This window comes from Psammomys obesus, unplaced genomic scaffold (assembly GCF_907164565.1).
Source record: "Psammomys obesus unplaced genomic scaffold, mPsaObe1.curated_primary_1811, whole genome shotgun sequence".
NCBI lineage: Eukaryota > Metazoa > Chordata > Mammalia > Rodentia > Muridae > Psammomys > Psammomys obesus.
The window spans coordinates 24,501,553-24,572,935 of record NW_026596117.1 but is presented as its reverse complement, the minus strand read 5'-3'; the positions used below and the strand labels follow the sequence as shown (position 1 = coordinate 24,572,935).

The window sequence follows — 71,383 nt, the reverse complement described above, 5'->3', positions numbered from 1 at the left end:
GGCTCTACCTCCTGCTCTCTCCTACCCTGACTCTCGGGGATACCCATTGCTCACACATTGTGCCACCTCAGGTTGCTTGCCCTTGACCTTCTGTCTTCCTGTATGGCTCTTCTCCCTGGAGAAATCCTGCCTTTATAACTGGGCTAAGTCCCTCCGTTCTCTCCATGTCTGCTGCAGCCCTGGTCTTGAATACGGGACAGGGAAGAACTCTGAGCATGTGGCTTATAGCACTGGCCCCACGAACACCAACACAGGATGCATTGTGGACCAGGCTGGGGCACACTTACAAGTCACGCACAGCGTTGCCACCTCGCCTCATCTCATTACAGGAACAGAGTTTAGCTACCTGATCTGCATGGACAATTCTGCCCACATCCCTGACTTGTTGGCCATGGGCAATAAGAGGAAGAAGTCTCTACCATCTAACACAGCCAAAAAAGCACCAAAAATGCAAACCATCTTCTCCACACGCTCAAACTAACTTCAGAAAAAAACAAAAACAAAAACAAAAAAAAAAAAACAGCACAAAATTGAAAAACTGTGATCCGGTCTCTTCCAGATTTGAGCCAATTTGGACCCTTCGGCCTCCTCTACCTTACAACTGAGCATTTCTGAAAGCATAGACAAATCAAGGAAACACTTTACAGAATAGCATTTCCTGAGTGGCCATTGCCACACCGGTGTCATACGCAATAGCTCCACTGTCACAATAGCTCCCACAGCACATTCATCGCCGAGCTGCAATTTACTGTATTTTTTTTGTTGTTCATACTGACATTAAGATAACTTTTATTTTAGCTTAGTGTCATTCATTCAGGGTGCTTTGTGTTTCTTAATCTCTATTAGTCTAAGTCTGGAACTGTGGGCATTTCGAAAGACCTGGCTGCATTTACTCTACAAAGCCACTGCATGGCGGCCCCAGCTCGCTCTGGCAACCACTTGACCCTGGGGGTTGAAATGTGAACATTCTACTCCTCTGGATCAGGGACCACGCACAGTGGCCAGAGCTCTCAGATGACTCATGGGCCCTGCCCAGGGGCTCCCAAGGGCCCAGCCAAGGAAATTCCTGTGAGCAAAAATTTGCAAATGCTGGAAGGCAAGGCAGTAAATCAAAGCCAGGCTTTGTGCTCATTTCAGGGAATAACCACACCCACCCCAGGCTCACACCTACTGCCCTCCATCCTCAGAACATCCTGCAGTTGGGAGCATTGGCACAGGAGGCCCTGCCACACATGCCCAGGAGTGACAAGCTTTGGCAAAGGTGGGCTGGAAAACCTACCACCTCCTCACGGGATTCCTCAAACAGAAACCACAGCAACAGCTGAAGCACCCTAGCAGTCGTGATGATGGCAATGCCTTCCCAGAAGTCCTGCTGCACAAGTGCTGGGCACAGTTTGTACAACACCTGACACTGGGCATTGAGCAGGGCTAACCTTTGGCAAGGCTGAGGAGAACAGGTCATAGTAATTCTAACTATGGGCACTTCCTCTCAATCTTATGGGGGTGAGAACTCTCACTTAAGACTCTTAGAGTCCCTTGAGGTACTTATTACCAAAGGGAAGTGTTTTCTATAAAGGGGGCCCGGAAGCCTACTGAAGGGATGGGGCAAAGCCTACAGTGGCTTCTAGATCCTTGAGCTGCCCTGTGCTTTTCCAGCCCTGAGACTAGCCTTCCACAGCCACAGTGTCCGTTCCAGAGACACTATCATCCTTTCAGAGTGGCTGCAGCCCCACCCCCACCCCCCAGGCAATAAGTACCGTGCCAGCAGAGAATCACCAGCTTCTACCGGCTGCTGTAGGCCAATGAATCTCCGGGATCCAACATGAGGTTGAACGCTGGGAGGGGAATTAAAAGGAGAGGAATCTTAGCCAGGAGACCGAATTAAACAACTCCAGGACTTCCGAAGAGCAAACTCTTGATACTAAAAAGCTTTTGCCTTTCAAAGCAATGGAGCCGAGAAGGGCTGTCCGTGCACCACACATCGTTGCCATGGCAACATATGGACAGGCAGCTAATACAATACTGCAGGCACCTTGGAGATACATCTTCACACTAGGTCCAAGGAATCTTGAGTGAAAGGTGACTCAGAAGGGCTTCAGTGTCTATGAGAGGCTCTGGTGCCCTTTGTCCCCCTGTGCTCCCTCGTCCCTCTCCCCTCAGCCTCCCCATCTGCCCTCAAGGCTCCTGTACAGTTGCACAATCTGATTCTGTTTCTGCTTCACTGAGCTACTTACGAAATCCCAAGCTACTGTCTGCCGTATTGTCACCTTTTAGTAATACTCATGTCAAAAAGTCTCTTGCCTGGTCCCACCTTTTCATTACCTTCTAACATTTTTCTCATCGTGATTATAAGTATTCTGTGCAATCAGAAAACCTGAAAAGTAGGGTGTGAAAATTACCCAAATCAGATACCCAGACACAAAGCTCCATTCACATACTAGCTTCGTTTCTCTGCTTCTTTCCACAACATTTCTGTCTCTGATTATTTTTTTAATTTAAAAAAAAACAAAAAACAAAAAACAAGTCCTTCTATCTGTGGACTGTAGGGTAGTGCTTTCAGTTAGCATACAGTGAGCATCCTCTCATGTCATCTGGTGACAGGATTCTTGAGAAACATGACCTCTAACGACGAGACTATCCATCACGCGAATGGACTATGACATAGCTAACTCTTACCATACTGCTGGAAATTTCATCTGTTTCCAATTTTTTCCTATTAAAATGATGAAACCATGAATGCCTGAATATCTAAGCCTATATGTGCCTCCATGACTCTTTCTTATGGAACATTCATAGACTTTCAGTTTTTTTGGTCCTCACTATGGCTGTTTTTCAGATTCTTAACAAAAAGCAATTTTTAAGAACTGGTCCAGTATGCCCACTCAACACCTGAACACCAAAGTAGCCATTTCACGATATCCTCCACATACCTAGACCCTATCCTGCTTAAAGCTATTCCCTCATGAATTGTGAAAAATGATGCATGGTTTTATTGTAAATTTTTGTAATGTTAGTGAAGTATGGCATTTTCCTTTTTTACGTTTTCTTTTGTGGTTCGATTGCTCATGCCCTTTGTGACCTTTTTGTTATTTTTTTTTCTATAAAAGTAATAGGGAAGAGTGCGTAAGCATGCCCTCATATTGTCTTCAGGCTCCAGGACAGCAATTCCACACTCGCCCTCTCAGCCATCTGGAATACATCTGGATGAATCTTATTTAGCGAAGTTCCCACGCTTTAACGAACGGCACACCTTCCATCCCGCACTCCTAACTGGAGATCGGGGAATCTAACCCGTGTCCCCTAGAGGTTGTAAAGCCATTGGTGCAGCTTGGTAAGCACTGGTATAAAGAAACTATTCTTTTAGCAGTGAATGAAGCGTCTGATGTGTTGACCGACCGACTGACCGGCTATCACTAGTCGCTGGGACATGGAAACAATGCTAGTGAATGAAGCATCCGGTGTGTTCACAAGCGGCTGTCACCAGTCACTGTGACGAGGACACAACGTCCTGCTCTCCTATATCCAGTCAGGTCTGTCTTTCAGCATCGTCTCATCCATCAACTTCCCAGTTCTCATACGGAGACCACCATCCTGTGGTCAACAGGACCTCGGGTGATTCATGAGTGTCTTCCTGCCTCTCTCATGCTGGACTCTGTGTCTTTCAGTGTGTGTGCGCTGACATGAGTGGGTCTGGGTGTGAGCATGTACACATGAGTGGCAGTGCTAACAGAAGCCAGAGATGGCGCATCTCCACGGAGCTGGCGTTATCGACAGTTGTGAGCGGCCCACAACTGCTGGGTTCTGGGAGTCGAGCTCAGGTCCTCTCCAAGATCCACTGAGCGTCTCTCCAGCCCTGCCTCTCTCACTTTTCAAAACTTTGACTGTTCTTATCAGCTTGATAAAGAGTAGATAATCTCTGCAGAGTTTCTCCCAAATCCTGTGAGAATTTGTCTGCGTATTTCCATAAGTTGAGAGAAAACGGAACTTAGAGAAATTGATATGGAAAAAAAAAAAAAAGCTAACATCTACTGAGCCATTTCCCCACAGCAGGCGCTGTTCTCCGTGCTCCCCAAATACAGATGTGCGGCCACTGCATGAGGTAGGTGTCCCTACCATCTTCATTTTGAGGATGAGAAACTTGAGGCCATAGTTCAGTAACTTGACCAAGACTACACAACCAGTAGGTAGTCAGCTAGCACTCGGGCCCAGCAGTTTGACTACCATCCCTCTACAGGCTGCCTGAGGCACTGTCTCGGCTAGTAAAACCACATTCTTCAGGTTCATGAGCATGGCATGCATCTCCGTCCATTCAAATAATCTTTATCGGCTTTGGAACTGTTTGGCAGTTTTTCTCAGTGTCCATCCTAGGTCTTAATTCCACCCCTCCCTGGGTATATTACACATTAAGACAATTAAGATGACATCTTCTGTATTAAGTATTTTTCCAACTGGCTCATTATTGGTATGCAAGAAAATTATAGCATACAAAGCAGCTGTCGTTTGCCAACTTACTGACCTCTTTTGTCAATACCGATCCTTCTCTTGCTGCTTTCAAGCTTCTGGAAGGTAATTATACCACTTTAAAATGCTGAGGAGTCTCTTCCTTTCTGATTTTTGTTTTCTAGAGAATGCCTTTTGCTTCTGGTTCTATGCCTTTTTAAATGGAGGGACATGAAGCAGGAAATCTATGGGGGACATTCCTGCCACACTGATGGCGGGAATTTAATTTTTAAATTTTTATTTAAAAAATTAAATAAATAACATCTCTATTTTTCCCATTTTCTACATTTTCGGCTATTAGTTTTGACATTGCTCTTTATTATGTTAAGGAAACATTGTTGGCACCATGGAATGGAAAATTTTTAACTATTTCTGGACTGGGGAGATGGCCCAGTCATGTAAGTGCCTTCTGCACAAAACACGAGGATCTGAGTTCAGATCCTAACTCCTGGAATGGCAGCACGTGCCTGTACGCCCAGTCTTCATAAGACAAGCAGATCCTAATGCTCACTGGGCACACAGCCCAGCCATAATCACCCAGCCTCAGGCTCTGTGGGAGACCCTGTCTCAAAAAATAAAGTTGGGGGGCACTGTTGGAAAGATACCCAATGTCAATCACAGGCCTCCACACACACACATACATGCAAACACATAAAATAATTTCTAAACTATTTCTAGTATTAGAATCTTTCTAAAACTGCTGCTTGTCTTCCCTCTTCTTTTAAACAAAAAAATGCGGAGCATAGCTTACACTGAATATTCAGTATAATCTATCATGGATCCATTCCTGTGTGATTTCAAAACAGGCGGGAGGGACTCTTCTGCCCTCTAACCAACCCACTTCCCAACACTGAGCCTCTTAGAACCGTGTCTCTGTGCCGACTGTCGTGACACCGCAGTGCCGCTTCCTGCTGTCAGAGAATCCATCTACTTCCCTAGCTGTGCCTTCTGATTTTTGTCAACACATAAAGCAGAAAACCCCACTGAAGAAAATTATGCATGAAGTGTGAAAAAGCTCTCTGGAAGCAATTTTATACAACTAAGAGCCAAAGGTCTACTTCGTAAAGACCTTGAACTATTTGGAACATTCAGCAAACTCCCTTAGCTTCTATTGCCTCTGGTCTGGAGAGGGAAGTGCTCCAGGCAGCTAGTGCACTGTGCAGAAAAGTGAACACAGCATGCCTTAAGAGCTCCAACAGGAGTGAGTTGTACGATTAGTCAGACAATTAGATGGATCAACGCATTCTGCAACCATCAAGAGGCATTCCACAGCTTACTGGATAGTTTCATCATAAAAAAAAAAAAAAAAAAAAAAAAAAAAAAAAAAAAAAAAAAAAAAACAATGTGAGATATTTTCACCTAAATCTTTGCTGCCCTGGATGGGGTATGGAGGGTCAGGGACAAACAATCCAGAAGCAATGAGCCTGTTTTGTTGTGTGCGTTCTACCTACTCTTGCTGAAGAACTGACTTTGCAGAAGGTATGGGACTCTGCAGGGCTTTCTACGGGGTCTGTAGCTCCAAATGAAAATCAGGCCCAAAAAACACAGTTTAACCTGGAACATGAGCCATGGGAGATAGGCACCTCTTGCGTGTGCAGGGAGAAGAAAGGCCCTTAACCTGTGTCTCCGCACGTGTGGATGGATGCGGGGTCACCCACTCACGCTGCCTGGGTTCTCCCTGCCAGAGCTGGCCTCAGGCCCATCTTTTGATCCAGACTGGGCTTGCTCTACTGGCAGCTGGCAGATTCTCCATACCCCTCTCTGATTTTTGTTACCAAGTGGCCCACAGACATTTTTAAATAAGTGTGCGCTTATAACTGACTTTTAAAACTGAGCTTTTAACATTGTAAAATGATATAAGCACATGTTTTTTTTAAAAAAACCAAACAGTAAAAATAGATACACGCTTAAATGTAAATCTGTTTACCTCAGCCCTCCCCCCTCGACACACTTCACAATACACCCATCAGTTTCTACTATATCTTTCCAGAGAGACCCGCGTGTATGAACAAACAGTTCTCTTTTTACACAGATTACCGCACATGCTTTGTTCTTCACCTGCCTTTAGTTGCTGTTGTGTGGCACTGTTCTCCAGGAAATATGAACAAACATCTAATCATCCTGGAATGGAAGCCAATAACAGACTAAAGTAGGGACACCACCAAAGTCAAAATTGCCGAACCAATGAGTGCCACGGGAGTTACTTAAAGGAGTGTGGGTGAGGGGGAGTGACTCAAAGACGGTTGCATCACCAAAGCCTACCATAGGTGACAGACCCTGGGGACCTGGAGCTCACTGTGCACCTTGCAGGCAGCTGATAGGTTGGAAAGTGTTCTTTCCAGGATATCCAGTTGGGCTGAGGCTCCTTCAGGCAGCTCAGCTCTTTTCTGCTTCTTCCAGGTACTTTGGCTGATCTGAGCATCCGATAGGCCAACATAGCTTATCTGACCATATCTTTCAGCTTATATATGCTTAGGGAGGGAGAGGTCTTGCGAATCTAGTCAGCGTCAGGGACTTCCTGAATTCAATGAGTTGTTTACTTCTTCAGTTTAATGGTCTTCCCGGCATGATAAAACATTCCACCTCCCCTCAGAACATCCCTCTGTCCTCTAAGATAGAAGGTTCATCTCAGAGAAAACTGTCCCACAACAACTGGCCTTCTCAAAGATGAAGCTAATTCTACACAGGATGGACACAAATTCTCTCCCTGGGTCCTGGTGGGAAAGATTTCTAAGCCATATGCCAGGGATGGTAACAGGCCTGTGTGTCCCTCCACCCTGAACAGGCTCTGTGTCCTGCCTTCTTGAACCAAAGGTGCAACTCCACATGACCCCATGACCCCTTCCACCTGCAGAAAACGCCAAATCATGATGACTGAATCTCAGCATCCAAAATGCCTGCCCCTGCTTTCAAATAGAATTTCCACTTGACACATTTCCCAAAGGTCCATGACCGCTTCATACTGCTTCCAGTTAAGACTGAAAATGTGTCTCAGGTCACTTCAGGAAGCAGCGGGTCTCTTAGAAGTTACAAGACACGCTCTATGCCTTCATTACCACCCAGCCTGCCTACTTCCATCTTGATGAGGGCTGCGAAGCAAGCCAACCTGTGACAGAGTCCTCGGGTGTTGTCGCCCTGCAGGCTGCAACACGAACACTGCAACTGCGCAGCCAAGGGTGGAGAGGAGTAGCCCAGGGTGAATCCTGCCCCACCACAGATGCTCCCAGCCTTCTGGGAACTGCCTATTCACTGGCCCACTGGGAGACATGCCAGGCCAGCTCCATGTGAGTGAAAATGCACTCCCTAGACGGTGGTGGCTCACCTCTGAGATGCACTACACAAGCTGCATTCATCCTCGGGGCTGAGTCCAATCCCACTGTGGCCATTAGCTGACGAGCTGAAACTGTAATAGCCATTTGATGTACCTTCCAAGTGAAACCCGCTCTGAGCCTAGAAAAGGGGGTATCTTAATATTTACACGGGGCTTTCAGCGCTATTCCAGGGATAGGTCCAAGCAACAAATCTGCTGTCCGGACACGTTTCCAAGCTTGGATCTTTTTGCCAAAAGCTAAACTGCACGTCTCCCACTGCCTTCATTTATTAAAAAAAACCTTCCTAAGCTCTTTCTAAGCCATAAAATATTCTTAAGAGCTGTGAAACAAGTGTAACCCCCACATTAGAAATGAAGGCACAGAGAGCTAAGGTAAGACAAGGGCAGTTACCCAGCCCTCACAGAAGTCAGTGGCAGGGATGGAAAAGTAACTCAAATCCAGCAAATAAATTAATTCTGGCTGGGCAGTGGTGGCACACACCTTTAATCCCAGCACTTGGGAGGCAGAGGCAGGTGGATCGCTGTGAGTTTGAAGGCCAGCCTGGTCTACAAAGTGAGTTCCAGGACAGTCAGAGCTACACAGAAAAACAAAAATAAACAAAACAACTACTTCTGCCTCCATTTCCACTGCCACACTGATTTGTAGAAGTGCTAAGATACAAACCGGCCTGTTTTGACGTCTCTAAGATAAATTTCCTAGGAAATAATTGACCGTTATTTAGGAAGAAATCCCCAGCCAATGACATTGCTTTCTCCACCTGTTACAGTTTGAATATGAGACCTCTTCCATAGACTCACAGTTTTTGAGGGCTTGCTTCCCAGCTAGTGGTAATATTTTGGGAGGCTGGGGCCCTTCAGGAGGTGAGACCTAATAGAGAGAAGTAGATCACGAGAGGCCGACCTTTGGTGCCAGCCTGGCCCTGCCAGTCTCTCTGCAAGTCTGCTGGAATGTAGGCACCCTCTGCCATGTACTCCCAACACCATGAACATCCCTCCACCTTTCTCCATGATGGACCCAAACCCTCTAAACTGAGAGCCAAAATTAACCTACCCTTCCCTAGGGTGTCTTTGGCCACAGTGCTGTAACGGCAGCAAACAGACTACTTCCCACAACTCTTAGGGTTTTAACTTATTTCATTTGGGAGAGGAAAAAATCCATGCCCTGTATGAGGACGCATGTACAATCCTCATCTGAAGATGATCAGCAGCTGCACGTGGAACCAACATGTCTCTGATTGCATGTCTCATTCCAGAGTGTGGTTTGGGCTTCACCTTCCCGGAGGTGAGACACTGCCACACAGGAAGCCCAGGCTCAACACAGTTCCTGGAGCAAACAGGTCCTCAACTTTCCCAAGTGGATGAGAATGGAAGAAGAAACTCACACATGTCTAAGTATATGCATACATGGAATTTGTCTCTTCTGGCTGCTTTGATCTGAAGATTTCCATCAATGATGAAATACTTGAGAAAAATCAACCTAACAGGAACAAGGGCTCATTTTGGTTCAGGGTCCTAGAAATATTAGCCCATGGTGGCTGGGCTGTATAGTCTTGAGCCTGTGGCAAGATGGCAGGTATGGGAAAGGATGTGGTAGAGGAAAGCTGCTTACCTCATGGCAGCTAGGAAGCCAAGAGAGGGATGGGGTGGGCTCCAAACACTCTTCAAGGCCACACCCCCAATGACCAAACTTCTTCCACCATCTCCCACAGTTCCTTGACCTGACGACCAAGCCTTTATTATATAGCTCTTTGGGGACATTTAAGATCAAACCACGATGTCTAAGGATCAACTATAATAATCTATCCATGTAAAACATAAAAGAAGATCACAGTCCGGTTTAGCCTTTGATGTCAATAGCTTTCCCCACTGATAATTCCAGGGCAGGAATGAAGGCGCTGGGGGACATTCTAGCTCACTCAGTAAGTACAATGAACACAACCCAAGCTCCTGAGAAGCAGCTCTTGGAAGGCAGCCTAGGAGGTGACAGGCTAACTTGGTGACACTTTGAGGTTGTAGGGTCCAGACCATGTGCCTGGCGGAAGAGTTCTTGTGGCTGAGATGAGCCCAGAACGGGTCACAGCAGGACACTGTGAAGAGGGAGGGCATACAGAGAATAGAGAAAGAATTATGGGCTTCCCAGGCAAGGAATTCTAATTCACTCTTTCACAAGCCATCAGGGTGAAATTCATCTGTTTTACTGTTCCTCTAAACTATAAAAGCAAACCAAACACACTCAGGACTGCTTCTCCAGGCCTGGAAATCCTCCCCTGTATGCTTAATGAGGTCTGCTCAGAGGCCACAAAAACAAAGGCACCTAAGGTAAAGATGTTCTTTTTCCAAGAACCTCTTTCCTGGCCTTTTGTAGAACACAGGACCCAGAAAATTTCCCTGGAAGGGAACACGTCCTGTGCACCAGGGAGAACCATGGATCTTAAACATTTGGCGACAAAAGAGCTGGGCTCCAGTTCCAGACCTGCCATTTGTTACATAGGGACCCCGGAAAGGCACTTAACTTCTTTGAGCCTGGGTTTCTTACATGTTAAACAAACTCAACAAAAGCTGGCTGTTTGGGGCAGCGATGAAACCATTGTTGAGACACAGAGAGCTGTGTCTTGACCTCAAGGCATTCTACTCACATACCTGGAGTCCTCCACCTAGAGAATTAAAAATCTGATGTTCTGCAGATAAATGCTTCTCATGTATTTAAAATGAAAATGTAAAAGCAAACAGAGTCAGACTCAAGCAAACAATGGGCACTTCTAGGGTCTCAAATTAATGCTGAGTGGAATCCCAATTAACACATCACCCTGCCTTGCCCAGGCAGACCTGCAGCTCTTACTGCCGCTCCACAAAGATGGGCATTTTATGGTGAGGAAAGCCAGACTGTCGGAGCACAAGTCCACACAAATCTCTGGGTCTCTGTCCAGGGGCAGGCCCAGACGGCGTGGTTGCATGCCGATGCAAATCCAGTCCACAGAGCCTGGAGCCTGGCTGCCCTGACTAAGTGGTCAGGTGTCATTCTTTCCTCCAGGGCTGACACTGTCCTCGGAGTCCTCTGCAGAGAAAACACGGGGCCCCTCTCTGCTGCCAGCCTACACGTGTGTTCTTTTGAAGGGAAAAAGAAATTGCCATGCTCAATGGCCCCGGCGTCTGACTGCCATGCTCACTGCTGGGAGTGTCTCTGGCTCACTGCTGGGAGTGTTGCTGGCAAATCCCTGTGAATGTTCTTCTCCACTGCTGGGTGCTCCTGACACCAGGGCGTCATGGCGAGCATGGGCCGGGAAGACTGTTTCCATTGCGGTGTTTTCCCTCCTGACCACCGTGAGTAATATTTGCCTTGAGTTGGGAATGTTTGCATTTACACCTGTAAATGTATCCATTCTTTGAATTTAGGTAAAGTTTTTGTACCCAATTCTTTAAGAAATGACAAACTTTGGTTTTTCCATTCTTAGGAGAGAGCATTAGGACCCAGAAACACATTGTCGTGAAATGAAAAATAAAAGGTCTGCAGTTAAAAAGAGAATACTCATGGTTCCACTTGGACCTTAAATCTGAAAATAAGTTATATATAAAATGCTGGCTGTGACCAGCAGACATGCTCATCTCTCTGACTTTGCATTTATCTGTGTCCACGAGGATCCCTCTCTGATCAGAATGGAGACTGGTAATAATGATAACGATGATAATAATAATAATAATAATAATAATAATAATAATAATAATAAGCATTTTCCCACATACTCATGTCACCTAACTAGAGATGTCATGTTTCTCAACATGGGCAAATCTTCAGGTTCACTCACATGTTCAAAGACATCAAGCTCCCAGCAAGAAGGGTCAGGCAGCAGAGACATTTAATGCTCAGATTTCTTGAAATCTGTACTCAAAGAAAACTCCGTGTACAGCGGCCATTGTGGATAAGGGTCCCCATGGCATTTCTACAGGCAATGGGGTCCACCCAGGACAGAGAAGAGCCTGGAAGAAGAAGCCTGTGGCTGCCATCATCTCTCGACATTCAAACAAAAACTCCAGCCTCTCAGAGGAGCACAGAATTCGCCATTGAGAACTGATCTTAAAACAGGGATGGGACTGGAGTTTGGATGGGACTGCTTTTAAATGTATTTTTTTTTTAATTAAAGTAACCCATGCTTACTGTAGATAAGAGAGAAAATATATAATGTTATAAAGAAATCAAAACCATCCAATTTTTACAACGGAGACAATCATTTGCACACTTATAAATGCTTGTGTACATATAAAATTAGAAGCGTAATGTATATAATTTTGCAGCCCACAGTTCTCACCTAAAATTACTTAAAAGCATCTTTCAATGATGCTCGATGTTTGCATTTCATGAACACACCCACACAGCACTTACTCTGTGCCAGAGATCGTTCTAAGTGGCACACGAGCATCCGTTGCTCGTGTGCAAGCCCATGGTATGTTCTTATGAGCCCATCTGCATCTGGGGACGGTAGGAGACCATGGAGGTAATGAGGAAATGAACGCAGACTCTCGCCTTGGGATCTGGGAATGCCCTTGACTGGCACACTGGACAGCTCTGTGGACTAGGGAACCTTCCTGCTTATGATTCTAAAGCACTCCAGTGTGGTCCTTCACAACTGGGACAGCACCACAGTATGAGCCTTGAAGTCCCTTCTAACTGAGGTCCCTCAGATCTGTGTCTACAAGATATTGACTGTGACACACCCAGACATGCAAGTCAGCATGAAGTGTAGGAGACTGCCCAGGCACTGTGGCCGCAGGCTGGCTTCCATGTTCCTTGGGTCTGGGACGTGCTGACCCCACTTGCTGGTTAAGCTGTTAAGGCCAAGTAACTCAGTACTAACCCAAGGGCCTGCACCTGCCTATCTGGGCACAGAAACACGCATCAGGCACCCGGCCCAAGCTTGTTTGCTTGGTTTTATGGTTTACTCATTCACCCAGTTGGATGCATACTTGTACAGCATCTTCTGGGTTTATAAGGACAGATTCCCAAGACTGACAACCTGGGACGGACTACTGAGCATGTCTGTGGGACTCAGGTGAGCTCTTTCCCACCTCTACCTGTTTCCTCTCTTGGGTCAGGTGAACCCACACACAAGGGTCCTCGAAGGACTCTTGAGAGACAGTTCAAGTCAAAGAGCTAGTCAACCTCTAGCAAGGACTCAGAGGGCCATGGCTGCTGGCTTCACTTCCTGCCCCATACCCACATTTTCTTCTCTTCCTGTGCACAGCTGCTTGCCTCACCATGGGTAGGAATCAGGCAGGGAGCAGGGCACCGATTCTGGCCCTGTGATTTGTGAGCCCTTGGCTTCCCCTCGAGTTCACAGCTGAGGTAGTCAACAAGCCATGCGAAACTGTCAAGAAGTCCCCAGAACCATGAGCCTCATACTCCCAAGTGTCCTCTATGTTGTTGTAATAAAATGTGATGGCCAAAAATAACTCGGAAGGGCTGTATTTGGCTTACTCTTCCTGATCATGGTCCATTATTGAGGGAAGCCAAGGCAGGGACCTGAAGTCAGGAACTGGGACAGACCGTGGAGGGATGCTGCTTAATGGTTTGCTCTAGGCTCGTGTTCAGTTACCTTTCTTACAGAACACAAGCCCTCCTGTTTTAGGAGAGTACTATTGACCATTAGCAATCAAGAAAATGCCTCACAGACATGACCGCAAGCTAATCTGCTGGAGGCCATCCCTCAATGGCGGGTCCCTTTTCCCAGGTGTGTCAAGTTGACAAGCAAGACTAGCTGCCACATGAAGGAAACTGCCCTCTTCTTCCAGCCAGGAAGCTGGGGGAGCTCTGTGCAGTCCCTAAGCTAATGGACCCTGCTTTCCACACTCTTTTAGCTCCATGGGTCCCGAGGCATGCAGGAAGCAGGCTGTCATCACTACTCAAATCGGCCAGCCTCAGGAGGCTGACTCCCCAAGCTCTGAGCAGCACCCCCACCCATCCCGAGGCTCAGGGAGGGGCGGTCTGAGCACATGACCAAAGGCAGTGCCAGGCTTGCAGACAGGCTGCCCTTCTTCATCAGGATTTCCACTCTGCCCTGGAGCTGAAAGGGAAGAATGGGCTCCTCAAAGCCTGCGTGGTAATTGCAGGAGGCACTAAGCCTAATGAGCTAGCCTCTGCCTGGAGTCATACGCCTTCCGCCTCCTAACAGCAGCTTCACAGAGCATCCCAGAGAGGCCAGAGGCTAGCTGTACTGTGGAGGGTGGGTGCTGGCGTCTAGAACTCCTAAAAGGGACATGGCCCTGAGCGACTTGAGGGGCAGGGGCCAAGTCAGTAAAACAGCCCCCACACCACAGGGTAGGCCACTATGGGCAATGGGTTTTTCTTTTTCTTGAAGCCCATTCAACCTAATCAACAGAGACTCAAGGAGACTGACTGGATGCAGGATCCCACCGGTCCCCTCCTCAGCTGTTTCACCCAGTTGCCCATAGCCTCCTGCCACCAGACCTGAAGAGACAAGGAGTGTGTAAGGTCGTGTGACCTACCTACAAAACGACCAGTATTCATCTGGGGGCTCTGTACCCAGAAACCTACATTTAAGGGTGTGATGGCTGCAGAGCTCGGCTGAGAGCTTTTCTTTTTTTATCTTATTTTATTTTTTAAATATTAGTTACAGTTTATTAACTTTGTATCCCCCCTGTAGCTCCCTCATTCCCTCCCAACCCCACTCTCCCTCCCTCATCTCCTCCCTGCCCCTTTCCAAATCCACAGATAGGGGAGGTCTCCTCCCCTTCCATCTGATTCTAGTTTATCAGGTCTCTTCAGGATTGGCTGCAATGTCCACCTCTGTGGCCTAGAAAGGCGGCTCCTCCCTGGGGAGTTGGGGGGAGGTCAAAGAGCCCGCCATTGAGTTCATGTCAGAAATAGTCCCTGTTCCCCTTATTAGGGAACCCACTTGGATACTAAGCTACTATTGGCTACATCCGAGTACAGGTTCTAGATTATATCCATACATGGTCCTTGGTTGGAAATACAGTCTCATAAAAGACCCCTGTGCCCAGATATATGAAGTCTTTGTGGAGCTCCTATCCTCTCCAGATTATACTAACTCCCCCTTTTTTCATATGCTTCCCTGCACTCTGCCCAAGGTTTGGTTATGAGTCTCAGCATCTGCTTTGATACGCTGCTAGGTAGAGTCTTTCAAAGGCCCTCTGTGGTAGGCTCTTGTCCTGTTACTTGTTTTCTCCTACTTCCAATGTCCATCCCATTTGTCTTTCTGAGTGAAGATTGATCATCTTACCCTGGGTCCTCTTTCTTGTTTATCTTCTTTAGGTGGACAGATTTTAGTATGTTTATCCTATCTTATAGGTCTAGTACCCACTTATAAGTGAGTATATAGCATGTGTGTCTTTCTGCTTCTGGGATACCTCACTCAGGATGATCTTTTCTAGATCCCACCATTGGCTGAGAGCTTTTCAACAATGGTTCCTTCAACAATGACAAAGCAAGCATTCTATGTAGTAACCAAATACACCCCCAGGACCCAGCCGCTCCAGGGTAAAGAGAGGACCAAGCCATCCATACAAACTATGGGGACAAGGGTGGAGACAAAGCTCATTGGTAACTAGCCTCTTCCCCAGGACTTCAGAAGTGCATAGCCTCGTGGTCACATCCGCTGAAGGATGAAGGATGTGGATCACCTGGTTTCCCCTTTGCCCGCTGCTCAGCACATGGGTGGGAAGTAGCCAACGGCACTGAGTCTGCTTCTGCATGTAGCAGCACGTGAGGATAAGGACATAACTCACCCTATCATGTGTGGCATCATGACACTCTCCACAGTAGGGGTTCATGTGACTGACTGTGGGCTCTGGCTTGGCACCAGCTCCTATGAGCTAGGAGGTTTAAATACCAGTGCCTGCCCTGAGCTGGAAGGAGGATCCTTGCCTACCGTGCACTAAGAGGCAGGTAGGTACTACACAAGGGGCTGACATGGACGCCATCCCTCACAAAAAACCTATGGGGTGGGCATTGTTAACTGTGCTTTGTAAAAATGGAGAAACCAAAGCCAAGAGACATTAAAACCCAGGGCCATGGGCAAGTCAGTACATTAGATTCAAACTCAGGTCTTGAAGCCTTACTTGGAGGTCCCAGGAATTTGAAACCTCAATGCCTTTTTGCCTGGCCAGGCCCCGACTCAGGTGGGCTGGCCAACAGAGGTGACGAGATTGTAGCAGGCAGAAGCTAGGGTAGTAAGTCTGGCTGAACAGTTCACTGGCTCTAAAGCCCAAAAGAAGGGGGTAAGGGTAACAGAGGAAGGGGACCAACTGAGCAGAGCTGGAAACCTGGGGATGGGAGAAAAACCCAGAGTTCCAGGCAACGTTCCCTCCAGAAGAGCCTAATTCTGTTCCAAGATATACCCCATAGGTATTACCAGAGTTGTGAGGGTCAGAGACTGGGCTGCGGCTGCACTAACGAGCTGGTTCAGCCACTCATCTTCCACATACCAGCGAAAGAGACAAAGTAATAATAAAAAGGAACAAGAGGAAACCTAGCCTGTATCGCCACACTGAGGTCTGAAGGAAGAGCTCAGTGCCCATATCCCCATCCCCAAGCCCATCACCTGGGCTCCGACATGAGATTAGACTTAAACAGAGAGCAGGAAACATGGCTGGTGAAATGGCTCAGCAGGAAAAGGGACCTGCTACCAAACCTGCTGGTGAGTTCGATCTCCAGGACCCACATGGTGCGAGGAAATTATTATTAAATAAGTAAATGTGAAGGGAGAGCCAAAACAAGTGCGTGTAACTAGGCAATTCTGATCAAAGTGTGAGGCACCCCAACCTCATCCCTATCCCTGCTCTGGTCTCTCTGGCTCAATGGGCTGACAAGTTGTCAAATTCTGAAATCTCTCCCCCTCTGGCTAGTACCAGGCTCCCAGCATGAGATTCCTGGGGACATCCCAAAAGGGGAAATCTCATGTTTGGACAGTGTAATAGCCAAACAGAAGAGCATGAGTGTCTCTTTGGGATTCCTACCTGAGGACTCTACCTGAGGACCAGCACTGCTGCTCCCAACCTCTGGGTCCTCAGACCCAGCAGTCCCCAGCTTTCCCAGCTTTGGGATCTGTGAGCAGCCCACAGAGAATGTAGCAACAGGCCTTTCCCAGCCTGGAGTGAGCAGAGCGCATTACTCATCTGCCTCCCAACAGGTTCCAGCTGGAATGTGCCAGCAACTGCTAACATGGCCCCGGAGCTGTGAAGGCCTGGAAGCATCTTTCCTACCTTATTAGTTTAACCTACGTTCAATCAACCAAGTGCCAAGACAAGTTTCCAGAATAAGAAGCTGTGATGAGGCCACATCACAGGGGTATCCTTGACAACTCAAAAACAGCCCAATGATAACACTGAGCCTCAAGGAATATGTAGAAAGACAAATAGGTTGGTTTTTTCCCCCTTTCAGATATGTCATAGCAGGGACAAACAGGAACAGGCTCTTTCCAAGGTCATTGCCATGTTCTGACTTCCCATCATTTCTGAAGTTTCACAAGCTTCCCAGAGAGGCCACCCCAATCCTAGGCAAGCCAAAGAGTACTACAGCCAGGCCTGGGGTTGTATCTTCTCCATTATGGCTCCTTACACAGGGACAAGCCAAGGGGACACCAAGAAATGTCTGATGGATGAAATGATCAGGGAGAGAGAAGGTGCAGTTCCACTCTTCCTCCACCTCCTCCTTAAACACATCCAGGCCTTGCTCTCTCATCCACAAACAGCATCAAACTTCCTACCTAGTTCAACTCCCCTACCTCCCAACTATCAGGCATCTTCACCTCTCCTGTGCCCGGGGCCACCTGGATTGTTTTGGGTCAGGCTGTTTGAGGAGTAAAGGAGTTAAAACATCAAGTCACTTGGTTTTGACAGGATGATGTGCTAGCAGTGCTTTCTCTGTGGTCTCCTCCTCCAGAGACCTACTCTTTTCAAACAAAGTGAGTCACAGAAATACTAAGTAATCCAACAAAGCTCCACGGCCAAGTGCATCAGCCCAGCAAGCACTTTGTCAAAGCATCCTCCAATGCTCCCATGTGGGCATCTGGAGGCTGAAATTCCCCAGTGTATCTACTGGACAGAGGAGGGAAGGCCAATTCTGGGACCGTCGCTGCCTGATGACAGTGTGCTATACGTGACCTCCGAGGGTCACCAAGGAAGAGTTGATGTAGTACCACGTGGGATGTGAGGATCTTCTGGCATGGCAGCTTATACAGGATAACAAACACCCACACACACACACATACACAAACACACCTGTTCAAAAGAACAGTGTAGAAAGGTGGCAAATGGAGATCATGGCCAAGACCCTCTCATTGAGTTATGAGTACCTGAGCGTATGTGCTCATTTCAGGGCCTACATCCATGACCTCCAGCCCTGTGAATCAGAAAAGAGACCGTTCAGGTCGTGGATATGAGGAGAAGGGGTCAGGATGCACTTGAGTGACAGCTGCAGAGGCTGAGCCCTTGGACCAGACTTCAGGCCCCTCAGAGACCCTCCCTCTAGAAAGGGACAGGGGTCACAGTTTTGCTGATAAGCCTCAATAACTCTTTTTCTTCCCCCAGAGATTTTCCCTTGGCTACTTAGCCCATGAGTGAGGTCATGTGTCTTTGCGTAAGTTCAACCACTGTAATTTGCAGGGCGTTAATTACCTTTAGACTTTGATCTGGTGGAATTTCATCTCCATGGTTACCAGTCCGGTATAAACAGCTATCATAAAATATCTTTCTCATAAAATATTCTTGGAAAAAATACCCCCAGTGTTCCAATCAAATATACAGAATGTTCTGGACTCTTTCAAATGTTTTACATAAAAAGTCTCTACATACAAATATAGAGAAAATTGGGCAACTATTGGCTATAAAAAAATAAATCAAGGGTTGTGAAAGTTTGCTTTTCAGCCCAATCTTCCAATGCATAGGCTCCTGTGTGAAGCAAGTGTGGAGGGGGTAAGGGATTGGATGAGTGATAGACAGGGTACCCTGAAAACATGTCCAGCCATGACTATGACCAGAGTGCAGAAGATTGGTACTCAAAAGGACCCTTCGGTAGTAGACCACTAAATCATTATGCTTGTTGATTGTACCTGAAAGGTGCCTCATAAGACAACTAGAATCAACTCATGTTGCACAAATAAATAAATGTTGCTGATGACAGTTAACACATCTACACATGTATACTGTGTGCCAATTGCTATACTGTGCACTTTACACGTTATTCTCCATGTAAGCCTCACAGTATTCCTATGTGCTAAATGAGCTTAACGCAGAATTTTCAAACAAGGGGATGGAGATTCAGAAAGGTCACACAGCTAAGGGACAGAGCCAGGACTCACACACAACCCATCTCCATTCAGAGCTCCTGCTGTCTCTGCCCTTCCTCTGCTGTCATCCAGCAACAGCCTCACAAGTGTTAGTGTCAGGTCTGTTTAGCCAAGCTGAGGTTTCCAATATCAGAGACACACTGTTTAGCTAACCTGCTGAGGGGCTCCTTGGATGGATAACCAGTATCTCTGGTCAGTGATATCCATCTGTTGGTGGTACTAGCCCCCTGGCAAATACCATCTATTCACTGGTCACTCTGCATCCCTGGCCAGCAATACCTGTGCCCATTGGTAGACTCCTAATGTAGTACCCATGTCATATAACTGTTCTAGTTTGCTTTCTGTTGCTATGGTAAATACTATGACCCAAAGCAACTTTGTGGAGAGTTTATTTTCACTTGCAGGGTATTATAGTCCATCACTGAGAAAAGCCAAGGAAAAGGCTTAAAGCAGAAACCAACTGAAGAATGCTGCTCACTACCTTGCTCCCAGGCTCCTATATGACCCACCTGCCTAGGGATGGTGTTACTCACAGTGGGCTGGACCTTCTGCATTGATTAGTAATCAAGAAAGTGCCCCGCCGACAGGACCACAGGCAAATCTCATGGAAGCAGTTTCCGAGCTGAGGGTCTATCGTTCCAAGTGTTTCAAATTGGCAACCAAGATCAGCCACCACTAGTGAGAAGTGACAGTATTTCGTGTGTTTGAGCAACACCACAGCACTGCCCATACTGTGCCCAGCAGGAGATGTGTGAAGGCTGAGTGAGGGAGTAAGAATTTCAACCACGGGGTCTACCTCAAGATATCAGATGCCACCTGCCTTGATCAGGGATTATTTGAAAAGACACCTGTAAAATGGAGTCTAAGACTAGGCCCATGAAGCCAAGGCCTAGTGTCAAAGACTTGAGGTTAGGAGAGCGGCGTTGTGTACCTGGTACTTTTCCTGGCCCTCCACCTTAGATTCCTTATCTTTGAAATGGGTGTAAGGATGAGAGAGTCTCTGGCCTAACAGGAAGACAAAGGCCATGCACGAATGGACACTTCCCCTCTAAAGATCATCAGATGAGGTTCCTGGGCGCCCTCCAAGCTGTGGTGCCAGAGAAAAGGAAGCCTAGGCTTGGCCAGGCTTTATAGCCAGAGACTTTCACATGTGGGTTACAACTCAGGTTGACTCTCCAGGTCACAGCACAAAGATCCAGATGTGGCTGAGTCTCTTAAGGAACAAAGTAAACAGGTCACTGTGGTTGACCAGTGTCCCCTGGGGGTATGCTGTGTGCTGGACCCTGTAGACATCAAGGTCAAGAAACCCTGGCTCTGCCCTCTGGAATATGGAGACCGAGAACTCAACATAGTCCAGACAAAGAGGAGGAAGAGGAGAAGGAGGCTCAGCAGCAAGGAGTGGTCAGAAGAAGGGGCCACCAAAGGGCAGTTGTGGGGGTACAAGCAATGGGGGTCCATTTTTGTCAGCGTCTTCCAGATTTGCCTCATCAGAAGCAGGCAAGGGGCTGCCTTTAGAAAGAGAGGCTAATTCTCTCCCCGGAAGCCATGTCTGGGAGGTGCGTGTCTCTTGCAGCCCTCCCCGTCTCCATGCTGAGCCTCAGAAAGAGCAGTGAGGGCCACTATGGTTGGAAAATGCCTACTGCGAGTTGCCCTGCTGACAGCCAGACTTGAAGTCCAGACCTGACCTGAAGTACTGCACAGGCGAGCTATTGTCTTTCCTCCTAAGCCTCCACCCAGGCAGGGAGCAGCGCAGGCTGGGCCAGGTGGTGGGGTGGGACAGCCAGCAGCAGCCCTGGAAATGCTCAGGCTTTACAATCCCTCTGTTCTCCTCCACGAGCTCAGCCCTCAGCCCTCAGACGTTTCATAGGCTCAAATTCAAGCAAACCAGGTGCCTTCATTTAAAAAATAAAAATCTACAAATACAAATGCTTTTTTTTTTTTCCAAAGGGAGTGTTGTGTGTGTGTTCTTGGTGTCTCCAAACAGTTTTATAAGCCCAGACACCAAGTAAAGGCACCCAGGGGCTGTGAAACACTCCCCAGCACCCACAGGCTGCCTGCCAGATTCAGGTCACCCACCCTACCCACCCACCGGCAGCCCTGCACCTTGCCAGAGGGCTGCCATGCTTTGACCAGCGATGGGGAGGAGGACAGAGACTGAACATGGGAAGCTCCAGCTAGGACCCTGACTCTCCCGTGAGCATGCATTACCCTGCAAGATCTAAGATGTCTAAGGTCTAAGAGCCCCTGGTGGAACATTCCAGATGCCAACGCTCCTGGCACTTATGGAAAAGCAGCCCAGCTCTACTTCTGATAAAGGCAAATCTGGGAATGCTCAGCATCAAGACAATAGACTGGTTGAAAAGACACCCATAAAATCGTCCACATTTACAGCCCCCTGCGCTATCCAAAATTCAAAGTACACACGACAAGACTGTAACTACCATCTAACACACTTAAAAAGGGGGCAGCTGTGTCAGGATCCAGACGCTGGAAAGCCATCTTAGTTCTAGAAAACAAGCTGTGGTAAGCCAGTGCTTCTAAACCCCAGACCTTCTGAATAATAATGTTGGGAAGCTCACGGGAACCCCCGTGGACTGAGCCCAGGGCTTCAGTGGCTACAGTCTGCCCGGCCACCTGCTAGGGGCCCTGACAAAGCTCAACTGTTGTGACACCAGAGGTGGCATGTAGCTGAGGGAGGGGGAAATGGGCTCTGAGGGCTTCCTAAACTCACACTGCAGATGTGCACTAGAGAAAATGATTTCAACCCCCAAACTTAAAACAACCACTGCTCTCACACGTTTTTCACAAAGCCTGCACCTTCTCCCAGGGTCCTTGTTAAGCCTCTCCCTCTCCGGGCACTTAAAGTAGGGATTCAACAGAGGTAGGAGATCTTGTGAAAGGACACATACCAAACAAGGATTGGGGGTAGGGAGGCAAAGACTGTAATTAACAAAAGGCCCTTGGGGTAGGGGCAGCCTGGGCTGGATCCTGGAAGGACTGCCCTTTTTTCCATGTTGCCATAATGTTGTTCAGAGTGGTGGGACGGGCTTGGTTTGGGGTTTTGTTTCATTGTTTTGTTTTTGCTTATTTTGGCTTGTTTGTTTCCTGTTTGTCGTCTTAAGTAATAAGAGTTGCAACGGCTTCAAGCACCAGATCCAATTCTCTGGCACAGTTAGGTACATGCTCCTGGTACCAGCACCCAAGACTCTTACCAGGACAGCCTTTTGGTCCAGCTACCCTTGCTCACGCCCTGTCTTCACATCAGGCAGTTGTCTCCCTGATCATAATCCATGTCTAACTTCTAGCTCCTGGCTCCACTGCTGTGCCCTGTAGGTTACTCTCACTCATTCTTCTCTCCTGGTGGAGGACCTGTCTTAAACGTCAGTCTCAACTACCTGTTCAGGAATACTCTCCTGAACCCAAAACCTAGAACCCACAATGTCTTTCCAGCCTGCCTGCCTGGCATCCCTCTCCCCAGCAGACCTCCAGTGAGCTGCTGGCTTGCAGCCTTGCAACCCAACACAATCCATCCCCTATCCCAGGAACAGAACGGCAGCCTAGTCTCACATGTTTCTTGCCCACTTCCAGTGAGTTCTACATGCCTTTGCTGCTTTTTTTTTTCCTCTTTGGAATAAACATATTCAGTCTCTAAACACGTTTTATTAAAGAGTTATGCCAAGTGTTGAGCCTTCAGAGGCAAATTCGCAGAACCTTGAGAAATGTTTGTTAGTCCAGCCCACGTAACCTCAGCTTCTGCCTTTGCCCTCCGACCCCGGGCTTCCATCTGAGGCATGCAGAACACATCCTGAGCCAGCTTGGAGTGGGGCTCCCACCTTCGCAGAGAGGCCCTCCTGTCCCTGCTCCCAGCGTGCACATCTGGATTCCCTTCAGCACACATGTCACAAAGGACAGATCTTGCACTTCGAGGATTTATGGTTCCTGCCGCCCCTCTCGCTTTTGATATGATTCCATTATGTGCTTAAAATCCGGGCTGCATTCTTGGCTTCCGAGAGCTGTTTATGACAATTCTTTTATGGCCTTAAATCACTCACTGTTAAGAACCTGGTGGTGTCAGAAGTGAGTAGTCGCTAAGACACAAAATTGCAACCTCTCTCAGTAGGCTGAGTTTTCTGCATCTGAGGTTAGTCAAGGCCGACTGACATTCACCCACCTGGCAGGTAAACCCTCAGAGACACTTCGACTCTTCTCCCACCTGTTCAGCCTGATGCCGATTTCAGTGCCAATTCGTCACCACCCCTCAACCCAAAGCCAGCCACTTCCTCTCTGCCTCGGGTCCTGGCTCTAACGGCAGACATTCCAGACAGAAGGTCCTTAATCAAAAAGCACCAGTGTCCCAAATGCCTCGCTCTTAATAATTTTCTGCATTATATTTTTCAAGAAAGGGCCAAGAATTCCAAGAAAAGGAGCCCAACTGTTAAGCTGTCAGCAAGATTTCGCCTGCCTCCCAACCTCCTCCTGCCAGCTTTCCTTCACAGGGCAGCCAGAGTTCTTCTTTCACGGTTCCTGAGGAGAACGCAGCCTTCTTGCCTGGAACTCTGCTGGGTCCTTGAAATCTGGGCTAGAGTAGGACCTCCTCAGCAATGTACACCCTGACCAGCGTTCAACAGTGCACACCTTGTGAGCCGGGGGTTATTCTCCATAGTGAGCCTCGCACTGTCCCACGATTCCTCCTCTACACTCCAGCGCCCTGCTGTTATCCCTTGACCTTCCCCCTCTCTATCTCCCAGAGAACCTCTACTCTGTTACCTACCCTGGCATATCTCTCCTGCATGCTGGCCTGGCAAGCCTGCCTCCTCTTCTTTGTTGCATCAAGAACGTCAGTGGAGCCTACAAGAGTTTATAGATTGCCTGCCCTTCTGCCCTCCCACCCCTGCCCAGCCAGACCTCAGAGATTTAAGAATCCTCCTAAAAGAGTGATGGCCCAAACCATCTCACCACCCTCTGGTATAGGACTCAGGAGTGTCAGCTAAAATACAGGATCCTCGGTTCAGTGGAACTTCTGGTAGGCAATGGATGGTTTTCCATATGAGAAGTCCCAGGTAGCACATGGGGACCCTGCCTTCTTTCTTGCTGACTATGGCAGCCCAAGTGGATGGGAGCCCTGGAGCTCCCTGGAGGGAAAGCACACAGTCCGTGAGAGCATCAGGATCTGGAGAGGAGGACATGAAGTGAGGAGCACCCCCTTACTTCCAGGAGACAGCACATGGCAGGACTCCAGAGTCAGGACGCTTAGATCTGACACTCAGCCCTAGGACCCATGGCTCACTTTCTCCTTCTTCTCCAAATGAGGCTGCCGCATCATACAGTTGTTAGGAGAAGTAAGTTACTATTTGTGCATCCCGCAGAACAGTCCCTGACACATAAGCGCTATCTAAGCATTTAATGTAAAGAAAGAGAACACAGCCAAACAAACTCTGGGCCCAGGCTGGGGCTGAGGAGGTTGCAGCTCTGATGTAACTGCTGTGCTTGGCTCGTCACATGAAAGGCACTGCAGTACACGCATGTCCTGTGTCTGCTCGTTTAATCCTCATCACAGCTTTACTATTTATTTATTTATTTATTTATTTATTTATTTATTTATTTATTTATTTATTGTTATCAACACTTTTTTGACCACCCAGCAATAAAGGCACAGGGTTGCTGAATAGGATTCTAATCCAGGAAGCCTGGCTCCATAGTCCACCAGAAGGCAATAGAGGGAAAGTTTCGTCAGCGCTCTCACTGTCCACCTGTTCATTCCTTCCAGGATCTCCCACTTCGAGGAGGAGCTTTTAATGGCACTGATTGCTCTGTGGCTTCTTGTTTACTGCCTGAGGAGATTTCTGAGACCTTGTGAGAAAACTCCAAGTAAACCAAACAAGAGTCTTGTAACCTCTGCACCTCCATGACAGGGGATGTTCTTAGAATGTGCTTTCGTGCCCCACCCAGGTGTAGCAGATAGGAGTAAGTTCACTTTGGACTGTTCATTACAGCTGGCTATTGTTATTTGTTTACATGCTTCTAAGGAAAAACATGTATTTGCCACATGAGGCTTGCCCTTGTGATTATGCAGGAGAGTATAAGTTGTCTGATGCTCTGAATAAAGTTAACTAATGCATAAGACTTCACCTCATTTTTAGTCTCTGCTCTCCCAGTTTCACACAACTATAGCCGTAAACAAGTGTCTACTATGTGCCAGGTCCTTTGCTTGTATTAGGGCACTGGAGTAAACAAGAAAGTCCCAGAGCAATCTGTGCCATTAAAAGTTCAGTCCATGAAGGGGAAGATTCTGGAAGGTAACAAGCAATCAAGGGATCAGAAGGGGCTGCTCCGCACACAGGTAGCCTGCAAGGCTTTAGGTTGTAAAGCAGTTTCCAGAAAAACCGAAGAATAGATGTCATGGTTAAAGGCAGGGTGACAGTGCAGACCAGCAAGAGGCATTCAGACACCTGGAAATTAGCTGAGGGCCTGGCAGAGCCTTCATGCTGTGCCACCATGAAGTACAGCCTCCGGGAGAAGCCAGAAGCAGGACAAGACAGCAGGATGTGGCAGGATTCAACCACATGGGGTAGGCTGTGCGAAAGGAGGATAACTCTGAAGACAAGGCCTAGGCCTTGAGCCTGGCATGGTCCACCAAGGACTCTCCTCGCCTGCAGGGTCTGCCTGCCACGCGGGCCCAGGAGTGCTAAGCAGTCTTTCCGATACGGCACTCCTGGGTTTCTACAATAAGATCATTCCACAGTTTCCATGACATCCAACCTTCTGCCTCTCAGAAAAGAACTTCTGCGCCCCTTCCCTTGCCACCCCTCACACAGACCTTAACACTTCAATGTACTTGTCAGATTAATACCAACCTACCCTTTTTCTACAGGTGTGAGCATACAGCATTCTACAGCCTCTGCAATCAGGATCTTCAGACCAGCAACTATTCCCCGAGGCTTGTTCATTAGCTACCTAATCCCCTGTAGCTGTGTACGCAGACAAAACAAGGAGTATCATTGAACAGTGTCTTTCTGTTATGAATGTTTCTTTTTATTTATTTATTTATTTGAGACAGTATCTCTTTGTTACATAGCTCTAGCTATCCTGGAACTTGATGTATAGACCAGGCTGGCCTCACAGACTTCTACCTGCCTCTGCCTCCCAAGTTAAAGGCGTGAGCAGTAACACACTCTTTGTTTCAGATTTTTAAACAGAATTTTCTCAAGTGAATCAGGTGAACTCACTGACCTCATGGGCACACCCACTATAAATACGATTTCCCAATACCTCGTGCCCAGTCATCAGCCAGTCCCACCACTGACATTCCCTTTAAACAGTGATCTCTAAGATGAGTGGTTCCCTGCTGGACAGGATGTGGGTATAAATGCCACACCACTACTGTGGTTTTCTCTGGCCACTAAGAAAGACACATGAGTTTGAGAATTGTTCGATAATTATTTCTCCTGGAACTGTACTTTTGTTCATTTGTTTGTTAACTGAAAACATTTCCCTGTAGTGAGATAGTAAGACACCTATTTGCTGGTGGATAAGAAAATAGAACCAATGCTACTCGCTGACATGGCTTACTGCTTTCAGCATCTTCTCCCATGTCTGAGTGGATCCTTCAGAGTACCTGGCAGCTTATCTGGGTGTAATAACCCCTATGCTGCCACGTGGCTGTCCCAGGAAACATCCCCTCCAGGCCTAAGTTGTTCAGAAAACGTAACTATTCAAAGCTTAAAGAGCAAGCCAGGATCTGTCCTTGGGGGCCTCAGCTTTGTCCCCTCCACCCCAGAGCCTAAGAAGGGGCTAGTACCAGACACCTGTGGCTGAAGGCTGAAGGAGCCTAGCAAAGGAGGCACACCCTACCTGGCCAGCATTCCACAGGCTGAGGTCACACTCAAAAAGACACACACAGGCTACTAGGCACAAGGAGCTACAGAGAGGGAGGAACCAAATTGGTTTAATCTCTATTGGTATGACTAAACGCTGAAGAGAACCTATTTGTAGGGCAGAAGGCTTAGCTGGATTACACATCTGGCTCACAGCTCCTCAGAAAGGGCAGTCAGGGCAGGAACTGAGGCAGAGACCATGAAGCAGTGCTGCTTACTGGCTTGCTCGGACTGCTTTCTCAAATATCTTGGGCTGCCTGCCTCACAGTTGGCTAGGCAACTCCCACATCAATCAATAAACACCTCACAGACTGCTACAGGCCAATCTGAAGAATACAGTTTCAAAACTGAGGTTCACCTTTCCCAGAAGACTCCAGCTTGGATCAGTTTCACACACACACACACACACACACACACACACGAATGCATGTAAGCACAATTTCCAAACAACACAGGTACCCACTGACTTGGATTCAGTCACTGGAACCAGGTAGAAGCAAGTACTTGTGAGACCCACCGTGTCTTAAGCGGCATTGTTGCTTGAGATCCTGCTCTTACCTAAACATCTATGGAGAGAGGACACAGAAACAGGATCCTGGCTAACACCAGTGTCCTGTTTGACCTTGTGTGAAAGCCTACTCCCTTCCTAGGCCTCAGTTTCCTTCTATGGTACTATCAGGTAGATAAAGCCAACGCCCTTCTTAGTGCTTGATTCTAAGATTCCTGTCCCTGCAGAGCAGAGGAACCCTCCTGCTGAGAAGGCCAGCCGTGGAGAGAGCTTGGGCTAAAGAAGGAGAGAAACGTTCCTGTCTTCTAGTTTGCAGGGCTGGAAGGTAGCCCCACCTGCCAGCAGACCAAGCGGTGATACCTGGGCGGAGAGCTATGACTTCCAGGAAAGTTGCCCATTCCTCCTCCCAGCCACAGCTGTTTTTGAAACAAATGCTGGAATAAGAGGGGTGCTTTCACCAGACCATGGGCTGCCATGAACACCCCTTTTCTCCTCCGGTCTGAATTGAAGGAGAATGCACATACATTCTCATGTGTAACCTCTTCACTCTGCACAGCCTAGATTCTGCCATGTCCTCCAGAGTCCTAAGCTATGGCCTAAAGCATGCTCCTACTTACCCAAAGGATACAGGAGACTTTGTTAGTTACTTTTCTCTTGTTGTGATAAAAATATCATGACCAAGACAACTTATACAATGAAGGGTTTACTTGGCTCACCACTCCAGAGGGTTAAGAGGCTGGTGTGGCCGAGACGCACAGGAGCAAACAACAGAGATGGTGGCAGAAACAGAGAACTCGGTCCTCGCTCTACAAGCATGGCAGAAAACAGACACTGGAAATTGAGCACTACCCAAATAGTGCCACCAAGTGGGGACCAAGTGCTCAAACATTCGAGTCTGTGGGGGATATTTTTATTCAAACCACCTCAGAGGTCATGCTGCACACAGAGCTCACCTGAGGAGCCTAAAGGTGGACATGGCTGAGAAGATCACCCCCAAAGAACATGAAAGCTACACAGTCTGCCATGGTAGTGTGTGATGTACCCAAAGCGATCGTGGCACTGGGAGCAGCAGCTGCTGGGCTGCCAGAGAGCTTGAAGCACTTGAGTGTGAGGTGCAGACATGGCACAGAGGAGGAGGAGAGGGTACAGGGAGGAGGAAGCACTCTGGGCAAGAGGGCTGGTGGCAAAGGTTCCCCAGCTGGGAACACTGCATGCCAGAGAGATGAGTCAAGGCAGGGTCACCAAGCGTGGATGCTGGCTGGCCACCCAGAGTGGGCACTGTTGGGCACTCACCCAGGGCTTTCGGGAAGAGCTTGGAGCAGAGGTATCCCAAGGGAGTGGAAGTGGAAGTGGCCTCCTTCCTCTATTGGCCACTTTGTCAGCCTCCATGGCCAGCCAACTGGTCCCTTCATCCAGAAAGCCATCCCTACTTCCGTCCAGGATCACATCACACGGTACCAGCTTCTCCATAGTGTCTGCCTCTGAGGGATGCTCACACTTACCCCACACTTGTGGTGCTGCCATGGACCCTCCCCTGGGAACAGGTGTGTGTGCTTGCTTGCTGTACGGCCCCAGTACCTGCACAGAGCCTGGCCCACAGCAGGTGTTCCCAGGGGGCGTTTCCTCCTTGTGGTGGCAATTCTTGGTACTCAACTTGACTACATCTGGAATTAACTGAAAAAAAAAAAAAACAAAAACAAAAAACATGTCACTGGGCACACCTGTGGGGAGGGGGTAGTTCTTTGGATCATTTGAGGCAGGGATACCCACCTTAAATCCAGATTATTTGAGGTCAGAAGCCCCTCACTAACTCTGGGCCATGCCCTCTCACGGCAGCCTATATAAAGGTCATAGAAGAAAGCACCCTCTGTTTTGTGCCTACTTGCCCTCCTTCTCAACAGCAACTTCTTATGCTGAGGCATTCCTTCACTAGCATTAGAGCCTTCTTCTTTAGGGTTCTGTTGTAGATTGAGGACCGGAGGAGACATCCAGGCTGAACAATTATTGGATCCTTGGACTTTTCCTATGGGAGACAGCTATTGTTAGACTTGCCTTTTTACTACGCTGAGAGTACCATTATCACCCCCCATCTGACAGATGAGGAAAACTGAGAGATAAAAGAATTATTTGCCCCAAGTAACATGCAGATCAGCTGAAGTCAGACACAGACCTCTTAGCCGCTGTCCTATCCGGTTTCAAATAAACACCATTTTTAAAGAGACGCAAAGCAAGACCGGCCCACAGAACAATACAAGCGGATGGACACACCAGACCCACAGCTGGATCGTAGCTGTGCACATGCATTCAAACCCCAAAGATGTTTTCCATGGATAAAATTGCCCTTCTGAAATAAACCCATGCTTCTGTACATGAAGAAAGCCAAACTTTAATCTTTTAAAGCAATACAAATGGCAAAGATCGTCTCGCATTCCCTCTGCTGAACCCAATGCCCAACTTCCAGCCTGACCTTAAGGACAGGCACAGTGGCGGGCACTCCAAGCACAGCGTCCTCCAAGGGGCAACATGCACAGATGACAGGAGAAAGCACAGATTCCTCACTCAGCCAGCGACGCCTCCCACCCCAGAAGCCTCTCCGGATACTTGCACCCCTAGGAGCTGCCGGGCTAACGACATAGCAAGGGTCAAGCTCTGGCCTGGGAGCCAAGGCTAGCCCTCCATGAGCCAAAGATACATGGACCCTGTCTCTGGGTCTCTCCAAGCAGCTCTCCACCAGAACGGAGGAGCCTGAAGGCAGTAGAGTAGCCCCACTCTGCAGCCGAATATCCATAGACGCCCCTAGCTTAGTCACCTGCTGCCTGGCTCTGGAACCTTCCTCCTCCCTCCTATGCCTGCTCCTGCACTGGCAAATGGACAACTTGAAAGTACCAATTTAAGGGGAGCCTGTCCCAGCCAGAGTGATACATGAAATGCGTACACTAACGATGCCCTTAAATAGCACCGTCCGAGAACTGTGCTGCACATCCTGATAACGGCTATGCGTGATCGAATGTACTTCTCACAGGTGCCTTTGATGCTCACTGTGGCGACCTACAGGTTGACAGAGAGTAAAAAGAAGCCTCTTAATGCACGGTCACGTGGTGGCGAACACTGGGGCAGGGTGGAATTTCATCCGCCACCGTCTGGGCCAGCCGCTATCCGGTTACCGTGGTCAGTCAGAGCTGCCTCCTGGGCTCTACCTGGCTGCAGAGAGTCTTCTGGATGCATGCGACGAGCACCCGGGTTCTCCACAGCCCGTGCACAGCCGCACACGAACACCATGCTTTCTAGGACTTGTGTAGTCCTCCTCCTCCACTCCCCATCCCCAACTCCCACTGCATCCAGTGATTTAATGATCAAAGGCTTCTACAACCTGTGACCATACCTGGCCTTGAGCTCTGACCGCCGGGGCTGCTGGCACAACAGAGACCAGCCCCGCGGGGGGCCAGGCGTGCTGGCATTCTCCCCTGGCACCTGCTTGAACACTCTGAGCCAGGCCTGCCTGGGTCTCTCGGTGGCTCGGGACAGTCAGTAGACCTGTGTGGCCTGAGAAGTGTCCACGGGAAACAGAAAAGCAGCACCCCGCAGCAGGCTGTGCTCAGGCCTGGTCTCTCCCCGGCAGGGCAGCGACACCGAGGTCTGGGGGTGCGAGAGCGTGAAGGCGGGCACGCTGCGGGGCGAGAGGATGGCGGATGCGAGTGTGTGCGTGTGCGCGCGCTTGGCTCCGAGTGTGCGCCGCTGCGGTCGCGATGGGTCCGGGGCGGGAGGGCGGGCGGCGGGGCGGGCTGGGAGATCTCCTCCCCCCACCACATTGAGAAATCTCAGTGAGTCACCGACTGGTTCTGCATATTAATGAGCTCGCTCTCGGAGAGGGCAGGAGCGAATTTAAAAGAGGCCGGGGTGGGCGGAGGGAGGCACTGGGGAGACCGCGGCACCCAGCGCCGAAGCGCAGCGCAGCGCAGCACGGCGGCAGACGGCGGGAGCACCCATCGACGGGCGCAGCAGGAGGGAGCCGAGCGGAGAGGCGTGCTCCACACCGAGAAGCCGAGCCGAGCCGCCGCATCCCCCGGCCGCTGCGCGCACAGGCCCGCGCCCTCCTCTTGTCCCTGCTCCCCACCGCGCCCCTCCGGCCAGCATGAGGCTCCTGGCGGCTGCCCTGCTCCTGCTGCTCCTGGCGCTGTGCGCCTCGCGAGTGGACGGTGAGTGTGCCGCGAGAGAGGCCTGTCTCTGTCCTGTCCCGTCCTAAAAAGCCCAAGTACCCCCTAGGCATCCTGGAACCCCGGGGCGTGGAGGTCCCGGGCGGGCACCTTGGGCGGTCGCGAGAGGAGGCTGCCCTGGCGACTCAGCAGCCCGGCCGGCCGCGCTCTCCCGCAGGGTCCAAGTGTAAGTGTTCCAGGAAGGGGCCCAAGATCCGCTACAGCGACGTGAAGAAGCTGGAGATGAAGCCAAAGTACCCACACTGCGAAGAGAAGATGGTTATGTGAGTTCCGAGCGAGCATGTCCCGTGGCGGGGCGCGCTACCTGGGGCTGGATCGGGTGATAACGCCTTTCCCTCGGCTTTTGCCAAGGCCCTGGGAAGCAATTTATAATGGGCTGGCAAGTCTTCGGGACATTGCCAGACAGTATGGAAGGGGGTGGGGGGGGGGGTCCTCTGGCCGGTCCCTCTGAGCCTGTCCTTGTTAGGGCTTACTGTGGGCTAGTGGTGCGCCCACTTTAACATCCGCACCAGGTCCACCCCGGACACACGCCCAGCCTGTCGGGCGGGCTGCGCTGCCTTCCTCTTACTGAAGAGAGAAGTAACTTTCCTTTCAGCGTCCCCTTTTCAGTCACAGGGGTGGACACTTTGGGGGCTCTCTGGGCTTTCATTGTGAGAACGCTCCTGTCCCTTCCGCCTTGTGGGTCCGCGAATCTGAACACTGTTGGGGAAAGCGCTCTGCTGGGGTTAATGTGCCATGCACCACTTCAGCCTGCCTGGTGGGGATGCCGGGCGAAGTCTTAAAAACTGGGGCAGAGAGAGAACACTGAGTTTCCTTGCGCCTCAGCCTTCCCAATTAACCACTTGAAGCCAGCACGGCCGTTTCCCCATCAATACACTCTTGGCCAGGAAGACAGCCCTTGGCAAAACAGCTCCCAAATATTTGCCATGGACCATTGGCCCCTCTTCCCCTCCCCCAGAAACAGGACACACTTTATTCTCAGTCTGGGCGAGTGCCTTCCACCGGCTGCCCTTGCTGGCCCAAAGGCCTTCACGCGGTGTCTGTGAAGGAAGGGCACACCCCCACCGGCTCTCACAACCTCCACCCGCTGAGGTTCTGAAGTTCGGGGAATTCAGAAAGCCACAGGGCCTGAGCTGACCCAAGTCATGAGCTCCCAATTAACATCCTTATCCGTCCTTGTCTTGCAAGACAGATAAGGGAAAACTATTCTTTTCAGTGTGGGTTGGCTCCGGGTTAAAAGCGCCAAGGCAGGCAGTCACAAGAACCTCAGAATTTCTAGTTTGGGGTGGGGGGGCTTAAAAAAATGTCAGAGAAGATTGCAAGTTGTCTTTGAGACTTTGCAGGGGACAAAAATACTATGGGATGTAACAGCAACTCAAAAGGACAGACTTCCCCAGACAGGCTTGTTCTTTTTTGACTGGGTAGAGAGAGAAATTCTCTGAACTTCTCTGGGTAGAGAGGAAAGTATATGGTCAAGCAAGTGCTTAGGAAGACTTCGTGTAGCCTAGGGAAAACTTGCAGGGGCCGCAGGAGACCAGCCTTTCATCCCTTGACAGGCCAGAGGCTCCTCTTGCCTTCTATCAGTCAAGGGACCTACACTTTTTGCCAAAACAGGTTTTCAGCCACCAAGGCTGAAGGCCAGTTTTGCAGCTCCCCTGGAGTCATCCAGAGATCCCTGCTGGAGGGTCAGCGGGAGTCAGTGCGTCCTTCAAGTGTCAGTGTGTCCTTGCAGCCAGGAAATGGGAAAGCCCGGATTCCTCTTTAAAGTACATATTTATCATTGGGGAGGGAGTAGGCATGCCAAGGCACATGTGTGGAGATCATAGGATAACTTGCAGGAGGTGGCTCACTCCTTCTACCAGGTGTGTAGGACTCAAACACAGTCTTGGTGGCGAGGATGTTTATTTACTGAGCCATCTTGCCAGCTCAAGTCCAGGTTTTTGAAGGGCAATTTATGTCATATGTCCATAGAGTTAACATCCAAACCATTGGCAACCAGAACTGCTAGGGAAAGAGATCCAGAATTTCTGATAGTTATTAGGTCTTGGCTCTCAGCTTCTGCACCCTGCTGTGATTTGCATAACCCCAGTATTCTGAGGGCTGTCTGTGGGGGATGGGGGTCTAAACCCTTTGTGCTCTTCCTGACCTGAAGTGGGGTGCTCAGTTGTACTCTGGCCTATGGAGAAAGGGAGTTTTCACTGGAGTTTGCCACCCAGGGCACCATTGTGGGTGTGGAGGAAATATGGCTGCTAGTTCCTGCAAGATGATAGAGGTGTAGAGTGAGGGCCCTGTGCTTGGAGCCTGCAAGGAGCCTCCTGTCTCCAGTCAGGCGTGATCCAATTCCCTGGCCTTATCAGGTGTCCATCCCTGGTCTTGGACAAGGAGGAGCAGACTCCTGCTGCAGCATCCTGTCCCCGTTCTGCTACAAGACACTGTCTGCCATTCCTACAGATTGGAAGATTGCATTCACAGCAGCCCTGCCCCTTCTAGAATTTGCCCTATAAACCTTGGGACCAGGTGGGGGAACTCTCACTCTTCCTGTCCTCATCTCCAACTACCCTCCTGTGAACCCTCAGGAAGTCGTATCTCCACTTTGCATGGTCCAAATGGACTCTCTCAGAAGCTTCCTGTAACTCCCACCATCTCCCAGGTCACCCTGGACCATCCAGGACTGAGCTCACACATGAAATTTGTCTTGCTGCTGGCTACTTACTGGTAATAGTGTAGTCCCTAGACACCTACAAGAAGCCAGGACCCGAGCTCCTTTCCTCCTCCCCAAACCCGGTAGCATAGGTCTTTTTATTGTACCTGTTTTCCAGAGAGCAGACAGAGTGAGACAGGTCACAAGGATTCACACTCAGCTCACCACCCTCAGTTCCAGGTTCTGCGTCTCCCCTGCACAGCTAAGCCTCCATGGAGTGCTGGAGCTCTGGCTGAGAGAGGCCCAAGAGAAGAAACGTCTTATGTTTCTGTCCCGAAATGAGATAACTGCAATCTCACACACTCAAGCATCTAAATGGGCTACCAAGCCAACAAGGCCCTTGCTTCAGTATTAGCAAATCCTCGTCAGCCCAGGGACAAGCTGGAGAGGGTTCGGGTCCTGGGGTTAAGGTCAGAGACTGTGGTAACTGCAAGGCATGTTTCAGCCCCTCTGTGCAGCTCCTCAAATCCAAGGATGGGACTCAGCGTGAGCACTTTCTAGCAGTGGCCCTGTCTACCTCCAGACCACTGGAAGAGCCTCCTGACCATTGCTCCCCGAGAGAGGTTGTCCTGGGGACAGAGGACTGCTGGCTGCCATAGGGGGTAGAGACTCCCAAAGGAGAAGTAAAAGCACTCACCCATTCCGTCTAACCCCGCCATGGAGGCCGAGACACAAAACACTGCAAACGGCTGGCCCTGGCCCGGGCTCAGGCTTGAGTGCCGGAAGAGGCCGGGCGAGCCTCTCTGTGCTCTGACCCTGTAGACTGTGGCTGAGACCTCTCAACCCTGTGCCTCGTGCTGCTCTGTTTCAGTATCACCACCAAGAGCATGTCCAGGTACCGCGGCCAGGAACACTGCCTACACCCCAAGCTGCAGAGCACCAAACGCTTCATCAAATGGTACAACGCCTGGAACGAGAAACGCAGGTACGTCTCTTCTCGCTGCCCCACCCTACCCTCCCGCCCCACCCCCACCTCCTACCCCTCCGCCCCTGTCCACCCAGAAGGGCTTGGCAATTGGCTATGGTTTTCAGCGCAGGAAGGGACCCTCACACCATGTCATCCACTGGCCTCATGTAACGTCTGACACCCACATAATATCCATGAAAGTAGACACCCTGACACTGTCTCTGTACCCCCACCCACGGAGAACTCACCACTTAACAAAGGAGGCTGCGGCTCTCCGGTCAGCTGTGAATGCTGCATGTGTATTCTTCTGTGGATGAAAAACCTGCCTCACGCTAGCTTTTATGTCACAGGCGTTCTTGTGAATATCTTTAAAGGTTTATTTTTACCTTATGCATGGTGGGTATTAAGCCTGCACGTACGTGCCTACAGACTACAGAAGGCCCAGCAGACCCCCAGAACCTCAACTGACAGATGGTTTTGAGCTGCTGTGTGGCTGCCAGGAACCGAACCCAGGTCCTCTGTAAGAGCAGCAATGCTCCTAACTGTTGAGCCATCCTGCTGGCCCCTAACTTTCAGATTACAGTCTTAACTGCTCTTTTTATTTAAGTCCACATGAGCTGAAAGTGGCTGGGTGAGCACCCAGCGTAGCTGTCCCCGGTGAAGTTTATGGGGGCGGATAGGATCCCTTAAGTGACAGTTTATTAGGAGCACACTGATGATAAGGATGACCCCTGCCAGCAAGGTGCCCTCTGCCCTGTTCTCCCCTGACCTTTGGCTAGATCCTCTCAGGCAAGTTCTGAAGGGCACTTCGGTTCATTTCTTTTAGTCAGAGCCTCTTTACCCAAAGGGACAGTGGTTGGGAAGGTCAGTGCCTTGGACCAGACAACTCTGCTGATGGACTGCATCTGCATCATCAGATGGGGCCTCCCTAGGTCTAATGCTGGGGCCTTAGGTCTGGCCTTGGAAGGACAGACCACTTCCCGGCTTCTTTGTACTGGAATCGGGCACTCCTCAAACACCCAAGGCCTGTTCTGTTTTACCTGCAGAGCAAAGCTGGGGAAGGACACCCACATAGGTGACCTCCAAGGATCCCAGCACCTTGCCCTAAGAGGTGGGAACCAAGACCAGGTGGAGACGGGGGGCCCTGCCTTCACAGCACTGGGAGAAGTCAGGGCAGGAGCCAGGACCCAGTGTGGGGTGTGGGTCCCCGGTGCTGCTGGTTTCCCAGCCTGTCACCTGGTCCTTCCCCCAGCCTGGCCTTGAGAGCAGTCCTCTCAGAGCTGACACCCCTGGTCAGCTTCTGTGCCTGAATCCTTTCTTTCTCCCTCCAAAACTGCCTCATCTGCAGTTGCCTGAAATAGAAAGTGGTGAGGTGAGCAGCTAGTTCCTGTATGTCTAATGGGGATGAGGCACTCTCGCTGGGCAAGGCCTGCAGCTCACATGGTAAAGGCAGGGCCTGACCCACCCCGCCCACCCCTGCCAGCTTCTCCATTTGTGTCATCGAGAGCAGAATGACCCCAGGGCCTGCTTAGGGAGGGTTGAGAAGTCTTGCTCAGGCTACCGGAGACATTAAAAATGTCTGCTCACCTTGTTTCCCCTTGGGCCATGGCCTTGAAAAGGAGGCGCCTGTGTGGTGATCCTGCCGACACCCTTCCCCAGCCCCACTTTTTTCTACTTTTGCAAATTGCTCTCATAGAGACGGAGAGAACCCCTTTCTGAGGCCTCTGCCAGTTTGCCTCATCAAGAGCTCAGGGGGCTAGTTGCTTGTTTGTGTACTTATTAAAACAAGGTCTCACATAGGCCTGGCTAGTGTCAACTTAACCTCAAAGCAAAGGATAGCCTTGAACCCTGAATCCTAATCCATCCACCTCCAAGCATTGGGATTACAGGGGTTACTGGCCTAAGTCACACACTAATGAATGCACCTCTTTCTTAGAACACTGAGGCCTCCTGGAACTGCCATGCCTGCCCTCTCTCTCTCTATCCTTTCCCTTATAAGGGATTAAAAACAACTTATTGAATGGAGATGGGGTGGGGTTAAAAGGACTGTTCAGAGTCAGAGAGAGAACAAAAATACATGTTTGATAAGTCAGAGTGGAGGAAGGGGTTCCTCCATGGCAGGTTCAGGCCCCTGGGCCCTGGCACCAGCAAGAAAGCTCAGAGCACCTTAGAGGCCAGAATCCCTGGCTGTCGTGAGAGGGAGCTGCATTGAGCATTTCATTGCAGTTATTTTATTTATGTGTCTGTGTCTGTGGGCCTGTATGCCATGTGAGTACAGATGCCTGAGGTAGCCAGAAAGGGCTTTGGGTCCGCTGGAGCTGGAGGTATAGAAGTTTGTGAGCACCCCGATGTAAGTGCTGGGAACTGAACTTGGGTACGCTGGCAGAGCCGTGACAGATCTTAAGCACCATCTCTGTGGCCCCCAGGCCATTTACTTCAAAGTGTGATTATGGGTTCTCACTCAGAAACCGGGAGCAAGAAAGCAGGAGCTGAGAGTGACCTACAGCCCAGCCCTAGGTCTGCAGGTGTGAGCGATCTCACCATCCGTGTGTGAGCTATTGTGTTGGTTTCGGTCACGTCCTCAGAGCCATCTCTCCTCTCCTGGCCCCAGGTCTGAGAGAGGGTCCATGGATGAAGCGGCTTATGCCTGTGTGTCCTCTCTTCCCAGGGTCTACGAAGAATAGGGCGAACAGTCTTGGGAAGAAAAACTCCAGGCCAGTGAGAGACTTCAGCAGAGGACTTTGCAGATTAAAATAAAAGCCCTTTCTTTCTCACAAGTATAAGACAAATTATATATTGCTATGAAGCTCTTCTTACCAGGGTCAGTTTTTACATTTTATAGCTGTGTGTGAAAGGTTTCCAGATGTGAGACCCAGCCCTCCTGCACCCCAGACTTCATTACAAGTGGCTTTTTGCCGAAGGGGCGGGGGGACCTCAAGCCTTTCCTTTTTAAAATAAGGGGTTTTGTATTTGTCCATATGTCAGTACACATCTGAGCTTTATAAGCGTCTGGAAGGAACAATGAGCATGGCTGAGGCATTTCATTGCACCGTTGCTCCAGTCCAGGCTTGCAAACTTCCGCTCAGAGGGCCTGGCACCTCGGCACAGCTGCCATGGGCTCTCCTGGGCTTACGACTGGTCAGAGTTTTGCTGTGACTCCGCAGTGGCCCCTTTTGCAGGGCAATTGGGAGCAGGTCCTTCTACATCTGTGCCTAGGGGAGCTCAGTGGAGTTACCAGAACAAGCTTCATCCCCACCCCGACCCCAGCTCATCCCGGGGGCTCTGTCATAGCCAGGCAAGGGATCCTTAAAGGACCTTAAAGGATCTTCCAACCTGAGGACTGCTGAAGGGTTTGCTGCTCTGGCAGACTACTGAAGCATAGACAGCTCCCAGCAGTGTGAGAAAACGCACTGAGGAGGAAACAGAAAGGTTCAGGAATATATGCTCAACACACAGCCAGAATGCCACAGCCTCTTGGCGAGGGCGGGCTTTGTGTTTTTCCCTTCCCCCTGTAAAAAGCACACATCCCTCTGTGCACATGCAAACAGCACAGTCCTCTTTGGGAGTTAGGATGATCCTGTGCCCTCTCCTGTGTACATATAGCCTTTACCGCATCCTGCCACCCTTCAGTAGAGGCAGCTGTGTGGCTGTGTTATCTGCTATGTAAATGCTGAGAACCACGAGTGCTGCATGCAGGTTTCATGTTCTTTCTAAGATGAAAAAGAAAGTAATAAAATATATTTGAAGTTACCAAAATTCTAGACTCCTGGGCTTTTTCCCCACCCTCTGTCTAATTAAGCCATATGACAGTAAAATGTTTGCCAACTAAACGGGAGAGAAAAAATTGGTGTTTCACAAATCCCTGTCTCTATGGAATGTGTGGGGCTGTTGCTCTCTCGGGAGCCAGGAAGCCAGGCCCGGAGGCTAAGGCTCCTCACTCCGCTCTCAGCAGGTTGATGGAAGCAGGCAAGTGAGGGCTTGTGGGACTGGGGTGTCAAGGATGAGGTAGTCCAAGATGTCCTGGGGCCCACGGCTCAGAGACCCCCAGTGGAGGAGCAGGAGCCCCACTGAGAGACAGGGGCTCGGGTACCAGATTGTGTGGCGGCCGAGAAGGGGATGCTCTGGTCCTGATTTTGCTCCTGGGAGCTGCCTGTGACGGCAGTGCACACAGAAGTTTCTGGGGACTGCGTGATGGCCGCAAAGCACTGAGGAGGTCTCTGGGGATGGTGACCCTGCGTCTTACTGAGCGTCGCTCAGGTCAGCCAGCCCCGTCCGTCCTCTACTCTGTCACCGTACAAGGGGACATGTCCCTGGACTAGGAACCCGGAGCTATACCCCTTTACTTCTGCAGATGGCTGCCTGACACTGACTCTGCTCTCCTTTACAAAGACACACAGCATGTGCCCTCTGCTAGCCATGCTTCCTCTCCGAAGCTCCAAGCTACCTCTCATGGGTTTCCGAGCAAACTGAGTACTATTGAGATTAAGATGGTTGCCCCTGGGGCCCAGGGCCCTTACTTTCACACTCTCCAGTGGTTGGATGGGACACCTTCCTGCCTGGTGGTGGGAACCATGAATCCTCCACCCACCAATCCCTTTCACTCATAATGGATGAAGATGGCAGAGTAACCCTAACCTAAAGCCAGGACAAATAGACATTACAGAGAAGGGGGGCCCCAATGAAAGGTGCATCCCAAGACAGGGACAGTGAGGCAATGCCCCAAAGCCTCCTTGATCCTATGAAAGGATCCCTGCTGTGGACAGCATTGTAGCAGACAGCGTGGGGTTCTGGAGACTCACGATGTTCTGAGTTCCAGACTCATTTTGCCCTTCCACACACTTTACATAACACACACCCTCTCACCCCTGCTCACCAGAGGGCTTGTCCTGGCCCCTAGACTCTAATTAGAACTGACTGCAGTTTGCTCAGTTCAAACAAACCTTTAGGTAAAAACTGATTAATTCACTGTGAATTTTAAATAGGTATTTTGAATGTTTTCAGCACAAGCAAATGGTTAATGTTGGAGGCAGTAGGTATGCTAATTACCTGGTCTGATTATTATGCATAGTGCCCGTGTATGGAAATTTCACACTGTACTACATGAATATGTACAAATTCGTTTCTGTCAGTTTAAAAAGTGTTTGAATGACAAGAAAAGAAAAATGTCAAATTTCAAGATGGCAACAGCCGAACATTAAACCCAGCATGGGTCCTCCCCAGACAGGCGCAGGGCAAGTCATGTGTTGCTCAAGAAGCCTCCTGTCGCCAACGTCATCATCAGTGTCCATCTGGATGCTCCACTGGCCGAGAATTACTACAGGACTTTGAATGAGATATGTTCTCAGAGACCAGGGGCTGACTCTGAGGCCTTCATTTGAAACCTCCCCAAATCTATAAAGGTGCAAGGTGCAAGGTTCACTCTTTATCCAGGGGGACCCTAGGCCACATGGAGACCTGGAGCCGAGGACACTACTCAGCCCCATGTCTGCTAAGTTGTTCCTATACAGAAACCTGAAGGAACGTTTAACTTCTAAACTGGGCACAATAAAAGCCCATAATCACCCCTCTACAGATTAACAACCTCAGCGTAGCATCGTTTTTCATGGACTCTAAAACTAGACTGTGGGGTGGAGCCCAGTCCTAGAGCTGCTGCTGCCCCCTGGAAGGCCCTGGGTTCGAGCCAACCTAAAGCTCACCTGTCAATTCTCCCTATGGCTTCGACTGTCAACTCGACACAAACTTGGAGCCTCCTGGGAGTATTGTCTGTATCAGACTGCTTGGTAGCCGGGTCAGTGAGGCATTTTCTTAATTGATGTAGTGGGGTCCAGCCCACTGTAGGAGGTGCCATCCCTAGGCAGGGGGGTCTAAGCTGTCTGAGACAGACAGCTGAGCAAGCCCTGGGCAGTGACCCAGTGAGCTGTACCTCCACGGTTCCTGCTTCAGCTTCCTGCCTCCAGGATCCCGCCTTCACTTCCCTCCGTGATGGCCTATCACTAATAAGTTAAAAGTATTGCTTTGCTCCCTGAGTTGCTCTGGGCCGTGGCATTTGCGATGGCCTCAGAGAATGAAACTATGACATCACCTCGAGGAAGTGCGTTCAGCTTTTCCTCGGCATGTAGCAGTCATCACTGCTTTACCCTAAGGGCTCATTACTACCCAAAATAAGAGTTAGCACACAAGCACCACAACAGTACAATGGCTGGTCTGATAACCAAAACAACTATGGGTGAATGAATGGAAGGGCAGCCATATTGCGTGGAAACACTGGACGAAAGGACAATTCATGTTCCTGAAGGACAGAGCAGGAAGCTGCAAAATTCCATCATGCTATTAAAATGGCTGACAACCTAAGACAGCATTTATTTCCAGAATTCTCTACCTAATATTTTTGACCCATGGCCGACTAAAGCACTGAAGGTAAAACCACAGTGAAAGAGACAGCTGTCCTCAAACAGGACTGGTCAGCTGTTAGCATTCTGGCTTCAGGGCCCTTGAGAAGCCGTCCTAGCCCTAAGCACTGAGCAGCTGCTGCCTGCGGAACTCTGAGATTGTAAGTTTGGGACTGCTGTGTTCCAGCAGGAGCTACAGGAGACTAGGAATCCCCATAGTGAGAGTAGTTTGAAAGTTTCCTTGTGACTGAAGTTGAAGTAGATTCAAACACAACTTGAGGAAGAAAGAGAAACAGGGAAAACACAATTTGAAAGAAAGAGAAACAAGGAAAAGGTTTGGCGCTGGAGGGGAGCTTTCAGAGCACAGGACCCCTGCTCCTGAGATGAACTTCCTGGCCAAGCTGAGGCATCCAAATTCGTCTCTGCCCCAGACCTCTCAGGCAGACTTGGTGGGAGCTTTGGGGAGATTCCCAGGTGCCTGTAGCTTTTGGTGATTGAAACCTGCAAAAATCCACATCTCCCAATAGTTCAGGCTGTCCTACCTTCAAGATCTGTATCCCAAAGTGCTTCAGTGACCCATTCAAACGTCCCCACACATCCCTCACATGTCCCCCACACAGGGCACCAAAATGTGTGGATTAAATGAACTAATGGTCAACTCTGAGTCACCAGTAATGCACCAGCGTCGTGTTAAGGAAAGAAATAAAAATACTTCCTCTCAGAGTCACTTAGCCAAGACCGAGTCCAGATCTGCATTCTCTGCCTCCTGCTCCCTATGTCTTCTGTGTGTGAGTCCGTCTCTCTGACACAGGTCTTCCCTCTCTCTTTTACAGAACAGCACAGAAAGCATCACATGGGGAAGAAATGGGACACTTTTCAGAAATATTTTTACAAGGGATTAAGTAGCTGCCTTTAACTGATCCCCAACTGATCCAGATGACAAAAAGTACTACAAACATCATTGTTTATCAACCAGTATCCATAAGTGGTTGCTGTCAACATTTATGGTGAATTTTAGGAGGTTGCTTTCAACTTCTGGATTTGCTGCTTTCAGAAGATTGTACCCATGCCTTGTTTCTGTCAGGGTCGGGAAGAGCGCCTAACTTAAGATCACAGCTATGCATTAGCTTAGATTGTAAACGTCAGTTACACGGGAGAGCCAAGGCTGGTTGCTTACACTGTTCCCTTAAAGGCAGAACAGCAGCCTTTGGTGATCTCCAGGTGGACTGGTGATGCTGGCTTAGAATGTAAGAGCTATTTTCATAATCACCACACTGAGGAGCTGAGGCTTAGCCAGATTGCTTCTTTTTCCTTGGAGGCAGAATTCACTCATTCATGGCTAAGGCCACTGCTTTCCTCATCAGGCCATCGCTGTGTTCCCACACACTGAGCTGGACGCTGCTGATGCCCTGCTCTCTCTGGTCAGACACTCTACCTGGAATGCATGTTGGTCTAACACTGCGCGATAGGGGCTCACAGCAGGCTTGAGGGACAGTGGTTCTCAACCTGTGAGTCACGACCTCTTTCCCAGGGGCCGCCTAAGACCATTGGAAAACACAGATATTTACATTACAATTCATAACCGTAGCAAAATGACCAGTTATGGAGTAGCAACAGAAATAATTTTATGGTTGGTTGGGGGTCAGCACAACATGGGGAACTGTATTAAAGGGTCAAAGCATCAGGAAGGATGAGAACCCCTGCTCTAAGGGCACCTCCAAAGCAATGCCTGGTCCCGGGTTCAAAGGAGACCCCAACCCAGACCTCTCTCGGTCCTTGAAACTGCCCACCAAAACCAGCAAGTTGTTATCAAGTAACAAAAAAAGCCATGCTCCCACCTCCCTCCAATGAGGCTGTGTGAGGGTGTGGCCTTGACATCTGACAAGACAGGTTAGCAAAGGCAGAAGTCCCAAGGTCAGAAAGCTGAGAATGCTGGGGACTCAGAAGAGGCCCAAGAAAATGGCGACAATCCCGAATGATTTTCTCACTTCCCAAGTACATCTCCCTGCTTCCTCCACAAGAGGTCATTCTAAGGGTACCGAAGAGCCTTGTGGTGGGGCTAAGGAGCCTCTGGTGTCTGAGGCTGCCTAAAAGAGGTGACAGAAGAGACTGGTGTAAGTGCTTGTTGTGAGCCAGACCCTGTGCTGAGGGCTTTAGCGCCCCCTACCCCTCACACACACATCACGGTTTCTAGTGTAGTTCTTTGTCACAGATAAGGAAACAGGGACTCAGTGAGGCCCAGTTGTCAGCCAGCTTTCCATACTCCATATGACGTATTACTTGCTTTTCGGTTGCTGTGATAAAACACTGTGACCAAAAGCAACTTGGGGAGAAAATAAAAATTAGCTTATGCTTGAACATCACAGTCCATCATCAAAAGAGGTCACGGCAGGAACCCGAAGGCAGGAACTTATACAGAGGCCACGGAAGAGTGTTGCTCACTGGCTTGCTCAGCCTGCTTTTATACAACTCAGGGCCACTGTCCCAGGGGTGGGGCTACCAAACTGTGGGCTTTGCCAGCCCACAACAATCCTTAATCAAGAAAATGCTCTACAGACTTGCCTACAGGCAATTTGATGGAAGTATTTTTCTCAATCGTGAGGCTCCTCTTCCCAAATAAGTTGTGTCAAGTTGACAAAAACCTAACTAGCCACAGGAAGAAAAGTTTGTTTTGGCTTGTGTCTTCAGAGAGATAAAAATCAGTTATGGTCGGGAGGCATGACAGCAGGCAGCAGGTAACGGGCACCAAAGCAGGCAGCAGGCACCAAAGCAGGCAGCAGGCACCAAAGCAGGCAGCAGGCACCGAAGCAGGCAGCAGGTAACAGGCAGCAGGCAGCAAGCACTGAAGCAGGCAGCAGGCACAAAGCAGGCAGCAGGCACAAAGCAGGCAGCAGGCACAAAGCAGGCAGCAGGCACCGAAGCAGGAACAAGAAGCTGTGATCACATCTTCAACCTCAAACAAGTAGAGAAGAAAGCGGATGGTGTGAGGCTGTGAGCGAATTCTCAAAGCCCTCCCCAGTTACTGATCCCTCCAGCAAGGTTGCACAACCTCTCCCAAACAATGCTACCAACTGGAGACCAAGCGTTCAAACACCCGAGTCTATGGGGACATCTCTCATTCAAACCACCCTAAGTGGGAGAGGAAAGGTTTGAGCCCTATGTACCTGGCGTCACACAGATGGTCTGCTGCTCCTGCCCACCCTTCTCCACGTGACCCTTGCTCCTGCCTGCCTGCATGCTCCAGATACCAAGATTTATCCCTGGGCTGAGCTAATTATGGGATGGAGAACAGTCAACATGGCCAAACAGTGTCCATTTTGCTGCTGTCAAGTCTAGTTTATGTTCAAGAAACAGGACACCACTCCAGCCACATGCTCCTGCTAGGCTTCTCCAGCCACTCAACAAAGGGAACCCTGAACTTCGAGGCAGAGATTGCTACCTGCCCACATTTGATGGACACAAAGTCTGTCTGAGCAGAGGCAGCTGGTTCCCACCACCAGCAAAATGGCCACGATGCTGTCAAGCTCAGGACTTCAGTTATCAGGAGGTGGAAACCATCCCAGTTGGTCACTTCCAAAATCAATTCATCTCACCAGGAGGCCAGAGCTGGTATTCTGGGATAGGTGATGGGCTTGTCTGATGAGATGCCAGTACTCAGAATTGCCTCAGGACCAAGGGAAAAGTGCAAGAGGCTTCTTTCCTCTCAACGGTTTCTTCAAAGGCAGCCCTGGCCCAATAGGCTTTTCTACATCACCCTTAAGAACAGACCGGGTCGAGCACTCACACTGGGTCAGCCACAAAAACAAAGATTGCAAAGCAAGAAAATGGTGAGAGTGGTTTATTCATAACCACTTATGCCATCTGCTTCCAGGGACAGCTGTGACTTTGCCACCAAACTCCAGTATGGGTCCCATTGTAGAAGAACCTAAGGCCCTTGTCCAAGGTGGCACGGCAGCCGAGAGCTCACCAGCAGTGTTAAAGATCTGACTCCTCTGAGTGGGTGGCCATACATTTTTGTTTGCCAGGGAGAGCCCAGGTCTCTGACAATTGTCTTGGAGCAGTTTCAGAATGGCCCCTCTGTCTTGGGTCCTTTTATTCCACTGTGATCAAACACTTGACAAGAGCAGCTAAGGGAAGGTGGTTTGTTTCTGCTTCAGGGGATACAGTCCGTTGCAGCATAGCAGCAGTGTAAGCGAGGGCACAGTGAAACCCCCAAACTAGACTGCTCCACAGGTGTGAAAAAAAGCTTATGTTGGGAAATTCAAAACTACCATGGCTACCTCTCAGGGCAGTGAGAATAGCAAAAATGGCGCAGTTACAACGGCTCGTGTTGCAGAGGGAAGAAGGTGAGTTATCTGGACTAGCCTGGGATCTAGCTTGGGCCTTTGATCTGCTGGAGGCTTGTTTGAGTTAACGGGACTGTAGGGGTAGATGAGAAAGTAATGGCTTTGCCCCAGCAGAGAGAAACCCACTTTTCAAGGATTCTGAGGAACGCTGATTCTAAGTAGCAATCCTCCTGTTTACCAGTCAGAGTCCAGCTGAGCTGAGTGCAGGATGTCACCCACGACACCGCCAATGACACCGCCATTTGGGGAGTTGGAACCTGACAAGCAGGAGCGTGGGGCAATGGTCACATCTTATCCACTATCAGGAATCAGAGCGAGCTAGGCACAATCCTCAGCCTGCTTCCTCCCTTTGCGTTCGTTCAGCGGGGGGGGGGGGGGGGGCATGTTCAGGCTGGGGTCCGGTTCTCAGTCAAACCTCTCTAGAAACACCACTGGGTGCATTAGGCCATTCTCATCAAGTCCAGTCGACTTGACAGTGAAGTCAACCATCGCTCATTCCCCGAAGTCCCAGGATGGTCGGTTTATAACATATATGATTACCGTCATGAGCCTGACAGGAAAGTGCCAGGATTTGGGATCGCGGATTATCTACAAACTAATTGGCCACTTCCATCACCTCCTCCAAAAGAGTCTGCACGCCTTGGAAGCAACGGTTTCTCTAAGCCCTCCAGAGCACACACTAGAGTCTTCATGGACCATCCCTTAGGTTTCCCTGTCCCACCCTGACCTGTGTTTGCTGCTAGAGGCAGACTGGAGCAGGGGCAGAACGCTGGTACTGCTTCAGAAGGCAGGTAGCACTCTTTTTTTTTTTTTAAATCTTTTATTTTTTTTTATTAATTACACTTTATTCATTTTGTATCCCCCCATAAGCCCCTCCCTCCTCCCCTGCCGATCCCACCCTCCCTCCCCTTTCTGCATGCATGCCACTCCCCAAGTCCACTGATAGGGGAGGTCCTCCTCTCCTTCTTTCTGATCTTAGTCTATCAGTTCTCATCAAAAGTGGCTGCATTGTCCTCTACTGTGGCCTGGTAAGGCTGCTCCCCCCTCAGGGGGAAGTGATCAACGAGCAGGCCAATCAGATTGTCAGAGGCAGTCCCTCTTCCCATTACTATGTAACCCACTTGGACACTGAACTGCCATGGGCTACGCCTGTGCAGGGGTTCCAGGTCATCTCCACAAATAGTCCTTGGTTGGAGTATGAGTCTCTGTAGCACTCTTAAGAACTTCCTGCTGAGCGACAGCCTGAATCAAAAGCATCGCCCCGCCCTCTACCACGTGTCTGTCCACAGGAGACGCCCAGACAATTTGGTACTAGGTTCTGCTTTCAGGAGAACAAAAGTCAGCCGCAGAGGTGCACCACCGGGGGACAGAGGGGAAGGCTTTCATTGCCAGTTCGGTTGGCTTGAGCTTAAAGTGTGGCATCAGCCCCCTCAGAGCTGTGTCCTGTAATGGATACAGGCCCTTGACATTTCATTCCCACTCAGAGCAGCTGGGCAGTGCGGAAGCATGGACAGCTTGGGGGTCCATGGAGACCCTGGGACACACCACACTCGTTCATCCACAGCGCTGTTCTGACTTCCTCTTTCCCTTGACCCTGGAAAGGGCTGGCGTGGGAGAGAGAGCACACACAAAATGCACACTGTGGAGCCTTGCTGGTTCTGTGGGCTGAAGGAGTCTCCTAGAAACTCTGGGCTGACTCCTGAGTCCTTCAGGCTCTTTCTCTTCCTCTTTGTATTTAGCCCTCAACTAATACCATATTCCAGAAGCTTCAGCTTCTGTCCAGACCCCTACAGCCATAGGCCAGTGATAAGATCGCCTAGAGCTAAGCAATGCATAAGGTAGCCCACTCCATAGGTGAAAAGTCCGAGCGATGTGTCCATAACGCAGGACACAAAAATGACATGTCCTGCAGCTGCCCCTGAGCCCCACGGAGCAAAGCCTTTCTCCAGCGGCAACCCGGGGAATGGCGGCAGAGCCCTGCTGTGACACGCCTCCTTCCTCCATGCTGGCCCTGTCTGTCCTCAGCCACTCCAGCCCTTTGCCATCAGGGTACCCTCCCTACACCACCTACCATATGTGTATGTGTGTGGGGGGGTCTCATTTCCTCTGTCCTGAGTGCAATGTTTTCATTAATCCCCTCTGAGTCCATCCTAGCGCCCCTAGCTCTTGAGGACACACATCAGGAAGGTATTTAACTGACCTTTGTGGTGAGAGCAGAGTTTCTGCTCCCCGGCCTCAGCCGTGCTGAGGCCTCAGCTGTGCGCCTTACACAATGTTTGCTCTTGGTCACGCCAGCTCTATGTGGCGGCCGCTGGCTTCATCTTCTGCACTGGGCTTGTGTGCAGGAATCTCTGAGTGAACATGGCGGAGCCTCTAAAAGCCAGGGCCTAGTGAAGAGTACTGAGGCTAGGAGGGTGCTGTCCATGGAGGGGCCAACATTGCCTCAAGGAGAGCCTGGCTACCTCAAGCCACTCTCCCCTCCTTGCTGTCTCACCACGTGGTGCGTTCTACGCCTACTTCTGCCCCCTAGACACCATCCACCAGCACCCTCACCTAGAGACCCTTGCCAGCACCAGGCAGTGGACAGGGCCACGCTCTCAAATCTCTCTCTCTTTTTAAATACATTATCCAGCGTCAGGCAGTCTGTTCCAGCAACACAAAACAGACCAATACAGTGTATCCTTGGTTTTTCGTTTCGTTTCGTCAGGACTTACTTTTACCTGGTCTTGTGGGGTGGACACGTGTGACTTCAATGCCCTCAGAGTCCAGAAGAGGACTTTGGATCCCCTGGAGCTGGAGTGACAGGCAGTTGTGACCCATCTGATGTGGATGCCAGGAACTGAACTCGGGCCTTCTGCAAGAGCAGTTTGTGCTGAACCATCTCGCCAGCCCCTGCCTGGGCGTTGTAGTCAAGAAAACAGTCTAATGAAAATTCAGTTATGTAAGGACATTGTCAGGGTTTCGACCAAGCAGGCCTGAGTAAGTCTTTCTATTTCAGCACGCCTCAATGGTGCTACAATGAAATAACATTTTTTTTCTAGATACAGTGAATGGGCTTCTCTCTGGATTGAGTCTGCTGTGCACTGTAACCACAGGAATATGTGCCTTACTGCCATCTACACATGGCTGGAAGGCGCAGTGTCCCTAGTCCTCAGAGCGTGAGGACCCTAAGACTCATTCATTCAGTCAGGTCCTGGAAAAGCTGACCCGCCTCTGGGTTTAATTCCCACACCACAGCACAAGGACCATGCAGGGCAGGAGTGCTGTTGAGGGGACAGCAAGCCCCTAACTCACTCCTCCTCAAAGACCAGATTCTGGAGCAAGCTCACAGAGCTTCTGTCTGGGAAAGTGGGCTAAGAAGAGATCAGGATGACCCAACCAAAAACTACCGTTTGTCTTAAACTACAGTCTATCCGTTCTGCCCACACTACTTGCTATGCCCAATCTGCGCCTGGAATGACACCTACCGTGGCCTGATCCTCTTCCTACAGGTTTAAAAGCCTTCAATCAGACAGCTAAACATGCAAGCCGCTCCACTAAACATATCTCCATCGGCTTACAGACCGAGGAAAGAGGGCTGGTCCCTCAGCTTGCATTCTGGAGACAGTGCGAAAGCGCCACCTTGTGGTCACCTTATATATTGCATGCTTCTGGGGCCCCCATTGGAAGGGCTTGGAAAGGCGTCCAGGCTCCAGGCTTCTAGTTCTTTACTTTGATTGTTCATCATGAAACCCAAAGAAGAATGTTTCCTCGATGCAAAACCCATCTCTGGGAAGTAATGAGGGGTCTGTGCAATAACATGTAAAAGCACAGCGCTGGAGTGGGACAGAACCACCTGGGCTGGAAACTTGCTGTGGCCATTTTCAATCTATGCAGCTTTGATCTAACTACATCCCTTGATGGTGACTCTGTCTCTATAATAACTAAAGAGGAAGTTTAACAGAGAACCTAACTGAGATCAAAGTCAGCACAAGGATGGGATACCAGCAGAGAAACGGCCTCCTAGGCAAAGATCTGTGGATGAATGCCGAATCCATCAGTTATTCCTACCTTGCAAAAGCTTTTGGAGTGATGTGGTATTCTGTCTTCCAGGCATGACAAGGCAGCAGCACTCATGAATTCAGGGCAGCCGTGGTGTGTAGCCGTGCATCAATAGTCTCTCACCAAGCCCCTCCCCTCCCTGAGGATACACAGGCTATCAATGGCTACCGGGAGAGGGAGGTTTTCTTCAGTGCTGTAGCCAGTGTTAAGTAATCCCTCACCATTCACCTGTAAGCAGCCATAATCAAATTCATCAGATCATCAAAAGGGGAAATGGGATGAAGGAGGGAGGTAGCCCATTAGGAAGAGGTGTGGTGACGGTCAGGAGAAGAGGAAAATGACAATGTAAAAAAAAGGGGTGAATACGATCCAAATACATCATATCTGTGTATGAAGATGTCATCAGGAAACATACCTAAATATATATTTATGTTTATAATTAATATGTAAAGATATAACTTCCACCTTAGAAGAGACAAGACCACATCTTCTTCGAGTGCTAAAAACTTTTAAACCTGGAGTGGTGAGCTGCATTGTGAGAGAGCTGTAACTGTAGAGACAAATCAGGATTTCTGTAAAGTCATTCATATTTTTAAATTTTATTTATTTATTCACTTTACATCCCCAATCACAGCCCCCTCCCTCCTCTCCTCCTGCCCCATTTTCTCATCCTCTTTCCCCTCTCCCTTTCTCCTCAGAAAAGGTGAGACCCCTTCCCCCTCCCCTGAAACCAACCCACCCCAACACACCAAGACACATCAGGACTAAGATCATTCTCTTCCACTGAGGCCAGACAAGGCAGCCCAGCTAGGAGGAAGTGATCCAAAAGCAGGCGACAGACTCCATGCCAGAGACAACCCCTGCTCCACTTGCTACAGGACTCACACGATGACTAAGCTGCCCATCAGCTACATATGTGGAGGGTGCCTAGGTCCAGTCCATGCATGCTCTTTGGTTGGTGCTTCAGTCTCTGTGAGCCCCCATCACCTAGGTTAGTTGACTCTGTTGAGCTTCTTGTGGAGTTTTTGTTCCTTTCGGGTCTCTCTAGCCTTCCCCCAATTCTAAGTCATTCAGAATTTCACTAACAATCATGAATCACTTAACAACAGTGTTCCCCAGATATGTATCGTTAGGTAATTTCCTCACCAAATGAACATCATAGACTGTATTTACACAAAAATAGCTGTGCCATCACTAAATGGTGTAATCTTAAGAGATAACCTGTATTCAGCCCACTGGTAATTACAGCACTGTCGCATAAGGTATGCATTTATTTGGTATATAAAATTTACATACTTAATTTATCATAAGAAGAAATTTATATTCAAATGTTTGTTGAACACAATAATTTGTTGATTTTTTTAAATAAACATTCCTTTAAAAGTTTTGTGTGTATGAGCATTTGTCTGAATGTATGTATATATGCCATGTGCACACCCAATATGAAGGGAAGCCAGAAGAGGGTGTCAGATCTCCCAGAACTGGAATTAGGGATGGTTGCGGGTTACCATGTGGGTGCTGAGAACCAATCCCAGGTCCATCGCAAGGGCAGCCAATGCTCTTAACTGCTGAGCCCTCTCTCCAGCCTCAATAATTTATTGTTTTTATTATGGTCTGTGTTACATGCTTCATTTAACCCTTGGGCCATTTAAAATAGGCACTTTTTAACAAACCATTTTATAGGCAAGTAAGCTGTGGGCTAGAGGAATCTATAACCTTTTGGTGAAAGTGGCAGAAAAGGGATTTGAACCTAGCCATGTCAATCAGAAGCTCCTGGACAAGCGCACTCCCTCACCCTCTGTGAACCAGGGGAGCTGCCAGGAGGGCCTGCTGAGGTCCAGGTCCAGCTGCCATGGGTCCATGACAGCTGGTGAGTTTCCATCATCTGCCTTTATCCTTGCAATCAGGAAGACTGAGATGTGGCTCTACCATGGAGCCCTGCTCAGTTAGGGCAAGGGTTTGCGAGGCTTTGATGGACAGGCAGAGGGAAATGTGCACCATAGAAAGGCAAAGTGGAATGGGGAGGACAGAAATAAACACGCTTCAACACCTACCATTACTGCTCACTCTAGGAAAAAGCACCATTCATTATAACTTCCGAGATGTCTCCTCCCTGGAGACTCCTCAGCATCAAGTCTGGATCTCAGAGTAGCAATGCTGGGAGGTGGTCAGGCCTCTGAGGGAGGCCCAGCAGGGGACAGTACCAGGGTCAGAAAGGGTTAATACAGTCCTTGTGGAGCCTAGAATCCCACTAGAATGAGTGTTATAAAGACCCATCCCCCACCCAGCCTGGCTTCTGGCTTCTGGTTTGCCACGTGATTTGCCTGCACGCTCCCACCACCTCAGCGTCCTCCGTGGGCCTCTAGAACTGTTAGGCAAACACACTCCTGGTGTGTGCGCCTGGATTTAGGCATTTTGTTACAGCAACAGAAAGGGGGCTAATAGGCTATCCACAAATGCCTCACCTAAGTTAGTGATTGGTCTTAAATCCAGGCACTGTTGTCCCATCTAACAGATGACGGCATCTGTTCAATCAGATGCCCAACAAGCTTCCTGTGGGATGAAGGCCCTCCCTACCCAGCAGAGAAAGCACCCTCCTGTGGGGCTGAGCCTGGCCTGCCTTTCCGAACACGGGAGACAGAGCAGACTGGGACGGGGTACCCCACTAACCATTCTAAGGTTCAGAACAGTAGCAACGCAGCTGGTGGGAGGCAGCCACCCAGCACCCCACTAATTGTCCCCCTTTCTGGCGTTCAGTTAAGGACTCGGAAGAAACCAATCTTTGTGCCTTTTCATGGTTAAAATTCTACATGGACTGAGACCTCAAAGCAGCCACCAAGCCGGTCTTTGTTGGGTCCCTAGGCAATCCAAAGGCCACATCTCAGCACTGAGCACTGAGACAGAAAGCGCTCGGCCATTCAAAGGGGAGCTGAACAAGAGCCTTGTTCTCTCCTGGAGCCCTGGCAAATTCAGGCTCACTTTTAATCTCCGGAAGAAGCAAGCACTTCGAGAGCACACACACACACACACACACACACACACACACACACACACCTTTCCTCCTCTACAGTACCATCCTCGTGGGCTCAGGAGCTGCTGATGGAAGAATCTCATGAATGACTAGCAAATCCCTGTTTTCATTCTGGTAGAAGCAGCTTGGCCTTTGGTCCCTCAAGTGCCAGAATTTTCTTTAAAAGATGACCACATTCACACATGCGCACACGAGTGCACACACACATGGGTGAATATATAATAATATGGTCGAGAGTGGTGTTAGGAAGACACATGATGTCAGCCCCTGACACCCATGTGCATACTCACACATACACAAACATGTATACAGAGAGAGAGAGAGAAGAAATTAAGTGCTCGTCAATGGAGCGGACTGCTGAGGACAAGGGATGGGTGTGGTGGCCTCAGCTCAGCAGCTTGCCTTGCCAGAGACGGGACCCACTCACTGATGAGCCAGATCTGTGAACGTGGACCACTGCTCCTCTGCCTCCTGACCCAGGGTCCACTGGCCACTGCCTTGGAAACTCGGGATCCCTCTGAATTTATTTATCAACTTGGTTCTCTGTCTTGCAGATACGATGGAAAGCTTTGTCCCAAATTAGCAACCCTGAGCTAGCTGCTGAACCACACCACTGACTCAACGAGGTTTTCAACCTCCCTCACTCTGGAAGGGGCAATGTGTGGTTTATCTTGCCTGCAAGACAATGCATATTGTCCCCAGTGTGGGGACGGCAGAGGCCTAGGTCAGAGTTGTATCTAGTTGTTTTAAACAGTGACCTTCTAGGAAGTGTTGGGAGGGTGTGGGAAAGGCATTTTCACTCACTCTGGGTGACAAGTTGTAGAAACTGTCCAGCTATCCACACTTAGTCAAAGTCTTCACGTGTATGATCTGACCGAGAAACCCTGCCTGTACATATAATCTGAGTTAGAATCCCTGCCTCTACCATGGTATATGTGTGTATTTACAAATATAGCAATAGCATTGTAAAGTTACAGTAACAACCAACTGGTAGCACCTAGCACGGTATCATCAAACCAACCAGTCGGAAGACCCACCCAGTGGGGAATTACTCAGCCACTGAAATGTGAAATGTGAGGTGGATTTGGTATTGAGACCTGGACAGATGCTCCAGACATGGGGGAAAGGTATAGAGTCCTGATAGGATGAAAATATAGATAGATAGATTTCTCAGACAAGACAATAAAGACAAAAGTCAGAGATATTTTGGGGTCAGCTCTTCCTGGGTCTGAGTGCCAATTATGACAGCTTGTGGGCCAATTTTTTTTTTAAGTTGTTGGTGGCTTGAGATCAGACACAATGAGAAAATTTACTCCACAGAAATCAAGAGAAGTGACAAATGGGAGAAGCTGCCTTGGCCCTGGGAGCCAGCTGTCTGCATGTGCCAGCACAGTTCAGGAGCCTGCATAACCATTTATGTACTAACGAAAATTTAAAGAAAACCAAACAGAGCAAGTTACTGGCCATGAAGAGCAAGGGTCTGGAGAAATGGCTCAGTGGTTAAGAGCACTGTCTGCTCCAGGGAATCCATGTTCACACAGAGACTTACAAACATCTGTAACTCCAGTTCCAGAGGATCCAGCACCCTCTTCTGGCCTCCATGGGTACTGCACACATGTGGTGTGCAGACACACATGCCAGTAAAATATTCATAAATTTAAGGAAGAAAGAAGAAAGGAAGAAAGGAAGGGAGAGAGAGAGAGAGAGGAAGGGAGGGAGGGAGAGAGAAAGAGAATGAGAGAAAAAGAAAGAAAGGAAGGAAGAAAGAAAGGAAGGAAGGAAGAAAGAAAGGAAGAAAGAAAGAAAGCCAGGCCAACTAAATTGAATATGGGAGGCCAGGTGTGGTGGCACACACCTTTAATCCCAGCTCTCAGGAGGCAGAAGCAGGTGGATCTCTGTGAGTTCAAGGTCAGCCTGGTCTGCAAAGTGAGTCCAGGACAGCCAAGGCTACACAGAGAAACCCTGAAACCCTGTCTCAAAAAAAAAAAATGAGATATATATATACACTTAATTTTTAAAATCAGAATAAAAAATCATAACATACAATCTCGGAGTCAAAAGGCTTGAGGCAGGAAGACTGTTTTGATTTCACAGTAAAATTTTTTAAAAAGGAACAAAAATAGCCATAAACTACTAAGATCCACTGTGAGGTAAACTCCCTCCCTCCCTCCTGTCCCTGCCCTCTCTCTCATCCTGTTATCTGTTTCTCATGCATGCGACAGCCCCCTGGGCCATACAAGCAAACACATTACCCTCATCAAAGCCTTTCTTCTTCATACATGTGCCGTGCTCCGTGGAATGTTCTGCTGCTTGGTTTTTGCCTCTCTCTTCAAATCCCTTGGAGACCTTTCTGTATCAGAACCTGAACAACAAGCTCACTGCTTTTGTTTTTGACCACACACTTGCCTTTCTTCAGAGTAACAAGCTCCATTCTGCCATTCCTCTCCTGACAGATGGCCATTTTCACCTCCTACCTTCCATGGTAGGGAATAGCTTGAACCTACATCATTTCGATTAAGGGAAAAGGCCGCTTTTCTTTTTCAGCTCCTGCTCGGATTCTGCCTCCCTCTGCTAGAGCCTATAGGAGCTTTGAAGAGCAACTAACTCACACACACACACACACACACACACACACACACACACACACCTTACTTCTCCCACACGGAGGGCAGTAGAACACAGCTAACACTCCCAAATCACCTTACCCACCATGCCAGGCACATTCCTCCATCATCCCTCAGACGCCTCCTCCTACGCCCACACCTTAGCCAACTCCTTGAACCTCAACTTTGCACCCAAGTGCAAAGCAGTAGGCGCTACACCCAGTAGGTGGTTTAGCTTAGGTGAGCTCTTCTTTCCCAAGTCAGCCAGCAGACATACTCGGTGTAACCAAAAGGTGGCACTGCTTTCCACCTCCGAGCAGCTAAGACCCCCAGCTCGCACAGGGAGCGGGTTCTGCAGAGAAACACCTGGGGCTGGGTGTGCCCTAAAGATGACTTCATTTCTAAGACAACCCCAAAGCTCTCTGAATGCTCCTCCCAGTACCCTAAAGCCAACACTACGATTTTTCTTCTCTCCTGTGAAGCGTGTGGCAGAGTCTCACTCATTTCGTTGTGTATTTGGAGACAGGCCACTTGGCCTCTGGCTTGCTGGTCCCTTTGACAACCGGCTTCACCTGTCTGGGCTTCTATTTCCTTCTCTAAACAAGGAGGAATGAATGTAACTCCCCACCTTGTAGAGTTAATGAAGGGCTAAATGAGATTTTTTGTGCACTAGGCACGGGTGAAATGCTCATTAGTGATTACTTACTGTTTTCCATGTGTACGTGCGCTCAGTGTTTATCTGCCTCTCACTACCCCGGCTACAGGGGTGCAGGTGCGTCTCCATGGGTCCTGCACACACTGGCCCCTGTTTATTTAGCCATCCCTTCCGCCGCCCTCTGTCTGGGACACACCTTAGAAGGCACTCTATAAATGCCTGGGATCAGTGGAGAGGGTAAGTATACCACGTGGAGACCACACTGGTAGCCTTCCAAGTTTGAGCTCGGCTTCCCACCGACCTGCCCAAAGCTTCCCCAGGGCCAGGGCTCCGAGGCACTTGTGGAAATGTCCTTATGCTCTGGGCACAGCCCATTGAGAAACACGGAGCCTTACACTTGAAGAATCGAGACATGCTTTGCAGGACCTGTTGTGGCCTTCAGTCAGGGTTTTCTTGGATCGGAGAACATTGGGCTATGCAGTAAAAGGCATCTTTAACATTTAGGATACTTTCAAGTCACTGTCTAAATCTGAGCAGCCCTTAAGTGGAAACATTGTTGCAGACGTGAGAAGGATGGGTTCACAGGTGTGCTGGTTAGCTTGGGGTTGTTTTGTTCTGTTTCTTGTTAGTTTGTCAACACAGGATAGTCATCTGTAGAAGGAACATCAGTGAAAGAATTGTCTCTTGCTGATATTTGTGAGGCCAGCCTGATCTACAAAGTGAGTCCAGGACAGCCAAGGCTACACAGAGAAACCCTGTCTCAAAAAAAAGAGAGAGAGACAGAGAGAGGAAGGAAGGAAGGAAGGGAGGGAGGGAGGAAAAAAGAAAGGAGGGGAATGCCTCTTTCAGATTGACCTGTAAGCAAGTCTATAGGGGATTTTTCTTGAGTAGTGGTTTCAAATGCCTTTAACCCCAGCTCTCGGGAGACAGAGGCGAGTGGAATTCTTGAATTCTAGGGAGTGAGTTCCAGGACTCTATGGAGAGACCCTGCCTTGAAACAAAACAAACAAACAAACAAAAAAGGAAAAACAGATAATTGATGTAGAGGGCTCAGCCCACCATGTGGGTGGGACCACCCCTAGTCGGGTGACCGTGGGCTTCATAAGGAAGCTGAGTGAGCCAGCCAAGGGGAGCAAGTCAATAAAGAGTTCCTCCCTGGCCTCTGCTTCAGTTCCTGCCTCCAGGCTCCTGCCTCGCCTGGAGTTCCTGCCCTGAATTCCCTCAGTGGTGGTCTGTGACCTGGGAGTTTAAAGATGAAATTAACCCTTTCCTCCTCAAAAGCTACTTTTGGTTGCTGTTTATCACAGCTGCAGAGATGAGAACTAGGGCAATAAACTAAGCAAGGGACTACGCCTCGTGGAATTTTTACTGGAGAGACAGCGAGGACCAGGTGGAGGAATAAGTGTGGGAAATGCTAACAGCTGACAGGTCATGTGACAGAGTGACTGTATAGCCAGTAGGATGGCATTGTCCTTGATCACTGGGGGACCCTTTGGATGGGACCCGGAGGGTATAAAGTAGCCGATGTGGATGGACAGGCTATCTGGATAGGAGGATGGCCAAGTGCAAGGTTCTGAGAAGCTGCAAAGGCCCCATGGAGGTCAATATTGGCGGAACACAAATACAGAAGATAAAAGAATGAGGCTGAGGTGTTCCAGGCTTCCTGGACAGAGTTAAAACAGATAAAAGAGAGGCAGTTCATCCTAAGCACATGGGACATTTTCTAAGGGGTTTAAGAAGGGAAGTTAAAACATCGCTCACCCTGGTTAAAGAACAAATGGGCAGATAGGTGGAAGGATGAAATATTGACTAAATACTACGGAAGCAACTAGCATTAGCAACTAGGTGACAAGGTCATGCTGTGATCTGCAAGGATGTGGGGACCAGACACCCAGACAGCCCACAAACTTCAGGATGCCAAACAATGTTTCTGCTCTAGCTCTCTGGACCACTCAGACCCTCTCTCGATGTGCGAACAGGGGACAAGATTAGATAAGAGAGAGACTAAATGTCACACAACCAGGTGATTTCTCCAGCCTGCAGAGGAAGGTAGTACTGAACCTGTAAACCTGGAGCCTTCCCTACCCCTCTTCTTCCCGCATCTCCAGTCCCCTTTTGATACACAGGGCTGGAGACCAAAGATGAGAAGGATTTTGTGATTGTTTGAATAGGAGTGGCCCCCGTAGGGGGTTCATATATTTGAATGCTTAGAGAATCTCACTACTGTGAAGAGTCAGGAAGTGTGGCCTTCTTGCAGGAAGTGTCATCTCATTGGTGATGAACTTTGAGTTTTCCTTTTTTGTTTGTTTGTTTGAATTAGGGTTTCTCTGTGTAGCCTTTGCTCTCCTGAACTCACTTTGTAGACCAGCCTGGCCTCAAACTCACAGAGATACTCCTGCCTCTGCCTCCCTGAGTGTTGGGATTACATGCTCCAGCAAGCTTTGAGTTTTCAAAAGCCCAAGCCAGGCTCAGTGGCTCTCCCTTCCTGCTGCCTTCAGATTCAGATGTAGGACTCTTAGCTCCCGTGTCTGCCCCCACACTCCCCACCGTGATGACAATGGACCAAACCTTTGAAACTGTAAGCCAGCCCCAATGAAATTCTTTCTTTTATAAGAGTTGTCTCTTGGTCATGGTGTCTCTTCACAGCAATAGAACAGTGACTAAAACAGATTGTCTCAATGAAAAGGGAAACGTAGTCCTCTCAGTTCTCACCAGGAAAACAAGAACAGAGGCCAACTCCAAACTCAGCAATGTTCTCGTGGTTCCAAATCACAGCCCTTCCCTGAAGAACTTCACCTACCTCCATAGCGGGGAACAGTGCCCTATCACACAGAAAGGGGACTCCAGCGCCAGCACCTAGACATGCCCGGCTGTTTATATAAAGCAAGAAAGAAGTGAAAGGCAACCAGTGTCAAGAGGTTGAGCCAGATAATACTGCTTCTACATCAGCTCTACTATTGGCTGGTCCCGCAACCCTGAAGTTGAGGTCTAACCAGCTTGATCCTGTCTGCTTATGTTTAGAAGGCTGGTACAGGGCTGAAAAGATAGCTCTGCTTTAAAAGAGGATTAGTGTCCAGTTCCCAGAATCCAGTCAGGCGGTTCACAACCACCTGTAACTCCAACTCTCAGGCAGCCAACACTCTACTCTGGTACCTGTCCTCATGAGCACACACCCCACATAGACACACAGTCTTAGGGTTTCTAGTGCTGCTATGAAACACCATGCCCAAAAAGCAAGTTGGGAAGGAAAAGATTTATTTGGCTTACACTTCTGTATTTTTCTCTGTCATTGAAGGAAGCCAGAACGGGGCAGAAATCTGGACAGGACAGGAGCTGATGCAGAGACCAGGGAAGGGTGCTACTTATTGGCTTGCTCCTCATGGTTTGCTCAGTCTGCTTTCTTCTAGAACCCAGGACCACCAGCCCAGGGATGGAACCACCCTGTCTGGGATAGCAGGGCCATCCCCCATCAATCAATAATTAAGAAAATGCCCTACAGGCTTCCTACACCAGGATAATCTTTTTATTTATTTATTTATCTTTCTTTTACGTGCACTGACATTGTGCCTGCATGTATGTCTATATGAGAGTGTCAGATCTTGGAGTTACAGACGGTTGTGAGCTGCCATGTGGGTGCTCAAATTTGAACCCGGGTCCTTCAGGAAGGGCAGTCAGTGCCCTTAACCACTGAGACATCTCTTCAGCTCCCATACAGCAGGCTCTCGTGGAGACATTTTCTCAACTGATGTTCCCTCCTTTCAGGCAACCCTAGCTTGTGCCAAGTTGACATAAAACTAGCCAGCACAGACATACACAGTCACATAACTTAAAAAGGAATCTTAAGTGGCAGACAAAAAGATGTAATTCCCAAGCTTAGTTCCCTCAGAAATGACGGCTCAGTCATGGCACTCCTGTCAATATGGCAGATGATGATGATGACAACGACAATGACAAATGCCACATCGTCAAGAGGAGAGGGTGACACCGAGCATCCTGGACCAGCACTCATGCCAGCGGGCATGTGAGACATGCATGCTGAAGCAATAAAGAAGACTGGGTTGACTTAAAAAGATCTCCATTTCTCTAAACATATTTTTGCCCAGTCCTCAAGTTGGTAGGGAAGCTGATTCTGTGGGATTTTCAGCGCCCTGCCCCCACCTTGCTCCATATGCAGGAGAATCACCTCCCAGGTCGCACCCACATGAGGACACTTGCTGGCTTGGTGGGAACAGGTGTTGTGGTAAGGAGCCTGCGGCTTTGAGCTCTGAGGAGCTGGGTGTTATCACCGAGGTAACTCCCCCCACCTCGCCCTCAGAGTCCCCAGAGGAGGCTGAGGGTGACTGCGTGTGGTATCATGTGCCAGGACCTTGGCACAACTTGATGATAACTTACCTGTGACCTTGGGAGTGAGCGGAGAAGGTGAGCATATCACCGGGGACTTTGAGGCTGTTCTTGCCCGGGCCCCACAGCCAGCAGGGGTAATTAGGACTCCTCCTCCTATGATTGCTGCAGCTCCCTTCCCACCCCACCCTCTCCATCTCCTAAAGTTACACTACCACAGAGTGGGTGAAGAGATACCCACTCAGCAAGCCCTCTCCCAGAAGGGGCTGAGCACCCAGCTGAGTGTCTGGGGTTTCGATGCCAATCTGTGGGCAACTCTCAGGTTACAGAGGAGGGGTAATCCCCAAGAGAAGGGGTATGGCTTAGGTGACACCCCTCCCTCCCCATCCCAAGACGAGGAAGGGCTGTGTGTGCATTTGTGCATGCACACTCGAGCCCCACTCGCGCATGAACACGTGCGGCTACGCATAAATTTATTCTCTTCTGAAATATCCTTTGAGCAGGCACCATGCCAGGGGCTGAGGGCACAAAAGGGAGCAGAGAAGAGGGTCTCGTCCACGGGGAGATATAAACGTGCCTTCTTTGCTTAATCAATATTCCTTCTAGAGGGAATTTGGGTTCTACCCCACAGATACTGTCTCCCCACCACTGGCTGTTGTTACAATACAGGTCATGTTTAGGGCCCTGGAGAGTCTCTACTGCATCTATAAACTGTGTGTGTGTGTGTGTGTGTGTGTGTGTGTGTGTGTGTGTGTGTGTTCAGTTTGTCTCATGCTGGTAAGGTAAGGTACAGTTAGAAAATGAACAATGTGTTTTTCTGTTTGTCTACAGCATTGCTAAAATTCTCTCCCAGGGAGAGACAGGAACAGCAGCTACCCCTCCTTCTAAAGTCTTAACAAACTGGGGAAGAATCCCGCCAAAGTTCACTCAGAGGAACCGAAGAGTGTATAGGGCTTGCTCACTGAGCGTGGGTGAGAGGTGCTGACCTATGGTCAGTGAGGAAGCTTAGGGCTGTGGTGCTCTCCCCTTCCAAATAGAAAAGCCTCTATCCAGCAGGAATGATGGTTTTCCCACAGCCACACAGCCTGAGCTCCCTCCACTAGCCCTCCCAGGCCTGTATACCCTTGCCCATCCCCAAGGTCCCCAAGGCCATGTGCAATTAAAGCAGTTGCCTACAACAGGTGGATGGGAGTGACTGGAAACTCAGGTGAGGGTCTTACGGCCCTCCCCGCCCCTCTAATGAGGGCATAAAAATGGTCAACAAGCCCGTCTGGGATAATCCTTTTGTAAGAGTGGGGCAGCTGAAATCCCTGGGATGCCTTTTGCTTGGCTGGGAGGATAGTCACACACCGCACCTCACTTTCAGGTGCCCCCCCCGGGGGCCCAAGGTGGGCATTTTACACTCCCTAGAGGCTTTCCCCACTCTCCTGGATTTGCCTGTGACTTCCCTCTCCGCTCAGCTCCCACCTGCCCGAGGCCCAGGCTGCCTGTCACATTCTCTCTCTCTCTCTCTCTCTCTCTCTCTCTCTCTCTCTTTCTCTCTCTCCCAAGAAAACTCTGCTGTCGAGGCCCCGATTAGCATCAGGGACACAGTGAGAAGAATTGTAGGCATTGTCGCTTCCAGAAGCGAGCCTCGTCTGTTTTGAGGCAGGGGCAGGGGCAGGGGCCACCCCGCTCAGTCTGTACAGGTTACCCACTGTGTCCCCTCCCCGCTCCCAGCGCAACTCTGTGATCCGACGCTGTGGAAGTGCGCCCACTCCCGAGCCTCCGGGGTCAGGCGGTACTCAGCCCATCCAGGACCGTGTCCTCCCCCTGCGTCAGGGAGTCCTCCTGCCAGCCCCTGCCCCCACCTCCTCTTCAGATGCAAAACGGACATATGGCTCATCTCCATCTTTGGGGGAGGTTCTGTCCCAAAGATTCAGATTGTATGACAAATCACGTTCTAGACTATCGTGGCGAGAAAGCGGCCATTTTGCATCATTACCCCCAGACAACAGCTTCATTAGGCTGAAAGGGAGGTTTGCCCCAGTGCAAGCGCCGCCACTGACCTGGGCCCCTCTCTTCCCCATTGTCTGTGGGCGCCACGGCTCGCGTCTTCATACCATATGGTCCGTTTGCGCACCCCACACTGCCTTCCTGGGGAAACGGGCAGAGCGAGCCCTAGAGTAACCAGAGAGGCCTGCTGCCCCTTGAGTCCAGGGGCGAACGTGCCACGGAGTGGGGTAGACCTGGATGAGGAGGTGGGAACCAGGGTTCTCAGGGGGGCCTGAGGGCACTTCTGTGTTCCGAAGCTCCCCGGAGGTCCCTGGACCCCAGGCTTTTCTCCCCCAAAACCGATGAAGTAGATCTGACAGGCTGAAGGCTGAGGCCCTAAAACCTGCAAACCAGGTTATCTATCCCCGCGGGAGTATACAAGAGTGTGGTTTAAGGGGATTGTGGAAGCAAAACCAGGAGACCTGCTTCCCAGGGGTCCCTAGGTCCTCAGACACTATCTCTTGTAAGCTTTGCTCCAGACAGCCGCTGGGACTTGATTTCCCTAAATGGAGGGAGTCTTGCGCAGGCCTGCGCGGAGAGCCGGGAGCCGTGGGAGGGCACCCTCGGGGAACAAACGCTGGGGTCCGGAAACCCCGACAAGGACCTCGCCTGACGCTCTCTTAGGAAGAAAGCGGGGCCGCTACCGGTGCGGTGCTCCGCTGGGCAGGCCGGGCCGGCGGATTAGGGCCAGGATTAACATTTTAAACTCCGCCAGGCTCCCGGACTCAAAGATCTCGCTCGCTAATCGTATTACTGCCCTTCGGATCATTGCCTTACTCTTGGCCGAACAGACCCTAAAATCAAATTGATTAAAGCCCCCTCCTGTTTTCTCTTATCTCCTTAGGTGTTTGGGGAGGGACCCCGGCTTCCGAAGGAGCGGACTTTGAAAGTCAGATCTGACTTTTTTTTTTATTATTACTCCCCCGCCTCTCCCCCCCCCCCAACCCCCCTCCTCTTTCCGCGCCGGTGAGAAAAGGAGCGACACGGTTTCTTTAGTCCCGCCCTCGCCAGCTCCTAATTCCCGGTCATTTATCCCATATTAAAACTTCTTTAAGTAAGAATGGACCAGCATCCGCACCTGCTATGCAAATGCGGCCAAATCCAGCAAGGCCGCGGGGAGTGCGGCCATTCAGCGCTCCCGGCGCCGCGCGGCCCTTCAGAGGCAGACGCGCGGGTCCGACAGATTGCCTGGGGCGGGGGGGAGGGGGGGACAGGGTGGGGCGGGGCGGGGCCGGGCTGCGGGAGGGGCTGGCTAGTCGGGGACCCCCACCCACCCACCAGGCACCTCTCCCCCCACCCCACCCCCAGGCATCCTTCCCTGGCCCTCTCTGTTCCACCTACCTTCATGTTTCCTCCGACCGACGCCCTATCCTACCGCCAAGGTCGCTACGCCCGGGCGTCCCCGGAATTCATCCCCGCGCCCCAGCTTAAGCCTAATCAACCCCTCCGGGGCGGGCGTGGGGCGGGCGCGGGGCGGGCGCGCCCGCGATGGGACAAGGTCGCCTCCGGCTCCAGGCCGGCGCCGAGGTCCCCGCGGCGCGCTCCCCGCCGCAGCCAGCCCGAGGGAGGCCGTGCGTTGGGATGACAAGGATTAGCGCCCTGGGGACCATGGAAGCCGGCCGGGTCCTCACGTGGCTCGAGGCCACGCGGCCCGGTCGCGTCTCGTGCGGCCCTAATCCGCTCACCAGAGGAGCCCGGTCTCCCCTCCCCCCCCCCCCCCCCCGCACCGCGGCCCGGTGCTTGACCCGGCGCCCCCCGGCGTGGGAAGAAATTTATTTGTGGCTCCATAAAAAAAAAAAAAAAAAGATAGAGAAGCGCTGGCTCTCCGGGGGCGCCCGGCCAGGGCGAGGACCGAGCATCCCGAAGACGTTCAGAGCGATAAATACACTTGGGCTGCCCGCTCGCTTCGTCCCTTGGGGCCATAGAAAACGAGGCGCTCTCCTCGCTCCCTTTAACTCGAGGGGAGTACCAATAATTCATGTATGTTCTAATGCTTCATCGCCCCTCGGGTCGTCTGGGAAAAACTCGAAGAAAAGAAGATGCCGGAAAGTTATGGTAAAACCTGCGCTGCCGCCGGAGCCGCTTTCTTTGCCCCCGCTGCGAGAGTTTGAATACGGCGAATGGCCCAGGACTGTAACAAACAAAAAGAATGAAGAAGACAAAAGGTTTCCAGAAGAAGGTTTAGCTAGAAGACACGGCTAGCGAAACTGAAAGGAGGGGGGGAGAGCATTTACCACAGGACAATAAGTGTACTAATCGCTTTGATATATTATACAAGCCCAAAGACCCAAAACATTGTGTAATTATTTATAAATGACTTCTCCACTCCTGTGCATAATGCAGAGGAAAGAATAAAACCGCGGGCTACCCCTCTAAACTATCTCTAAATAGACCCGGTTCAAAAGCAAGCAGAAGTGTTTGAAATAAAATAATTAATGGTGGATTTTATGGTTGTCTCATTAAAACATTTTAATTACTGCAAACAAAATGCAATTGTGTTTGGAACCTAACAGGAGGCTAGGTAACCCAGTGTTAAGCTAGTGAAGGAGGGGCGCCCCTCGGTTTCGGACCTTAGTTTTGAATTCTTTGCATAAGCCGCTCGCTAGGGTAGATTTCACGTGGACCTCTTCGTCACACACGGGACCCACACACGCCCAGTGGTTTTCACATTTCTCCCCTTTCCGCAATGAAGATGCCGTTTGAAGAAAAAAAAAAATCACAAATACACAACACAGATAGGAATAAAAGGTGGCGGAATGAACGCTGGCCTTAGCGAGCTGGCTCCCTGTGGCTGGGGCAGACTGGGTACCCAGCCGGGCTGCGGGTTTTTCTTAGTTTCCTCTAAATCCGGAAGGTTTAACTTCCAAGGCTTTGCGGGTAGTTCTGTGGTTGACTAACCCTGGCCTCTCCCTGCTGGTATCAGAGGATTCCAGGCCTCCCACCTCAGCCCCTCCCTCTTCGGTTCTGGGCCTGAATTCTTGGGCCCCCACTGCACAAACCAGCACACCCCTTCTGATTCACTCTCTCTCTCTCTCCTTTCTCCCCCGCTCTTTTTATGGGCACAAAAAGGACATTGTTGGTCCCCCCCCCCCATTGGCCCAAGTCACAAACTTCAAACCCAGGGCCATCCAAAGCATACGCTGTCCCCCTGCTCGCCAGCACAGCCTCGACAGTCCCACCCCGACTTGAAAACTTCCTGCAGAAAGTATTTCTTCGTCTGGCTGACTGTTGTGCGTTATCTGGGCGGCATTTCTTACCCCCACTAGAACAAAGTGGATTTGCATTGGGGTTTCCACTGACCCCCGGAGCATATCAGACACAACTAGGCACGCCAAGGCACAATGCCGGGGACCTTCAAGCACACATCTCTGAGGTGGCAAATGCATACAGACGGCACTGTATTTGGCAGGGCAGGGGCCGAGGGGGGCCTCCGTGGATTTCGGGAAACCATGGATAATTTGCCATTTTCCTTGCTCTGTCACTGAAAGGCTCCTCTGTTTCCCCCCTCCTGCCTCGTTTCCCCCCTCCGTTTTACACCCCCTTCCACAACTGTCATGGGTCATCAATAAAGAAAATAGGGAATTGTTTCCCCTTTCCAACCCCACCCTGCCACTCTTATGTGGAAACACAACTGCTTGTCTGCAGTGTACTTAATCAGAGGGAGGGACTCTCGGTGTCTGACATGGGCCTCCCAGGCCTTCCTCTGGAGGCACTGCACCTTTTGGGCCTTTTATTCCGAAAAAAAAGACTTCGACTTTTTTTTTTTTCTTTTTTCCCCCCCTCTGAGTGTCACTCACAAAACCAATGCCACCCCTCCCCCCAGGTAGATGCAGAAACAAAACAAAGATGAAAGTGAGACAATCTTCTTTAGAAATGCTGGCTCTCTCCATCACTTCGCTTTCTATAAAATTCCTAGGCAAGGCTGCACCTGCAGACATCGCCATTACTGACAGCCCCATCAGGGTACCAAGCTGCCAGGTCCCAAGCCCCAGAATGCCTTAGGCAGCAGGGTCATCCTCCTGTCATGAATTGCAGCTGAGAGTCCATATATATATATATATATATATATATATATATATATATATATATATATGGTTTGGAATTAATATTTGATCAATTGGAGGTGATGAAGAATAATGGGATGTGATGATGTCCCCCCACACACACATAGGATTATCATCCCCAAACTTGTAATATCAGAGCAACAACCCAGAAACCTGGCTGCTAGCAAGGGATTTCTAACAGATTATTTGTTCACTGGCAGACTGAAGAGATTCTAAAGGGGTTGGGTGAGTGGCACAGGGGCCACATGGTTCCGCATTGCCTCTTCCACAAAGAGCTGTGAGGCCACAGACACTAACTCCAAATGAAGTCGTACACATGGTCACTGAGGCACTGACAGAGTTGAGGGAGATGTCCCCCACAAATGGCAATCTGGTTCCCACTCTGGAGACCCTATAAGCACTATAGCTTGTTGTCATTTTAAAATCCTGAGGCTTGCCTTGCAAGCAGCAGATCGGCTTTGTTTATGCATTGAGCACATTCATGCACATATATAGACAGACATACACACACACACACACACATATACATGTGTGTTTATTATAATTTACCACCACTTTCCGCTGCTCTTTCTGGCCTTTCTCCCTCCGTGAAAAAATAAAATAATCAAAGGCCTCTGGAGCCCTTGGATGCCTGCCCCTCCCTGACAGCCCCTCTCCCTGTCTCTTATTGTAGAAATACTGTTTCATCATCACAAGTTGGTCCCAGGAAGGCCTTCTCCACAAGGAAGTAAAACTGCCAACCTGCCTCCCCCTGAGAGCCCTAAGTCTTGGGCTGCCAAGACTTAGTTTTTAGCTATGTGTGCCTGTGGCCCCTCCCTCTCCCTCTGCTCCAGAAACCCTGGCATAGCTCTTAGTCTTTGAAGACATCTGCAGCATGCACCCTCTCTTACCTCGAGTAGGTTGGCAGCTGGGTGCGTCACACATCATGGAGCCGGCACACCTGGGCAGCATCGCCACCTTGACACCTGCTGTGGTTGGACTGATTACATGCCCACGGCACATCCTATTGTTCTCTGGGAAGGGGGGTGTTCCCAGATGTGCTCCTGGGCTGGGTGAGGTCCAGATGGCGGGAGAAATGTGCAAGAATATAAGGCTTCCCAGAAGAAGCAAGCCCTTTTTCCTGGGTTGGCATGTGCCATTCTCAGAGCCAGCTTTACCCTCAGAGGATCTTACAGGAGGTGCCCTTGAGCCCCACACACTAACAAAAAGCACCCAGTGGGCTCCACTCCTCCAACAGAGGAAGCAACTGCTACAGGAGCAGGAAGTGTAAGCTGGCGATGTCCACTTGGTCAAGACACTGGCGCTCGGGTAGGAAAGGTGAGCAATGGTGGGAGAAAGCCGTCATCCACTATTGGCTCGTAAGGGGTCTTGTGTCCATGAAAACAGATCCTCTCTGGTCAGATATAACCCATACCAGGCAGGGCACATGGCTTTCTGGGTAGCAAGCAAGCTTCAGCACTTACATGGCCAAAACCATATGGTTGCCTCTTGTCTCTTCTGCCAGTGTTCTTGATCTGTGAACATGGAGCAAATGTAAGCAGCAGTATGGCTCAGGGAGAAGAAGGAAGAGACAGGAAGGTTATCCTCACCATCTGAGGCTCACCACAGCTGTCTGCCTCTTTCCCAGACACAGAAGCACCATCTGGGTTGGGTTTCTATACTTAGTCCATCGCCATCCCACGCCCACCTAGATCATCTCTTCACATCTGACCCTTCTCTCGAGGCCTCTCAAGTCTGACTCTGAAGCCATCCCTGACGGCCCTTTCCCCTTGGGAAGTATTCTTCATGTCTGCTCCTTAAACATGCTCTCAACAACGTGCGATAGATGGCTGTGACACCCTGTGCAGCTGTGTCTCCCCCCACCCCCCGTCCTGAGACTGTAGGCCTGCCTGACAAGCTCTAGGGACCTGACCCAGGCTAGCCTGCAGTGCGCTAAGACATAAAAGCATGAGGCATGAGATCGGATTGAAAAGCCCTAGTTGTGGGCCGCACAGGGTAACCTGGGAAAAAGACCCCCCTCATCTCACACCTCAGTCCTGGGTATGAGGTCCAGGGACTGAAGAAATAATCTCCGTGGGTTCTATTAGCGCTGAGCCCCACCAAACAGCAATTAGTAGTCAGTGCCTCACTCAGCCAGTCACCCCCAATGCCTGGAAGCCCAGGCTTAATACAACAGTCGCCTTGTCTAGGTTGCCTCCAGATGAAATGAGCGCAGGTGTCTAGCTTTGGCAATGGGCCCCGATTTGCTTGCTAAGCCACAGACACTAACCTGGCAAACAGGAGCTCAGAAGCCCCACTCGGCAGACCTCTTCAACAGTCTGGGGAAGGAGGAGAGTAAGCCTAGAAGAGAAACAGGGAGAAAAATGCCACAGGGCAGTCAAGGCCTACTATCTCCTCCCTCAACACCTCCTTAACTAGTGGCCAATAGCTCTCCCGGGTTGTTGTTGCCATCATTCAAGTGACCTTTAAAATGTCACTAGCTCAGAGCCCAAATTTCAGTTTGACCAACTGAACTTTAAGTTGTGTGGCCTAATTGTCAAACAGAGCAGGAGAGTGAATTCTCATGCTCTGAAAGCCTCCAGTAGGAAGGTACTTCAAGAGTTGGGGCAGCCAGAATCCTGACAGATGTCTATTCCAAAGCTGCTGGTCAGACTTAGAAAGGGGCCATCATAATTTCCACGGCAGGCCCCCAAAGCCTCAGAATGTGACCTTAGCTGAGGAGTCACCCTGGATTTAAACAGTGCCATGAGTTCAGCAACTCTCTAAGAAGACACAGAGAAGGCTGTGTGAACACAGGAGGCAGAGATGGACAGCTATAGTTATGACAAGGACATTCCGGACAAGGGCTAAGCACGCTGGCACCTTGGATTTGGGCTTCTGGCATTCAGAGCCTCAGAAGGGCCATCTTCTGTAGATTTAATGTGCCCACTTTGTGGTTATGTCTATGGAAGCGCAAAGAAACAGATACAGAGCCAGGACCAGGCTAGAGTTGGTGTACTGAGACCACCAGAGGCTGTCACAGGGGACAGAAGGAGGCACGAGGCAGGGTCTTCCCCAGAGCTATTTGTTGCTTGCACAACTCCCAGCAGCCCTTGGGCTCCTGGGATGCCCCAGGATCTGTCAACAATTACTCTTTCTTGCATAATCTGATTACAGCCGCTTCCTGTCGCTTCTCACAAAACCCCTCAAGCCCTCATCTATAACTGTGCCCTAGCTTTCTGCTTAGGTTGTAACTACAATACCAGCTGCAGAGGGAAGGAGCCACCGGGTGAGGGTTAGCCATTGGCAAAGAGGCTGTGCCTTCGCCCCCAAGGCGCTGGTGTCCCAAGAAAAGCCCCCCTGAGGACAGCAGGCCAGGCACGAGGCCTGAGGCCACCACTCAGATATCACGTTTGAAGAGGGACCTCAGCGTGTTCCTTTTGTTTTTAATCCCCCGACCCCACAGTCCAGAGTTGTTCCTTACTGAACATTTCCTGTCAAGTGCAGTTGAGAGGCTGCGGGGGGGGGGGGGGGGAGAGGGACTCTGTTGCTTTCTAGCAAACAGGAAAATAACTCTTGACCTGCAAAATGAGGACACCCTGTAGGAAGAGGGAAGTTCAGAGCCGAATGGGCAGAGGGGTGGGGATGGAACCCCACTGTGCGCTTGCTGCCCTCTCTGGGACAGAAGCTAAGTCATTTAGCCAGCCAGCCGGGACCGGGGTGGGCCCCTGAGGCGGGCACCAGTCCAAACCGGGCAGCGCAGGAGGATCCTCAGAAATGGAGAGAGCGAGGTTTCCGAGAAGAGGGGATTGGCACACCTCTGCTACTTGAGGAGGGGTACCCGGTGGTGGGCAGGGGGAGTGGGGCCCCGAGACCCAGCCCGGTTTGGGAACTCATTTAACCGTTACTTCAGCGACTCCTCCTGCTCCTTTCTTCGCTAACCTTGGCGACGCAGGGACACCTACCCCTGCCTGACACTTGCGGCTACTCTCTGGCCCTCCCTCGCGTGTGGTAGTCACACGGGGAGAGCGCGACCCTCCGGCAACTCTCATGGTTTCAAAACCGCCCTGCCCGGGGACCTACGAACACCGTCTAACATCAGCGTCCAGCGCCACGCTTGTGTCCCTTCGTCTAAATAAAGGGACAGGAGGTGGCTCGGAGAGAGGAGAGGAAAAAACGCTCGCTCGAACTCACGCGCGCCCTCAACAGCAGAAGAGGGGATGCGAACCCGCCCGCCCAGCTCCCACTGTCCGCCAGGGCTGCGCATCCCCCCACCCCACCCCCCTTCCCACCTCGGCTAGAGGCGCGGGCGCTGCCCAGGGAGGAGTGTGCCTCGGGCGGCCGCTAATCGCCCGCCGTGCCCCCGCCCCTGTCTCCCTGGCTGGATCGCGCTCCCCTTCCCCCCCCCCCCCGAGCGGGGCCGGGCAAGCGATTGGCCGGCGGTAATTACGGGCACGCTCCAGGAGGGGGGCCGGGCGGGCGGGGGCGACCCCCCGCGAGCATAAATTATGCAGATAGGCCGGCGCCGCACGGGGCTGACCTGCCGC

At 50.1% G+C, this 71,383-nt stretch overlaps 1 protein-coding gene across 1 annotated transcript; it reads left to right on the top strand.

The window, feature by feature from the left end:
- Nucleotides 1-31,428: 31,428 nt before the first annotated feature.
- Cxcl14 (C-X-C motif chemokine ligand 14) lies at nt 31,429-39,109 on the top strand. Its single transcript, XM_055629321.1, has 4 exons — nt 31,429-31,727; nt 31,903-32,008; nt 35,258-35,371; nt 38,022-39,109. The coding sequence occupies exons 1-4, from the start codon at nt 31,664-31,666 to the stop codon at nt 38,035-38,037; spliced, it is 300 nt and encodes a 99-aa protein (XP_055485296.1). The 5' UTR covers nt 31,429-31,663; the 3' UTR covers nt 38,038-39,109.
- The last annotated feature ends 32,274 nt before the right edge of the window (nt 39,110-71,383 follow it).

Coding starts and splice junctions, on each gene's coding strand:
- Cxcl14 (XM_055629321.1), top strand. CDS start 31,664: ATGAGGCTCCTGGCGGCTGCCCTGCTCCTGCTGCTCCTGGCGCTGTGC. Junction 31,728..31,902: donor GTGCGCCTCGCGAGTGGACG/GTGAGTGTGCCG, acceptor GCTCTCCCGCAG/GGTCCAAGTGTAAGTGTTCC. Junction 32,009..35,257: donor TGCGAAGAGAAGATGGTTAT/GTGAGTTCCGAG, acceptor GCTCTGTTTCAG/TATCACCACCAAGAGCATGT.